This window comes from Crinia signifera, chromosome 6 (assembly GCF_055691185.1).
Source record: "Crinia signifera chromosome 6, ASM5569118v1, whole genome shotgun sequence".
NCBI classification, from domain to species: Eukaryota; Metazoa; Chordata; class Amphibia; order Anura; family Myobatrachidae; genus Crinia; species Crinia signifera.
This window is the reverse complement of record NC_139222.1, coordinates 182037053-182109141: the sequence shown is the minus strand read 5'-3', so window position 1 is coordinate 182109141 and position 72089 is coordinate 182037053. Positions and strand designations below refer to the sequence as shown.

General features: G+C 45.1%; 2 protein-coding genes across 2 annotated transcripts; one reads left to right on the top strand and one right to left on the bottom strand.

Annotated features, from left to right (window-relative positions):
* Positions 1-24438: 24438 nt before the first annotated feature.
* Positions 24439-46458, bottom strand: PIRT (phosphoinositide interacting regulator of transient receptor potential channels). The gene is made up of 2 exons (XM_083145532.1): positions 46228-46458; positions 24439-25504 (listed from the first exon to the last, which is right to left on the bottom strand). Exons 1-2 carry the CDS (start codon positions 46390-46392, stop codon positions 25058-25060), a joined length of 612 nt encoding a protein of 203 aa, XP_083001658.1. The 5' UTR covers positions 46393-46458; the 3' UTR covers positions 24439-25057.
* Positions 46459-60366: 13908 nt separating this feature from the next.
* LOC146008726 (E3 ubiquitin-protein ligase TRIM39-like) lies at positions 60367-62944 on the top strand. Its single transcript, XM_083148340.1, has one exon. It carries the CDS (start codon positions 60388-60390, stop codon positions 62005-62007), a length of 1620 nt encoding a protein of 539 aa, XP_083004466.1. The 5' UTR covers positions 60367-60387; the 3' UTR covers positions 62008-62944.
* The last annotated feature ends 9145 nt before the right edge of the window (positions 62945-72089 follow it).

The window sequence follows — 72089 nt, the reverse complement described above, 5'->3', positions numbered from 1 at the left end:
AACCAGTGTATAGAACAATAGATAAAACAACATCTAATGTCAATCTGGGTAAACACTGAATCACGTGTGTACCCACCAAATTATTTAGTGACAGGGACCCTGTGGGGTGCCAGTACCAGCAAAATACACGACACCAGGTTATTGGAGGCCATGCTGCTCTAGCTAACAATATTCTCCGCCGCCTGTACATGCAACAGATGGCACTGATGACGTCGGTTGCATCGGCAGCAACATAGCGTGTACAAGCTGGATGACATTCTGAATCACCAAAATCGTTAAGATTGTCATCATGTGTGTAATTAGCTAAACTGTCTTTTTCAATACTCCCTACTCTTCCTCAATGTCCGGAACAAATTTTCGAATTTTAGGGACCCCTAACTCACTTCCAAGAGAATAGACCAGCCTTGCACATTAACAAAAACATTGGTGAGTCTGGGGTCTGGATGACATGTTAGGATTATTATTTATTTATTAACAGTTTCTTATACAGCCCACACAAATTCTGCAGCGCTTTACAGAGAATATTTGAACATTCACATCCGTCACTGCCCCAGTGGAGCTTACAATCTACAGTTGTGCTCATGTTTACATACCCTAGCAGAATTTGTGATTTTCTGGCCATTTGTCAGAGAATATGAACCCAAATGACCCTGATCAAAAGTTTACATACCCCAGTTCTTAATACTGCGTATTGCCCTCTTTAACATCAATGAAATCTTTTGTGGTTGTTGTGGATGAGGCAAAAAGCCTCCAGTTCCTGTAAATTCTTGGGCTGTCTTGCATGAAGTGCACTTTTGAGATCTCACCAGAGTTGCTCAATGATATTGAGGTCAGGAGACTAAGATGGCCACTCCAGAACCTTCACTTTATTCTGCTGTAGTCAATGACAGGTCAACTTAGCCTTTTGTTTTGGATCATTGTCATGTTGGAATGTCCAAGTACATCCCATGTGCAGGTTCCGGGCTGATGAGTGCAAATTTTCCTCCAGTATTTTCTGATAACATGCTGCATTTATCTTGCCATCCATTTTGACCAAGTTTCCAGTGCCTTTGTAGCTCACACATCACACACCAAAATATCAGCGATTCACCGCCGTGTTTCACAGTAGGAATAGTGTACCTTTCATCACAGGCCTTGTTGATGCCTATCCAAATGTAACGTTTATGGTTGTGGCCAAAAAGTTAACTTTTGGTCTCATCAATCCAAATGACTTTGTTCAGATGTTTTGAGGCTTGTCTCTGTGCTGTTTTGAGTATTTTAAGCGGGATGCTTTGTGGCATTTGCGTAGTAATGGCTCTCTTCTGGTGACTCAACCATGCAGTCCATTTTTCTTCAAATGCCTCCTCATTGTGCATCTTGAAACAACCACACTACATTTTTTCAGAGAGTCCTGTATTTCAACTGAAGTTATTTGTGGATTTTTCTTTGCATCCCGAACAATTTTCCTGGCAGTTGTGGCTGAAATTTTTGTTGGTCTACCTGACCGCGATTTGGTTTGGACAGAATCCCTCTTTTTCCACTTCTTAATTAGAGTTTGAACACTGCTAATTGGCATTATCAATTGCTTGAATATCTTTTTATATCCCTTTCCTGTTTTATACAGTTCAATTACCTTTTCCTGCAGATCCTTTGACAATTCTTTTGCTTTCTCCATTACTCAGAATCCAGATACATCAGTGCAGCACTGAATGAAAGATGCAAGGGACTTTCAGGAGACCAGAAACTCACTGACCTTTTATACACACACACACACTGATTACAAGCAAACAGATCACAGGTACGGATCATTACCTTTAGTAGCCATTCAAATCCGTTTGTGTCAACTTGTGTGCATGTTATGAGGCTAAAATCTCAAGGGTATGTAAACTTTTGATCAGGATCATTTCGGTAGTTTTTGTTGTCATTATGATTTAAAAAGAGTAAACAGAGTTGTTTGACAATAAATGGCTTCACCCAACCACTAACCATGAGTGAAAGAAAAGTTTGTGAGTTATCATTCATATTCTCTGACAGATGGCCACAAAAACATAAATTCTGCTAGGGTATGTAGTATGTAAACTTATGAGCACAACTGTATATCCCCTACCACATGTACACACACACAAACAGATGCACACACAGACATTCTAGGGTTAATTTTTTGGGCGACAATTAGCATACCAGTATATTTTTGGATTGTTGAAGGAAACTGGAGTACCCGGAGGAAACCCACGCAAGTACGGGGAGAATATACAATCTCTGCACAGTTAGGGCAATGGTAAGAATTGAACTCATGACCTCAGTTCTGTGAGGCATTAATGCTAAACATTACACCATCCATACTGCCCCAATTCTGCAACCGAGGCATTGTACAGCAGGGGGAGATCCATGATGATATTTCTAAATAAAAATAGGATTCTGTACAGCATATTAATTTAATAATATTACACTAACTCTTATTAGCCAAGGGAATTTGCAGGACAACTCTAGTAGCTCCAAACACAATTTGGATAGAAAGTGAGCAGCATCAGATTTATATAGGTTTGTTACGCCTTTAGTCAGCATATTCCCTAGGTATCTGATATGGGAAGGTTGCCAAGTAAATGGAAAGTATTGTTGTAATCCATTAATGATATTGTCTGGAACATTGATGTTAAGAGCAATTAACTTGGAATAATTAATCTTCAAATTTGACAGTTGCTCAAATCTGTTACATTCTTGCATGACGATTGGAATGGTAATTACAGGATTTGTTACTGTAACAAACACATCATGTGAAAATAATACGTTTATATTAATGTTTATCCAATTGATGTCTTGATTCTTTTAGCTCTACAAGCTCTATCATCAATAGCAGGCTGTGAGGCCGATTCAGACGTGCTCGTTGAGCAGCACATTCGTCCCCCTCTGATGGTGGGGGACTGCACATGCAAATAGGCATTGATGCGCATGTGCAGACCCCGCAGTGAGCGCCTTCGGCAAAATTTTCATTCACTGGGGTGCTCGCTGCCTGAATGACAGGCAGGGGGCAATGTAGGGTGGACACCCGGCATTTCATGGGTGTGCCCGGCCTGCTCAGGGTGGGTGAATGATGCAGCTGCCTCTCTGCCCAGCGTCAAGAGACTGGGACGCGCGTGTGAGATGCACGCGTGTCCCAGTTCAGTGTAGCCCCTGTCCGCCGGTGCTCGCCAGAGGAGTAGCTCTGGCGAGCCCCGGCCAAGGATGGCAGGGGCTACATCTGTTCAGTGGTTATGGTATAAAACATCTACAGTGTTTACAATCATATGGTTGACCACTAATGGTCGACAGGGTCCAAAGGTCGACAGAATCTAAAGGTCAACAGGTAAAAGGCCAACAGCAAAAAGGTCGACATGGTAAAAGGTTGACATAAAAAGGTTGACATGGTAAAGGTCGACATGAGTTTTGAATGTTTTTAGGGTGTCTATGTCGACATGGGTCGACGTGGAAACTGTATAAGTGTACCACTCGCATGGCTTGCTGCGCTCACCATGCTTCGGGCTTTATTCTCCCTCCATGCCCTAGTGGATGGTAGGGCATGAAATACCACCTGTCGGCACATTTCGGCTGAAAATTTAGGAACATAATGCATGTTGACCTTTTCAATGTCGACCTTTTAACCATGTCGACATTTTGACCATTTCGACCGTTAAACCCTGTCGACCAGCGGCGTAACTATAGCACCGCAGCCCCCGCCACCACGAGGGGGCGCTGTGCATATGGGGGTGCTGGGGGCTGTGGTGCTATAGTTACACCCCCCCCAATCCCCCGCAGACTTACCTATCTCGCTGGTCCCGGCGGCTCCGTTCTTCTGCTGAGGACCACCACAAAATGGCCGCCCCCATATAGCACACAGTTCTCTGAAACTGTTTGCTGTATGGGGGCGGATCCTGGACCCCGGATTCTTCAGCCCAGGAGCCCCGGAACCCCGGACCAGCCCCGGAACCAGGACCAAGGCCCCGGAACCAGACTCTTCTGCCCTGGAGCCCCAGAGCCCGGACCCAGGATCCAGGGACCGACCTACGGGCTCAAGGTAGGTAAGTATCAGTGTGTGTGTGTTATGTGTGTATTAAACTTTTATTTTTCAGGGTGTCAGTGTGTTTTCTTTAACTATTTTTTGTACTGTAGAACTACAAGTGCCAGCGGGCCCTTTAATGCCCCGCATGCTGGGACTTGTGGTTCTCCAAGTCCCAGCATGCGGGGTAGGCTTGCTGGGACTCATAGTTCGCCAGTAGAAAACAATAGTTTTTCTTCTTGTTTTTACACAATCCATCAGCCTGATGCCCACCGCCCAGGGGCATCGGGGACAGCCCCGGACTATCAGCATGGGCTGGTAAGTCCTGGAGGGGGGTGACCCCTTCATTGGGGGGGTCCCCACTTCCCCAGGACCCCTGCCCATGCTGACCAGCCAGGGGGTTAATGCTTTGGCCGCGGGACCTTATATAATAAGTGTCCCCCGGCTGTGGCATTACCCTGCTGGCTGGTTGGGTCCGGTGCTGGTTCTTAAAATACGGGGGACCCCTAGTCATTTTGTCCCCCGTATTTTGGGAACCAGCGCCGGACCTTGAGCCTGGTGCTGGTTTCATTAAATCAAGGGGACCCCTATTTGTCGGGGACCCTGATTTTATGTCACCAGCACCGGCTCAATGAGCCCGGGGCTGGTTATGCTCTGGCGGGGGACCCCGCGCTCGTTTTTTTTTTTTTTTTAACCGTTTTTTGTTTTTTTTTAAACCAGAACCCTGCACAGAACATTGCGATCTGTGCAGGGTTCTGGCTAATTCGCCAAACAGAACCTGGTCTGAAATAAGTGCGAATATTAGTCACCTTAAAAGTGCGATTTGCGAAAACGCATTGCATTAAATAAGCGATTTGTATACTTTTCTTTACGAAAACATCTGGATGCGATAAAAATGCGATTTTATCTCGCACTTTTGGTCAGCATGCATTAACGCACATAATATGCGATTTCTGTCCCTTAGTGCATCCTATTAAATATGCGATTTGACGGGAAAATGCGATATCGCCATTTTGTGGTCTAATTACCGCCAAAAACCGCAAATCTCATCCCATAGAATGTCACCCTCTGTGTGCAATCATGATAAATGATGTACTAATGATGTACTAATGTTTTGCAGTCATTAAATGACCCATCTAATCATCTGATTGTTTACCCAATCATTCTGTGTGTGGGCATGATATCTATTGGCTGGTATCCGGACTGATCATAGAATGACTCAAGGTAGACAGTCAGACACCACTAATGGTCGGAAGTCAAAAGGTCGACAGGGTTTAAAGATCGACAGTCAAAAGGTCGTCAGCAATGGCGTAGCTAAGTTTTGGGCACGCCCACCCCCCCCACCCCCCCCCACGGCCACCCCGCCAAGCACCCGGCACCCATGCAAACCCCCCCAATCCTACTCACCTGGTCCCCGGCGACGACCTCAGCATCCTCTCCGGCAGAAGCGCTGCTCCCATCTGGTACCCGGCTCACAGGACTTTCACAGGCGCAGAGATGTTTCTTCCTCGGCGTCTCTAGTCAGAATGATTTCTGGCCAATCAGGAGCCGAGAAAGTCGGCTCCTGATTGGCCAGAAATCATTCTGACTAGAGACGCCGAGGAAGAAACATCTCTGCTCTAGATGCGCAGAGATGCTTCTTTCTCGGAGTCTGTATTCAGAATGATTTCTGGCCAATCAGGAGCCGACTTTCTCGGCTCCTGATTGGCCAGAAATCATTCTGACTAGAGACGCCGAGGAAGAAACATCTCTGCGCCTGTGAAAGTCCTGTGAGCCGGGTACCAGATGGGAGCAGCGCTTCTGCCGGAGAGGATGCCTAGGTCGTCGCCGGGGACCAGGTGAGTAGGATTTCCTTCCTTAGGTACCCCTGGGGACTACCTCGGATCCTGGACCCCGGATTCTTCAGCCCAGGAGCCCCGGAACCCCGGACCAGCCCCGGAACCAGGACCAAGGCCCCGGAACCGGACTCTTCTGCCCTGGAGCCCGGAGCCCGGACCCAGGATCCAGGGACCGACCTACGGGCTCAAGGTAGGTAAGTATCAGTGTGTGTGTGTTATGTGTGTATTAAACTTTTATTTTTCAGGGTGTCAGTGTGTTTTCTTTAACTATTTTTTGTACTGTAGAACTACAAGTGCCAGCGGGCCCTTTAATGCCCCGCATGCTGGGACTTGTGGTTCTCCAAGTCCCAGCATGCGGGGTAGGCTTGCTGGGACTCATAGTTCGCCAGTAGAAAACAATAGTTTTTCTTCTTTTTTTTACACAATCCATCAGCCCGATGCCCACCGCCCAGGGGCATCGGGGACAGCCCCGGACTATCAGCATGGGCTGGTAAGTCCTGGAGGGGGGGGACCCCTTCATTGGGGGGGTCCCCACTTCCCCAGGACCCCTGCCCATGCTGACCAGCCAGGGGGTTAATGCTTTGGCCGCGGGACCTTATATAATAAGTGTCCCCCGGCTGTGGCATTACCCTGCTGGCTGGTTGGGTCAGGTGCTGGTTCTTAAAATACGGGGGACCCCTAGTCATTTTGTCCCCCATATTTTGGGAACCAGTGCCGGACCTTGAGCCTGGTGCTGGTTTCATTAAATCAAGGGGACCCCTATTTGTCGGGGACTCTGATTTTATGTCACCAGCACCGGCTCAATGAGCCCGGGGCTGGTTATGCTCTGGCGGGGGACCCCGCGCTCGTTTTTTTTTTTTTTATTTGCGCTTTCCTGCAAACGTGCGATTTTCAGACATGAAAATCGCACATTTTCAGGACTAAAGACATCGCACCACTTCGCCGCAAATCGCACCACTTCGCACTTTTCAGCCTCCAAATCGCATCACATTAAATATGCGAATTATGACTGAAAAATGCGATTTCAAAAATGGCGAATTGCGGCGATGTGGTGCGCTAAAAAAACATGCGCATTTATCTCATCCCATAGAATGTCACCCAGAATGTTGTATGCCAAATCGGGCAAGATAGGTCATTATCTTTCTGCATGTATGTTATTATGCCCACCCATAAGTTTTTTAAATGATTGGTTGTTCCATTTGGTCAAAAATGGCAATATCGTGTAAAGTATCTCACTGTGGGGGAGATTCTCTAAGCGAAAAATGCGGTAAAACCCCCGTTTTTGGGGTTTTTACAGCATTTTGGGATGCTGTAAGCATCCCCCGCCGGGTTACCGCGGCGGGGGGCATCGCCAGAAAAATCTGGCAATGCCCCATAGAAGCCAATGGGCTTCTACCGCATCCCACCGCCGCCCCGCGCCAACCCCCCGTCGCCCGGCACGGACCCCCGCCGCCCCTCATCGCCCCCTCACCTGTGTCCGGGCAGCACAGCTCTGTGCTGCCCGGACCTGTGACCTCCTCCCTGCACTGATCCTCTTCCGGGTGCAGGGAGGAGGAGAGCCCGGCGCAGCAGCAGCAGCGCCGGGTGTGTGAGGGAGGGGGGAGCCGCCGGGACCTGCTGGGACCTGACGACGACCTCAGCATCCTCTCCGGCAGAAGCGCTGCTCCCATCTGGTACCCGGCTCACAGGACTTTCACAGGCGCAGAGATGTTTCTTCCTCGGCGTCTCTAGTCAGAATGATTTCTGGCCAATCAGGAGCCGAGAAAGTCGGCTCCTGATTGGCCAGAAATCATTCTGACTAGAGACGCCGAGGAAGAAACATCTCTGCTCTAGATGCGCAGAGATGCTTCTTTCTCGGAGTCTGTATTCAGAATGATTTCTGGCCAATCAGGAGCCGACTTTCTCGGCTCCTGATTGGCCAGAAATCATTCTGACTAGAGACGCCGAGGAAGAAACATCTCTGCGCCTGTGAAAGTCCTGTGAGCCGGGTACCAGATGGGAGCAGCGCTTCTGCCGGAGAGGATGCCTAGGTCGTCGCCGGGGACCAGGTGAGTAGGATTTCCTTCCTTAGGTACCCCTGGGGACTACCTCGGATCCTGGACCCCGGATTCTTCAGCCCAGGAGCCCCGGAACCCCGGACCAGCCCCGGAACCAGGACCAAGGCCCCGGAACCGGACTCTTCTGCCCTGGAGCCCGGAGCCCGGACCCAGGATCCAGGGACCGACCTACGGGCTCAAGGTAGGTAAGTATCAGTGTGTGTGTGTTATGTGTGTATTAAACTTTTATTTTTCAGGGTGTCAGTGTGTTTTCTTTAACTATTTTTTGTACTGTAGAACTACAAGTGCCAGCGGGCCCTTTAATGCCCCGCATGCTGGGACTTGTGGTTCTCCAAGTCCCAGCATGCGGGGTAGGCTTGCTGGGACTCATAGTTCGCCAGTAGAAAACAATAGTTTTTCTTCTTTTTTTTACACAATCCATCAGCCCGATGCCCACCGCCCAGGGGCATCGGGGACAGCCCCGGACTATCAGCATGGGCTGGTAAGTCCTGGAGGGGGGGGACCCCTTCATTGGGGGGGTCCCCACTTCCCCAGGACCCCTGCCCATGCTGACCAGCCAGGGGGTTAATGCTTTGGCCGCGGGACCTTATATAATAAGTGTCCCCCGGCTGTGGCATTACCCTGCTGGCTGGTTGGGTCAGGTGCTGGTTCTTAAAATACGGGGGACCCCTAGTCATTTTGTCCCCCATATTTTGGGAACCAGTGCCGGACCTTGAGCCTGGTGCTGGTTTCATTAAATCAAGGGGACCCCTATTTGTCGGGGACTCTGATTTTATGTCACCAGCACCGGCTCAATGAGCCCGGGGCTGGTTATGCTCTGGCGGGGGACCCCGCGCTCGTTTTTTTTTTTTTAATTTGCGCTTTCCTGCAAACGTGCGATTTTCAGACATGAAAATCGCACATTTTCAGGACTAAAGACATCGCACCACTTCGCCGCAAATCGCACCACTTCGCACTTTTCAGCCTCCAAATCGCATCACATTAAATATGCGAATTATGACTGAAAAATGCGATTTCAAAAATGGCGAATTGCGGCGATGTGGTGCGCTAAAAAAACATGCGCATTTATCTCATCCCATAGAATGTCACCCAGAATGTTGTATGCCAAATCGGGCAAGATAGGTCATTATCTTTCTGCATGTATGTTATTATGCCCACCCATAAGTTTTTTAAATGATTGGTTGTTCCATTTGGTCAAAAATGGCAATATCGTGTAAAGTATCTCACTGTGTGGGGGAGATTCTCTAAGCGAAAAATGCGGTAAAACCCCCGTTTTTGGGGTTTTTACAGCATTTTGGGATGCTGTAAGCATCCCCCGCCGGGTTACCGCGGCGGGGGGCATCGCCAGAAAAATCTGGCAATGCCCCATAGAAGCCAATGGGCTTCTACCGCATCCCACCGCCGCCCCGCGCCAACCCCCCGTCGCCCCGCACGGACCCCCGCTGCCCCTCATCGCCCCCTCACCTGTGTCCGGGCAGCACAGCTCTGTGCTGCCCGGACCTGTGACCTCCTCCCTGCACTGATCCTCTTCCGGGTGCAGGGAGGAGGAGAGCCCGGCGCAGCAGCAGCAGCGCCGGGTGTGTGAGGGAGGGGGGAGCCGCCGGGACCTGCTGGGACCTGACGACTCTCACCGCAAAGGACAGCTCTTAACGCAAGAGCTGTCCTTTGCCTTAATTATCGCATATGTAACAACATATGCGATAATTATAAATGTGATGGGCGGCGAAGGGGGACGGAGATTCTTAGAGAATCTCCCCCTGTGTGTGGGCCGCTACAGTTTCTACATTTGTAAAGCTGGGTACACACTCAGTTTCGCAAGGCTGCAAATTTCACAGCATTGCGAGTCCACCAAACGCTGCCCACACGGACGCCTGTCCCCTCCTCGCACACCGCGATCCCCCGCACGGCTGCGAATGGATGTTTCGCATAAACATCCATTTCCAGCCTTGGGTGTGGGGGAGAAATCATTTGATGGTCGCTGACCATTGAATGATTTCTCCAGCGCTCGCAGAAGTAAGAAACCTTTCTGGTGTCTTACCTCTGCAATCACCTTGTGCGGGAAGTGGGCGGGCAGCTAACATCTGCTGACTTCAGCTGCCCACCGCCGGCACCTGCATCACCGGGCCATTTGCATGGGAAAGCCCAGCGTTTTCATGGGAACGCCCATGAAACGCTGGGCATTGCCATGGGCTCTGCCTCCCCCCCCCCCGCCGCTGCCCCACGCCCCTGTCCGCACTGCAGGGGCGTGGGGACCAATTAAACCAGAATAACCCCCTTAGTAATATGTACCCAGCTTGACATTGCCACTGATGCCGGTTGTGATGGGGAAGATGGCTAAAGGTGCTCAATATAAGTTCTCATTTTGATTAAATGTTGAGTAAAGTAGATGCCTTTTTAGGTATAACATATGTAAAAGAGACACAATCTTCTAAAGAAGAGGCAGTGAGTGCTTTTAAACAGATACTTTTAATGTGGCATTCAGTATTATGTGTCCATGTTTTTGGGCGTAACCATTTAATATTTTCTTATGCTTTCCTGGTCACATTCAAGTAGAAAGAGTCACAACATGATGTAACATTATCAGGAACAGGGAAGACATTGTGAGATGCTGAAATAATGAAATCATATATGGTTATTAGATAGCTCATTACAGGCTAATATAATTAGACATGGAAAAGCTGGTTATTTTTCTGTGTTTATTTAATGCAGTTAGGCAGACCTGCCAATACGGAACACAGGAAGCCAGCAATCCGTTTACTCTGTTTACATTTTCTGTTTCATTTTGCTTTTATATTTCATTTTTTTTGTTCTTTTGTTTTTAGTTTGAAGCCTAAAATCCAGGGCTTAAAGTGCACCTGGAGAGGTGGTGGTACCCCTTTACCCTATCACAGCCCCCTAATTAGGCAGTGCCTAGACCAGTGTTAGGGAACTACCTCCCATAAATGGATAATGGTCCCACAAGGAATGCGCATGGTCACACAAAAGTAGTTCCAATTAAAATTGCAACGCACAGTAGCACAATCATATACACATTACACTGCATGTAGTGCCCTTGATTCATATTAAATCACACAGGAGTGCCCCTTATACACATAGGGGGGAATTTACTAAGATGTGAATTCTACTTTACATGTGATGTTGCTGTGGACAACCAATCAGAATCTACTTCTTATTTATTTAGCACATTATAGAAGATAGTAGACAGGATCTGATTGGTTGCCCATAGCAACATCACATGTGAAGTAGAATTCACATCTTAGTAAATTTCCCCCATAAATAAGATATTGAAAGTTAGTCAGATAGATAATGTTTATACCAACATAGATAAATTAGCGCTATATGAAGCTTTTATATTATTGTGTTGGCAGAGGTGTTGAGTTGAGTATATTTTCTTGTTTTTCATTTTGTGGCTCTTATTTAGTTCCAGATAAACCATTGATGCTCTGATTTTTAACCATGGTTATAGTTATGTCATACTGTATGTCAAGAAGACTCGTGTAACTTCCTCTGGACACCTGAAGCAAGCAAGAGGAGTAGTTCTTTTAGTATGGATTGACATCTTTCCTAAAATTTACTACCGGTTGAGTATCCCTTATCCAAATATCCGGTATCCACATTTTTTTTTTTTTTTTTGCTAAAAGCACTACTGGGGGCATGATATGTAACTGGCACTAAATATGCGCTAGGACATGATTGCTAGGCATTTAAATTCAGTATCTGAGATGGTACACAGACTTTGTTTCGTGTTTTGAAACCTTGTTTTATGCACAAATAAAACATATTTGTGTGTATTTCATGTGTTTATACAACATAAATGCAAGATACTGTACCTCAAGATACATCATTGAAATATAAAAATATTCTTAAATATGGAATAATCCGTAATCCGTTATTTGGTAAGAAATCTCCAGTTTTTTAAAGCGGCAATCATTTACACTGCAAAACCAGTTTGATTTTGCAGTGTAAATGATTGCAGCTTTAAAAAATTGGAGATTTCTTACCAAATCTCTCACTTTCTGAATCTCTCATCCCATTACATTTCACCCTATATCTCTTTTGCTACTAAATATATAAGTGCGAACAGAATGAAGACTAATAAGCATTATGATCTGTCTTCAGCCATGTAAGGCTACTCCGACTCTTCACACTAAAACAAAATATTATAAATCCCACTGTGATCAAATATTGTAATTCACCAAATCGATAATACATTTATGGCCGAAGGAAAGCAGAAGATTTTAATTTATTAATCTTATTTTGATGTAAGCGGAGTCAGGGCCCTGTAGCAGCACCATCACTTCTCCTTGGCCCCTGCATCCTGCTAGCATGGAGCATAGAACTGCACTATGCAGCTAGTATCACTGCTGCAGTGATGTCCAGAGCATCTTTTGGCTACTCCGGACATGCACAGTGCAGCCTATACAGCCCCTGATACTCACTGCTTTTGGATCATATGACCACCAATTCTATAAGACGACTCTTGATTTCTAGAGCCAAAGGCTACATGAACCCACTGCAGTCAGGACACACAGTTTTGCTAAAATTGTGAAGACATTTCATCAGTGTCCACATGTTAAATGTCGGCCACACGACCATATCTTCACTACAGTATGAATAATGGCAAAACATACCCCACCCCATTTAAGACTTTTGAGTGCAGAGATGGACTCTGGCACTTTTATGTACTCTTTCACTTATTATGATTTTGACAGATAAACTATATTATGTGTGTTCCTCTCAGTCAATTCTGCAAGATCAGTTGGGGTACAACACTCAGTTTGTGAAGGCAAACTGTGTGCATCTGCTTTGTTGCTCCCTCTCCACTCCCCATGGTACCTGCTTATTGCAAGAAGACCCCCCTGCCCAGGAATCGCTGTGGGTCAACAGTCTAGATTACAAGATTGTAAGCTCCTCCGAGCAGGGGCCACTTCCCTCCTGTTGTCAAAGCCCACTTCTCTTCACATGTCACTCACAGCTCTTCTATACTCCAACACTCAGTGACCATCTTCGTCTGCATACTCATCTCCATCATTGGCCTCAAGCCTCTAGTTTTATGTTGATTGAGTCCTCACTACTTATATCCAAGCTGTAATGTGTATTGAACTGTGGCGCTCTTTATTTGTACTCTATTTTTGTTATTTATTCAATGTAATGCCAAGTTTTGTCTCCCTGTATTGTTCCTTTGTACGGCGCCGCGAAACACTTGTGGCGCCTTATAAATAAAATTATAATAATAATAATAACAGTCCTGTTGCGCCTGCCCCAATATACTGCTTCCTGTCAGGGGTTCTCCCCCTAGCCACCACCTTGAGTGTGACGCACACAAACTCATTACAATGTGTCTCCCAAAATGGCCATTTATGGTGGAACATGTTTAAACATGGGCATGTGTGATGGGAGCACAGACAAGTATCTGCAGGTCCAGACACTAGCGTAGCAATAGCCCTGCAAACCCCCAGTGCCCACAAGTCACCCAGTGCCTCCAAGCCACTCCGGGCACTGCAGGGGATATTGCTACGCCACTGCCTGAAGGAAAGAAAAATCACTCAAGTGAGATTATCAGGATATTTATTCTTGTTTGCTACTGTGTCTTTGGTGTCCTGCCAACCCCCTTCCGTGATTTGTCACCGTCCTTTATTTATTATTTTATTTATTAACAGTTTCTTATATAGCGCACACATATTCCGCATCGCTTTACAGAGAATATTGACCATTCACATCAGTCCCTGCCCCAGTGGAGCTTACACTCTATATTCAATACCACATGTACACACACACACAGACATTCTAAGGTTAATTTTGTTGGAAGCCAATTGACCTACCAGTATATTTTTGGATTGTGGGAGGAAACCGGAGTACCCGGAGGAAACCCACGCAAGTACGGGGAGAATATACAAACGCCGCACAGTTAGAGCTATGGTGGGAATCGAACCCATGACCTCAGCGCTGTGAGGCAGTAATGCTCAATGACAAGTACAATCTATTAAGCATTTATGTTAAGAATACAGGTAATGTGAACTTATATTTTTTGCATGTTTTGATAATTATTTGAAGTAAGTCAACATATATGTTTGCTAGTCCACTGATGCAGCATTTTATTTCTTCTTTCATTTACGGGGTTAATATTTCAACCATACATTTAGAACCACGTTAAAGAACTTGGCTTAAAGGACTGTCCAGAAAAATGAACTGGCCTTTCTTTGTCTGCTCTTAATGGTCTAATGGTTAATTCGTAATGTGTTTGGCAGGAGAACTTTCCCCACTGTGACTAGAAGAAAGTCTAAATTGCTCTGTAATCAAATTGAATTAAGAGCAAAAAGTACATTTGATCCACTTAGTAAGAGAAAGCCATTCCAAAGACAGTGCAGAAAATCAGGGCTCCCCTTCAGAACGGCAAGCACATAAAAGCCCATCTTATTGCCTCTTGTGCCAGGCAGCTGTTGTTATGCTTGATAAATGTGGCGGATATGAATATACATAAATGAAACCCACCCTGAGTATGTTCTCTTGTTTTTATTGCACTGTGTAAGCGTGAAGTGCTGGGAATACAATGTATAATACTGTATGTGTAATTATTGATCTTTCAGTAAAATGTATTGTAGAAACCACAGTTCATTGATGGCAGTCATTTTCAACCATTTATGGTCTGATGGGAATTTTCACTCTCTTATCTCTCAAAAAGTGTTTTTTTCCTGTAAGGATGTTATTTTTTTTTTTTAACCTCTTACCACAATATTAGCTGGATAAAACTTGCCTGTCAAAGCAAAATAATAACAATTCTTAGCAGGAGAATAATAGCATTATTGTCATTTTCTGGTGACTACTGTTTCCCTGATCGAGTCTTTAATTGACCTGGAAGCTGTTTTCCTACTGATAGATATATTTGCATGAAGTTATGGTAGTGGGACTGGAGTACCGAAGTGTGTGCTCAGTGTTGGCAGGGCCGCCTACAGGGGGGTGCTGTGAGTACAGCTATTCCAGACCCCGGCCTCTGCCCACAGCGACACGGTGCCACCCCCCTACCCCCACGGCCACACACCACCTTCCCCACCCGGCGACCCCCCAGCCAGGCACACACAGTGCAGCCTGCAGAGCGCCGAGCCTAGGGCACAGAGGGGCTCGGCGCTCTGCAGGCTTCACTGTGTGTGCAATGCTTGTCTCAGGCAGGAGGAGGAGGATAAGGAATGACTCCCTTCGCAGGAAGTGAAGTTGGCAGCATGATGCAGGAGGTAATCCGCATGTCTGTCACACAGCAACTAAACAGAAGTGGCCTGTATGTATAATCACATTAACCCCTGCTTGCCGGGCAGTGTGCAGTGTAATAGCCCCGTGCTAGGTGTAACTATTGGGGTGATACAGCATGCAGGCCATTGTCTTAAGGAGGTAACTATACTAATAATGGCAGGAGTTGTCCTGTGTACGGGGGAGGGGGGCGGACTGAAGGTCAGTACTGGGCCCCAAGATTCCTAGTGGCGGCCCTAAGTGTTGGACTGCAGCATGAAGAGACATTTAGGCTGCCCTCTCTGGGAAAGGGCAGCCAGATTGAGGATGTAGGGGGTAAAATATAACATCCAACGTTTTCGGGGTTCACTAACCCCTTTGTCAAGGTATATATATTTATTTTTCATTTCAAATTAAATAAATATATACAAGTGCCAAAAATTAAGTGGTGTTCAGGACACCACACATTTTTTTTACCAGTGGTTCTCAACCTCGGTCCTCAACATGTACCCCCAATAGTGCACATTCTCCAGCTCACCCACAGAGAATCACAAGTGAAATAAGTATCTCCACTTGTGGATCTTTTACAATGTGTCAATGAGTAATGAGTGCACCTGTGCACCTGCCTGGTGACCTGGAAAACAAGAACTGTTGGGGGTACTTGGGGACTGAGATTGAGAACCACTGCTCTACACCATGCGGTTATTCAGATTCAATCGGTCCCCCGCATGTTTGCACACATGATATGGGGCTGCCGTGGACCTTTTTTCTTGGGCCAGATTTACTAAGCTTCCCAAAGTGATAAAATAGACAGTGATAAACTACTAGTTAATCAGATCCCAACTGCCATGCTACATGCAGTTTGAAAAATGACTTTTATGGGCTAATTGGTTGGTCATTTACTATTTTATCACTCTTTGAAGCTTAGTACATCTGGCCCATTTCATACCTCCCAACATGACCCTCTCCAGGAGGGACACAATGCTCTGTTTCTGGAATTCCCACTTGATGTATGATTGCCATCACCTGTTTTATACATGTGTTATGCTGGCCACATATCATAATTTTTACTCCATCCAAGCAACTAGTTGGATGGTTGGAGGAGAGTTGGTCTGATGTGTGGTCAGAATTGGTCTGATGTGTGGCCAGCATAAGAAAGGCACTTCCACACAGGTGATGGTAATCACACATTAAGAGGGAAGTCCTGAAACAGGGCATTGTGTCCCTCCTGGATAGGGTCATGTTGGGAGGTATGGAATAACAATACTAATAAAAACTAGACATTATAATAAAATACACTGCACAAATCAAGTTTAACGAACATACTTAAAAATCAGATTTTGGTGAGAAAATAATTTTGATAGAAAATGAAATATTACTATTTTGCGTTATAATTTTTCCTGCATCAGTAGGATTGTCAGTCTCTACTCATCCGAACAATCCACGTTTTAATGATATCCAGGTTTGAGCACAGGTGACTTAATTAATGCCTTATTAGTCAATTTGATTTCACCATCTGTGCTAATTAATGACGATCCTTAAAACCTGTATCGTAAGGCTGGCTTAACTACTGGATTTGGGAACCACTAAGTAATAGGGAGATAGACTAATGCTGTGTACACATGGGGCGATTTTGTGTAATATCGCAGGGCAATATGGTCGCTGACCATATTGCCCGCGATGAGAGTGTGCACCGGCGATATATTGCTGGGTGCGCGCTCCCATTTTCTCCCCCGTAGTGATCGCTGGTCGCAGAAACATGCTCCTACGACCAGCTGATTACCACTGCCAGGCTCCCCCCGGCAGTTTTTTTTTCATCAGCGACGATCTCTAGTCGCTGATGCAAACGGGACACTGACCAATATATCGCTCATCGCGAGCGATATATCGCTCATCACGAGCGATATATCGCTCAGCGACATATCCCCCTGTGTGTACTTGGCTTAAGTGCTTAATAAGACATTTTTGTCAATCTAAAAACTAATATATTGCATCTACCCTGTTTTCATAATGCTACACTTATCACACAAACTTGAACTCTATTAATGTATCCATCACCGTCAACCATTATATGCTTGTGGTGAGAACTGATTTTACTATAAAAGACAATTAACATTTGGGAGCATAAACTGATAACATTCTTAAATGAGGTGGACTATAAATCTGTATAGCATGCTGCCCCTCGTATTGTAATACTAATGCTCATTCTGCAATGCTGAGTTTGGTGGGAGCATTTTGTTATCTTGACGTAGGTGGCGAAATGTAATAGGGTCCATGTTCACGGGAGGACCTACCATTGGTGCAGCAGGTATAGTACACTGGGGCCCCTGAGGACTAAGGGGTCCACTGCTGCCCTGTCACCATCTTCCTGTCATCCACTGTTTTTCCCTGTCTCACTCAGCCTCCCCCTGTCACCATCTGACTCTCCCTGTCACCCACTGCGGTGTTGCCTATTGTGAACTTGGCTGGAGTGGAAGAGAGGGCCCCAAATTATATTTTTGTACCGCCCACAAGTTCCGATACTTTGTTCGAAAGAGATTGCGGGATGCCAGATGAACTTGTATGTTTTTTTAAAAATGGCAATCATTTACAGGGTAAATCCATGCCTTATAAATGATACTGCGTTTAACAAAAATGTCCATGATCGGCTGGCATCACGCACCTCCAGGACACCCGGACCTTATTACAATACAATACGCAGGTGGCATCCCACAGCAGTATACATATACAGTAGGAAAGGCCGCATTGCGCTGGCAGTCTGAAGGATGTTTAAAATACATCAGCCTTAAATCACCTTTCAACCAATCCATGCCAGATTGATTTATCTTTACTTGAATGTCAGAACAACTCTGTATATTGTACATCTGTACATTGTGAAAATCATTCATAATGTGGTTACTGTCCTTTTTCTGTGAAATACTGGATCACAACCAGATGACTTACATAAAGTGTCCTGTTATCAATAAGCTACAGTATACTTTACTTATTTTACCTATTTACAAGCCACTCTGAAAATACTAAAAACTGAGACTATATGTGACGTACATCATTGTGAAATTTCCTCATCTTTGCAGCCAACGCTTACATTACAGAACTTACTTAGGAATCTTTGCGTACCACGCCACCACCCTATGTCCAACCCACCATCTATTACCTCTAGTGAAGATGAAGCACGGCGAGCGCAGCGAGCCCACGAAGAGAGGATGATGCTATTCTGAAAGAGGCTAATGTAACTGGTGTAAGAAAGGGAGGACACACAATTTAAAGATCAGGAACCACTTACTACTACTAGTGCTGAAGCTGCTGCCACAAGTCATGACATTGATGATGCAAATCCATCAACATCGCCTACTAAGGGGGGATGCTCTAACATCCGCGCCCCTTACCGCCCCCTATCGACGGCTACCGCATACATAATTATCGCATATGCTGTAACATGTGATAATTATGGCAAAGGACAGCTCTTGTGTTAAGAGCTGTCCTTTGCGGTGAGTCAGCGGGTCCCATCGGGACCCAACGGCTCCCCCTCCCTCCCTTACCTGGCACTGTGCTGCTGCGGCGGAAGAGGAGCATAGTGCAGGGAGGTGGAGGTCACAGGTCCAGGCAGCACAGCTCTGTGCTGCACGGACACAGGTGAGGGGGGGGGGGGTCGGTGTGGGGCAGCGGTGGGTCGGTGCGGGACAGTGGGGGGGTCGCGTTAGAAGCCCATAGGCTTCTATGGGGCATCGCCAGATTTTTTACACATAGTACAGTGTCAGTATGTCACCTTAATAAGGGAACCGCTCACCTGGTGCTTCTGGAGGAGTAAGGATTGGGAAGGGGAGGGGTCAGCACTAGAAAGGGGAGGGGCCTGGCCTGGAGAGGGGACGGTCAATAAATCCCCCCCCCCTTGAATAAAAGTCTAAATCCTCCCCTGGTTGTTGGCCCTGGGATGGAAAAGCCCATTGTTATGTCTGGGCAAAAGACCAAAAATATCCACCTCTTTGATCGGGAATTATTTCTATCCAAATTTGGGCAACAACTGTCTTGCCACATGTAGTCTTTGTAAAAAGTGTAATAAGTAGTGGTAATTTTGCTAACCATCTAGGACCATCCTCCCTTATATGTCTCCTGCAGCACATCAGTGCTGCAGTCATTCTGCTGCAAAGCGGATTATTGAGACCATAACAACTATGCTGGTGTTAGCCATGCACCCAGTGTCCGCCATCAGTGTAGTGTGATTTAGACAGTTGATGGATGTACTGCATCCCCATTACCAAATCCCATCTAGATTCCACTTCACTAGGCAAGTGTTTCCAAGACTGCACAGGGACACTAAGAAAAGTCTCCTTAGTGTCCGGAAAAATGCTGTCCACTTACCACCAATTACAGACATGTGTATAAGTGGTACAGGGAAACTAAGGTCTACATGACTGTGACAGCCGTGTTAACATCAGCAGCACCAGTAGCAGCATCTCCCAAATGCCAACTCTTTCTTCGGTTTCCGTAAGAGGCACACCACTGAAAACATCTCAGGGACATCATCGTACAATGGCTCACCCCGCTTAGACTTTCCTGGAGATTTGGGATATCTGACAATACCACCAATATTGTGTGAGCATTACATCTGGGCAAATACCAGCGCTTCCCATGTTTTGCTCACACAATTAATTTGGTGGTGCAAATTGTTTTTGTAAAATTACATGCAGGAGATTTTCTTTGCATAATTATGTGGCCTGAAAAATTTTGGGCCGCTTTCGACATTCAGAGACTGCTTGTTGAAGCCTGGAGTACCAGCAAGTTCTCTTGGAATTCTACCCTCTATATGCTTCAGATGATGGAGGAGCAGCAAAGGGCCATTCAAGCCTATACATCCACCTATGACATAGGCAAAGGAGGGTGAATACACCTGACTAAAGCTCAGTGAAGAGTGATTTCCATGTTGTGCAAGGTTCTCCAACCCTTCGAACTTACCATATGTGAAGTCAATTCCGACAATGGAGAAAGTGAAGGAAGAACTAAAATGGAGCGATTATGATAAGTATTTGGGACTTGTGGATGGAGCCCTTTATTCTCTTTGCCAGGATTCAAGGGTGGCCAATCTGTTGAAATCAGAACAATACATTTTGGCCACCTCCTGCACTTAGGTCACACCCCAAAATGTTTAGAGGGGGTTAAAGAAAACTAAAAACTCTGTTCTCAGCAGCAGCAGCAGCAGCACACACCTACAGCATGTGCTGTGCTGAAAGCAGGCTCAGCATGAGTTGTTGCTGCCTGGGAGTGGGGGAAGGGAGGGGTTGGACCAGGCCCCCTGCCGGTCCCCTCCAGCAAGCCCGGACCCGGGTAATTAGTACCCCCCCACCCCACTCTTGGCTGCCCTGTGTACACACTGAAGAGGGTGAGGAATCTAAGGATAAGGAGGACATCTTGCTTCTTTAGAGAAAGTTTGTGCAAGGAGATATAGATTAATGGCTTCTTTTTTTGAAACAAACAAATCATTTTAGCCACAGTCCTGTGGCAGACCCTGTCGCTGAAATGATTGGTTTGCTAAAGTGGGAATGTCCTATTTATACAATATAAGGTTGGGTGGGAGGGTCCAAGGACAGTATCACCTTGCACTTCTTTTATTTGCATCACGTGCTCTTTGGGGCTTTGATTTTAAAACTTCTATCCTGTCTGCCACTGCAGTGCCACTCCTAGATGTGCCACCAGTTTGTGCCACCCACTTGCGTTACCTAGCTTAGTCATCCTGCTACCTCTGTGCAACCTTTTGGCCCAAAACCAATATTGTGAGCTATAAGGAGTTCAGAATAGACTGGAAATTAGTGAAAATTAGGTTATATTCCTTTAGAACCCCCCCCCCCCCGAAAAAAAACAAAAACAAAGAAAAACGAATATCCAAATAATTAATAAGTAAATAAATCTGCGATTTTAACTTTTTTTATGTTTAAAAAAAACAAAAAATACAGGACCAAAAGCAAAATCCAAAACACAAAAGGGTGGGGTTGGCAAAACCAATCCCGATCCAAGACACGAAGGGAGATCCAGATCCAAAACCAAAACATAAAACACGAAAAGTGTCTTGTGCACATCATCTAATAAAAAGTGGTATTATAATTCAAAAAGAATAAATAGCAAAGCATAGCTTGGACTGACATCACTATTCAGTTATTAATCAAGCAAAGCTTTTCTGTTATCTAGACAACTACAAACCTGTTTCTTTAACTGACTTCTTCCTCTATCATGTAGAAAATCATCCAACTCTTCAGAAGCTTATGGCAACTTTTAGCTACTGTAAGGGATAGAACAGAAAGCTTGTTGGATGGATTGATGAAAGTGTAAATATTTTACTTATACTATATATGTAAGCTCTGTAGTACATCATTTTACTATAAATGTTCAGTAATATATGCATTAGATATTCAGTAGCCCATTCCTAAATACGTATATAAAGCTACAATGTAGCAACAAAACAATATTGTAACCAGTGGTGGCTCCAGAAGAAGGGCTGCAGCACACAATTCAAATAGCGAAGCAATGCCAACTGCCAGTGATTCAGTTTTTGAATGGTAGTTGGTGGCAGTTGGTGTGTCTCCCTTATTTGAAATTTGAAATGTGAGGCAACCCCACCCTGGAGCCGCTACTGATTGTAACTGTCAACCCACAACTTAAAATACTGTAGAATTGAACTGGTCTCACCAAATGACAACTGATAAATCAACTTCTTATATGAGTAAAAGGAAATTTATTAGTGCTTACTGACATTCAATATAATACGGAGTTTGCAAACTAATTACAGTTTATTATATCGTAGTGGTAAATTGGTGTCATGTGACACTGAGGTCTATTATTTGGTTCACACTCATACTCATAGTAGTCATAGGAGTCATAGTAGAAGGAGAAAGGATTATAGGGTGAGAGTTTAAGAACAATGTGCAAAGACAGTGTTGTTACAGAGTCAGGGATACACAATAGATGTGAGTTGAGGAATGGTGTAGGTGAATTGCCTACTGTTTGGTGAAGCATACCCTGCACTTTAAATAGGGTTCATTGAATAATAAAAACAATGCATATGACAGGATGAGTATTTTCCCTAAACTATGTACAGTAGTGTCAGGGTCTGTAACTTAAACATTGACCTAATGTTAGTTCTTTTAATCCACTAAATGCAAAATAAAATTATTCCTGGGGTGACAATCAGTGAATGAGGTCCATGAAAAGGGAAATTAGTATAACAGTGAGTAAGACTAGTATAACAGTATGGCCTCCTACTATGGAACACTCCGGTAAATCTGATGACCTATGACATTATGTATTAATCTGAAATGTATTTGTGATGTTTTTGGCACTAGCTATAAGAAACTTATAGGGTTCTCTGTACTAAGCTTTGGAGAAGAACGAGCTAACCAGCTCCTAACTAATGTGATACAGGCATTGGAGCAGTTGTATTAAGCCTGGAGAAGAGATAAAGTGGAGAAAAGGAGATAATGCACCAGCCAATCAACTGTGTTTGAAAAATGACAATGAAGAGTTGATTGGCTGGTGCTTTATTTCCTTCTACTTTATCTCCACTTTATCTCTTCACAGGCTTAATGCATCTGCCCCAGTGTTTTGAAAATTGACATTTGGTAGCTGGTTGGGTGGAAATTTCCACTTTATCTCTCTCTCCAAGGCTTAGGGCGAGATGTACTAAGCTTGAAAAGTGATAAAAAGGAGAGTGATAAACCACCAACCAATCAGCTCCTACCTGTCATTTTTCAAACACAGCCTGTGACATGGCAGGTAAGAGCCGATTGGCTGTTGGTTTATCACTCTCCTTTTTATCACTTGTCTGATTCAGACCCACTCATTGGGCTGTGAATTTGCAGCCCAAGCAATTATGGAATGGCCGCGTATGCACATTGTTCGCATTGCGTATGTGTGAGCCATCTGTATGAAGACAGCCAATGAAGGCTTGCCTTTGCTGGCTGCTCGCAAGGGGATTGACACCCTGTGGCCATTTGGGGGCAGTAATGCAGCAGGCATTCCCTGGCCTGCTCTCCACGGCCTTCACAGTGCAGAGTGAGTCTAGAGTGGAAAACCTTTAGTTGATAATTGATTCCGAATGGTTTTCCCATCATGTGCATGGTTATGAACGCATTTACAGCTGTGCGCTTGGTCGGCATGGGGCAGCATTTACCTGCTCGCTGAGCTCTGAAAACTCACAGTCCAGCGAGCAGTCATTACAGTAATAACAAAGACACATATGGCCAGTGAAGACATTTGTGTTACATTTTAAAACCTAAAAGAAAATAAGGCACTTTTCAGGTATCATTTTGTGACCTTTAAAAATCAAATCAAGTGTTTCCATCTCCCTTCTCTTATCTAACAGTAAGAAGTATCCCTGCCCCATGAGAAATTAGCATAGGGATGACTATTTAGGATCATTTCTTAAAAGTTGTTAAGCTGGTAGGATGAAGATAATGATAATAATTATAATCATCATCATCATAATAATTATAGTGTTTCATTAAAATCCCCCCCTTTAAAAACTTGGGCGGAATGTTCTGACATCTGCCGCCCTACATCGCACTCCTCCGCTAGGTACCACATTCCTAATAATCGCATATGCTCTAACATATGCGATTATTTACGGCCGCGAGGTATGCTGGGAGGGATCCATGATGGATCCCTCACACAGTACTGCAGTAAGAATCCCATAGGCTTCTATAGGGAATCAACAGCAAAACCCGTCGATTTCCTTTGAAGCGGTGACCTGGCGGAGGGGCATTAGAACATATATAAATGCAGTAAAATTCTGATAACTGGGTTTTTACCGCATTTCTGTTTTAGAGCATCCCCACCCTTGTCAGTTTTTAAACAAGAAATTGGTGATTGAGTTAATAGTGTTTCAAAACGTGTTACTATGCAAAAGCTGAATAAAATAATTATCTGAAAATAATGGTATTGATTTCTAAACAACATGGGAAAGAAGAAAATATCTGATGAGTGAGAGAAGGGAAATGTTCGGTGTGGTGGTATCTCTGTGAGACAAGAACATGCAGCGAGTGCATGTATGTAGTCCTCGGTACTAGCCTCCAATATCATTACTTGACCCAAGTGAACCTTATTTGTTTCTACTGGCTGGGTGCAGCATAAGTTTAAAACCCATCAACATAAATTGCAGATGGTTAAAAACTATTTGCGATCCCCCACCCTGACCCCACCCCCCCCCCAAAAAAAAAAAACAGCAAAAAACTCTCAGTATTTTCCAAATAGCTCGCAGAATAAAATGGAAATATTAGTAATTATGAAAAGTTGTAAGAATATAAAAAACCTTGCTTATTATTTCACCAATATGTGAACACTTTCAGGGATAAATATATCTCTTTTATCAATAAGAAGTGCAAGTAACTGTAAAAATTAATCTTAATATAATTTGTCATGCAAATGGTCACATGCAATGGTCTGATCTGTCTAACTCTTATGCACTCCAATGTTATCATCCAGGCATCACTCAGGGACAATACAACTATATATAAGGGCCAAAGGTTATTTTAAATATGCAACATGTTTTAAGCTATGAGTTAAAAATGCAACATTATCTTTTTTTCTTTCGCAAAGGGCTCACAACAATTCTTTGTGGGCTAAAGGCATCAGTGTAGATCTGTGCTGTCCAACTTCTTATACACATTTGTCGTTTTCCTGTGATCAATGTCCTATATTTTGTGACTTCATATAATCTGGACTGTCTTATCTTGTTGCCTGTGAACCTTGGAAATATTGGAAACCATTTAAGTAAACCATCCAGGTTCTCCTCAACATTTTGAAGAACATTGGAGTAGATCAATAAAGACTCTGGCATGGATTATGTAAGCAATATTACTTTTGTGATACATTCCATATTGTTTATGCACTGATCCGATCATGTGAAGGCACTGATCATATCAACCTCCTTGTGCCTGAAGCATTTAGAAGTGAAAAAACAGCTGTCGTTGGTGGTTGAAGAGCCGCGAACTTGACCTATGTTTCCTCTTCTTTCTGATGATGGGGACCCAAACCAAACCAACAATCAAAACCATCAATCCTATTGAGAAAGCAACAGGTCCAAAGTTCTTAGAGACTGGTGCATTTGGCATATATACAAAGTACATTGTGGTCATTATAATCCCCAATAGAAACATTGATCCACCAATGGACATGATGATAATTGGCTTCTGATAAGTATCCCAGGCACTTCTGTGGACAGTGGTCCAAAGAGACTCACTTCTTGAGCTACTGTACAGTGTGCTTTCAGTCCTGCTTGTAACCAGCTCCTTGGATTCAGAAGAAGACCTCTCACCACTGCTGTACTCGCTAAGAACAATGTGCTCTGGTGACTTATTCATTGTGTCATTCTTCAGGTCACCAACTAATACCTGTAGAGGATAATAAGTAGAGTATTATATCTCTATATTCATATTGTGGCACGTTTGAACCCTTTAACATTCTAAACAGCCAAAAATTCAGTTGAATGCTTAAAAAAAATTATATTTGTTTTTAATTTTTTTAGCCACACTCACAGTGCTCACAATTGACCTTTGTTATTTTGGATACATTAATTTTAGATGCAAAGAGAAAGGTTTGTTTTAGAAACCAATCACAAACTATCTGTGTCACTCGCAACAAGCAAATATGGGGTCACTTACCCTAGGACCCCCTGTTACCCATAGCATGGCACAAGCAGTTATAAACTTTGAGCTTACAGGATTACAGAACTCTTTCTCTAAATATGTCGTTTCCATCTCTACATCCTTAAATTAGACCTTTAGTCTCCATGGGCCCTAGCAGAGCAGGGGCCCTGACATAATGCAGAGATTGGAGAAGTAGGCAGAAGCCTGGTGCCCATGCGCAAACAGGGGTTATTTTTAAGGGAGGATTTGAGACAGGAGCCTTGGGGCCATCGTTGTTCCTCCCAGGTGCCCAGAGGCAGAACTCTGGGAGGCAATGAAGTCACCTGCCGCTGGGCTCCTGCTCCCAAGGGGGCACTTCTCCTCCCCCTGGAAATTTAAATAAGTTATTTAAAAGCCAACTATATTGCTTCTGTGGCAGAGTTCTGAAATATATATGTGCTCTATTTCTATCTATCTTAACAGAAATATATATTTTATATAAGGTTATATAGGGTTGTATGTGGGGGGGGGGGCACCAATATATATCTTGCCTCCGGGCAACTGGAACGAACTTACGCCACTGCAGGTGCCTATCCTTCAGTGTGCATATACTGGGCTGATTCTGAGTTGGGAACATAACAAAAAGAACAAGAGCTGTAACTGCGATAAACTACAGGTGGAAAATGTGCAGAACATGGGCCTGATTCAGGCCTGTTTGCTAGGCTGCATATACTTGCATCATAACGAATAAGTCAGCGCCGCCTGCCACCCCGCTGAACGCCCCGCCCCCTGGATGTGTTACTAGAACACTGCCACTGATTGTTGAATACAGTGCGGATTAGGGATGCCAATCCCGGGGCATTTTTTCAATCCCGGAATTCGGGATTGAAAAATGCCCAATCCCCGGATTCCCGGGATCCCGGGATTGGCTTCCCTAATTAAAAAAAACCCGCCTCGGCCGCCCCGCATGTTTACTTACAGATGCGTGGAGCGGGTGGTCAAGACGGGGAGATGGAGCCAGGGTGGGAGGGACGACCTGGGTTGATGCAGCCCGGACTGGTCATCTGGTGGGCAGGTGAGCAGGCGAGCGGGCTGGTCCGCGGTCTTCTGCCTGGTCCGCTCAGCAGCAGTGCGGGTGGGCGGACTTGTCTTTTGGTGCCCGGCAGCCTGTGTGGCCTGCGCAGCGTGACCTCTGACGTTGTCACGCTGCGCAGAGTCGCGTTGCCCGGGACGGGAGAAGCCGGGCAGCTGCTGAGCACCAGCTCAGACGCTGCCCGGCATTAGACTGCGCATGCGCAGTCTAATCCCGAAATCCCGGGATTGGAAACTCCAATCCCAGGATTGGAATCCCGGCTTTTTGGGGGCCAAATCCCGGGATCCCGCCGATCCCGATCCCGATCCCGGGATTGGCCACCCTAGTGCGGATGCTGATGTCATGTGACGTCAGCCGCCCGCTCCGAGCAGGCAACACCACGCCTGCGTTCTCAGGGGAACGCTTAGTTTTTTTATGGGTATGCCCATAAAATGCTGGGTGTTCCCTTGCTTCAGCCCCCTGTCCGCCCTGTCCGCCTCCTTTGGAGCAAACGGCCTGACGAGTGTGAAACTCACTGAAGTCCTTTGCTCCCTGGGTTTGCCCATGCACATGAACGCACATGCTCAAACCCCCCACCATCGGACATGTGGCCGAATTTTACGCCCTAGGAGCGGGTCTGAATTCGAATCTAAATTTCAGTAAAAAAGCTGACAAACATTTGTGGGCTACATGCAAAAGCTGCCAGTATTTATTTACTATGCAAGCAAAAAAAGTTAAACTAACCCTTTGCATTGCAAAATGTTTTATTCTAAAAGCAGTTACACTTTTTTTTATTTGATTCACTCTTGATATCTTGTTGTACTTAGGCCCTTATTGTGGTTCATTCGCATTGGCAAATTCCTTCTCAAATGGACAAAACCATGTGCACTGCAGGTGGGGCAGATGTTACATGTGCAGAGAGAATTAGATTTGGGTGGGGTTTTACTTCAAAATTAGATCTTTATTGCAGTGTAAAAATAAAGCATTCAGTATTTTCCCTGCACAGAAACAAAGTAAATCACCCAAATGTAGCTCTCTCCGCACATGTTACATCTGCCCCAACTGCAGTGCACATGATTTTGTCCATTTGAGAAGGAATTTGCCTTTGCGAATGAACCAGAATAACCCCCATAATGCGCAAGACTTACAGAATGATATAAATAGCTCTTTCAATTAGCAGGGCTCTATCTATGCTATGTGACAATGGCTGGTGGGTCAGGGTCAGACTTATGAATTCTTCCGTCTGCAGCACGTAGAATCAGAGTTCATTGTTGGTCCTATTTCACCCTCCTGCAGCAAAATCAGGTGCATCGTCGCTTGCTGCAGCACAGCCTGAGCATTGCCATGTGGGAGCCCATCTGGCCCCTATTGCAGGTCTTGGCACGGGTCATTGGATATAGCTGATTAACTGTACACAGCAGAGGGTGCACCGCAGAGCTCCATTGGAAAATCAGCGGTAACACTTGGATCCTGCTCTGAACCACATAGGTGCTGATGTATATGCTGGTGCCTATTCAGGACACAAAAGCAGGCACCTCCGTTGCCTCTAGGAGTTTGGTCTATGCTTACTATTATTCTGCCTAAGTCCACAGGGGCTGCTAGTATTCGTTGTGCAATAAGCAAATACATATAACTAGGTAAAGCAGGCCCATTGCGGTCCCCATATTCTCAGTAGACAAACTTTTAGGCTACTGTATATTTCTGGGATTGAATTAAGAGGGGCTGCACATTTTTTTAATGTTTGTTTTACATAATTTATTTGACAATAAGTAACATATACTGTATGGCGTACTTCTTGTGATTCCTAGGCTGAAGTGTACAACTCCAATTTTAGTAAGTGCGGTAATGCAAACTCAATATTATATGTGGCGTGGGCACTATAGAAAGTTACAATGTTTTCTAAAGGCATACAATTCAAAGAAATAATACAAATGCACAAAAGATCAAGGGCCAGATTCTCTAAGCTTCAAAAGTGATAAAATGGAGAGTGATAAACAGCCAGCCAATCAGCTCCTACCTGCCATGTCACAGACTGTGTTTGAAAAATGTCAGGCACGTGCTGATTGGCTGTTTATCACTCTCCATTTTATCACTTTTGAAGCTTAGAGAATCTGGTCCCAAGACCCACATTCTAGTTTGTTCGCACAGGGGAGTGATGTTTAGCTGCATTGTGCGAGCGGGCACCGTGCATTGCTTATTTGCCGGCCCATTCACACCTAGCAGTGCTGGCGGGGGGAGTGGGGTGGCGGTGAGGGATAGCACCCATGGTAATGCCCAGCATTTCATGGGAGTCCCCATGAAAACACTGTGCTTTCCCATGCTAGTGTGCCGGTGATGCTGGTGCTTGGAGCGGGCAGCTGACGTCAGCATATGTCAGCTGACCGCCCGCTCCCCATACAGGGACCCGCAGATCTAAGACACCAAAGAGGTGTATTAGGTCTGTGAGCCCCCGCATGCAAGGCTGCAAATGGATGTTTATGCAAAAGTATTACAATTAAGTTGACCACATACTGTACAGTATAAATCTGCATATCAGTATTGGTCAACATTTTGCGTAATATTCTAAAAGATTCATAAGAGTTCCCAAATCACAGACAAAACATTTCTGAGGAGATTAAACGTTATAAAGTAACCGGAATGCAGCTTTTTGGGTCATCACCAAGAGAATGTGATTAACCCTGTGCTCTGAATCCTCTAGTGACTCATGCACTTAGCATAAAGGCTGGAGATATTCCAGAGAAAGCCTTACCACAGATACAGGACACAGGATTAACAGTCTATTTTTATGGTGCCAAGCTAGCTAAAACTTCCTAACAATGTACAAGCACAATTTTGTGATCTCGTCTCAGTAAACGAAAACTTGGAGATGCAACAAAAATGATGCGTACTGTCGCCAGATCAACCATGTAAATCCAGACTCCAAAACATAAACACGTTATGCATGTCTCCATTGCAATTAGCGGAATTGTTTCTCTGTGGTAGTCTGGGGTAAACTGTAGTTTGCCAGCTGTGGAAAATAATAAAGTTCCATTAGTACTTGCTTCTGGAAATCCATTAGGTGTCTACCACCTCAATACGTATAAACTGTTGCATGCAGTAGTGGATTTGCCACAAGGAAACCAAAATGGCTGCTTATGGCACTGTGGGTCACAGGGGCCCTGATAGTTGAATGGGTCCTGCAGACAAGACTGCATAAAGGGCATTTCTAAAGGACTGCAAGCTTGCCGAAATTGTCCGAGGTTAGCTGTCTGACTACTCCAGGCACGCTCTCAGTGATCAGATAGCTGTTGGGTGCCAGCTCCAGTGCACACCTGCCTTCAGTCCTGCAGTATTCTGTGTGAGAACTGTCAGGGTTTTGTCTGACCTGTTCTGGCTCTTGGTGCTGGAGCGAAGTGGAATTTTGGAGACTTTATGTGATTTTTGTGCATACAGTATATCGTAGATCCTCACAGGGGTGGTTCTGCTGGGCTGGCCTGGGGGGTCCCGTGTCCTGGACTTGTCTCAGAGTAGTGTTAGGGACTTGTCTGATTGAGGTAACCTGGATGTGGTGGACAAGCCGATAATAATGGTCATCATTATGCTAAGAACCTCTGAAATGCAATATAGCAATGATATTAATAGGTTTAGCATTTACATGTAGTGTGCACCTGCAATCTCCTCCTCCTGCTTGCTGCACCACAAGTCTCAGCAGGTAGCACCTCCCATGTCCAGGGTGTGCAGTCTCCCCTATATACTATATAATGTGTATGTATACACACTGGAAGTAATTAGAGAAGTCTTCCACCTTGATTAGCACCCCTCCCACCTGTCCTAGATTGTTTTTAAGTACCTTGGAGTCCTGCACTCAAGACTGCACACTCAGCTTGGCACTATAAGGGTAAGGGCGGGATGTATTAATATACATCGCCGCCCGGCCTCCGTGATGCCAGTGCATATGTACTAACATATGCGTCTGGCATCACGGTGCGGTGACGGAGGCCCCCCGCGATACCTGTACTGTGGTGTGCAGGGGGTCTCCATCACCTCCCAGCCACCTACTGCTTCCCTCACGCAGGGACAGCTCAGCGTGGCTGTCCCCGGCGCCTCCTCCTCCCCCTGCAGCCGGAAGGAGGTCCGGCTGCCTTGCTAGGGGGAGGAGGGGTTTACCTTCTGGGGTCCAGGAGGACCTGCAGGAAGGTAAGCTGGAGGGAGGGGGAGAGGGGGGGGGGGGGCGGCGAGGCAACGGGGTTGCGGCGGAGGCAGCGGGTGGCAAAAGAAAGCCCATAGGCTTCTACCGGGTATCCAAATTTGGCGATACCCTGCCCAGTGGTAATGGTGCGGCCGGGTTTTAGTACATATGAAAATGCAGTAAAATGGGGGTTTTACCGCATTTTCAGCTTAATACACCCCGCCCTGTATATATATATATATATATATATATATATATATATATATATATGCTGAGTGTTAGTCTGTGGGCTCTGTGTTTGGGGCGCAGGGCTCTTTGGGCTGCTGTGGCTGGGCTGTTCCATGGCATCATATCATACACTTTCCATCACCTCTTTAGTTTGTTTAGTATATACAGTATATAGCACCCTTCACACTTTATTATTACCTCTTACTTATGTCAGTCCTATCACATATAATTTTCCTTATATCCCTTATATTCCTTATATCCCTTTACTAATTTTACACCAATGTGATGCCATGGGGTGGTTCTGCTGGACTGGCCTGGGGGGTCCCGTGCCCTAGACCTGTCTCAGAGTAGTGTTAGGGACTTGTCCTATTGAGGTAACCTGGATGCGGTGGACAAGCTGATAATTATGGCCATCATTATGCTAAGAATCTCTGAAATGCAATACAGCAATGATATTGATAGGTTTAGCATTTATATTTAGTGTTCACCTGCAAACTCCTCCTCCTGCTTGCTTATCCGATTTATCCCATGTAAAAAATGGCACATCAAGTGTCAAATCGTTAGTGAGCTCTCCCGGGGAGCTCAGGGGAAATGTGGGCCTCTGGACAAGTCAGACTAGTACAAGGGGGGCTTTAGGAATTATGGAGAATGCACCAAATTGTGATTCTCCTGTACATTCAGTAGGAGAGTGATGAGCGAGTGCTGGAATGAGCAGGAGCAAATATAAACTCCTATGGAGGGTGAGACTGGGGACGCACCACACATGAGGTTGTAGGGCTAACAGGTTAGGGAGTTTAGCCAAATAGGTTTAAGGGAGTGGTTTAGGCTGGAGCTGAGGGCATTTTCAGTCAATTGTTAGATAGATTTTGCCTCTTTTTCCTGGATTTCACGCCCCCATCCTCAGGCATTCGGTCTCTCTTTATTTTTTTTATTTTCTTTTGCCTGTTGGGGTTTGTCAACCTACATGTGGTGGGAAAGAATAGCAGTCTGTTGGCCACTTAGCTGTCTCGCTGGCTCTATTATGGTGTATTTGGGGGAGAGTTGGAGCCTCAACAGTTTCATTGGCAAATGGCCAATTGGGGAATTAAAGGCGATATTGTGGACATGGGATCAGCTTTAATGCTGTGTACACAAGGTGCAATATGATTGCTAGCGATATATTGCTAGCAATATATTGCCAGCAATCATATTGCTCAGTGTCTCCTTTTCATCAGCGATCAGCGGGCAGCGGCACGGGGCTGGGGAGATCAATGCTGATCTCCCCGGCGCTGACCTCCGTGAAGGGAGGAGGGAGCAGCGGCACGGGGCTGGGGAGATCAATGCTGATCTCCTCGGCTCTGACCTCCGTGAAGGGAGGAGGGAGGGAGCAGCGGCACTGGGCTGGGGAGATCAATGCTGATCTCCCCGGCGCTGACCTCCGTGAAGGGAGGAGGGAGGGAGCAGCGGCACTGGGCTGCGCTGACCTCCCGGCACAGTGATTGCCGGGGAAAGCCGCTGGTCGCAGGAGCATGCTCCAGCGACCAGCGACCAGCAGGGAAAGCACACGGGAGCGCGCAGCGACCATATTGCCAGCGATTTTACCTAATATTGCTCCCGTGTGTACACACCATTAGATGTAATATTGCTGATAGACTGGCCGTTCTTTTTTTTCTGCCACCATATTTATTTAAAGTGTTCTAAAATAAATACCGTTGACCAATTTTAATGGCATTTCAGTTGTCTGTCAATTTTTTCTAGATAAGTTAAAATGTACTTATTAGCAACTAAGTTCAGTGTGTGGGTTTACACTCAATTTTTTCTAGATAAGTTAAAATGTACTTATTAGCAACTAAGTTCAGTGTGTGGGTTTACACTCAGTCTCACATCTATGGAAATAAAGTTCATGAGTTAAAAAATGTCCCCAATGAAAAGTATAGGATGAACCCTGGTTTATACCATCTCAGGGTAGGTGTGAAATAGTAATTTTGCATGGAATAGCTCTTGTGAAACACAAAATACTTCCCTCAGTGTATTAACCTGCCCATACTGTCAATCTTCTCATGTAAATAATGTTATTCTGCAATAGAAAACTCTTTATTCCAATTGGTTGCAAAACTCCCTTTTGTGATTGTCTTTTGTAAGTGAGAAACCCAGGCGAGAGAGAGAGAGAGGTAGCAGTGATTGTCTTGTCTTACAGGAATTGCTGCACTTAGCTTGTGTTGAAAGTGTCTACTCTGTGGTGAAAAGCAGTGTAGTTTAAGTGGGTAATCATCTACCTACTGGTAAATTATTCAGAAGCTATACAATTGTAAACTTTGTACACACTCTTTTTATCTCATTCGCATTTGACTGTAGAGGTTTGTTCTGCATTGTGTTTTCTGTAGAGTTTCAGTCTGGCTACAATCAAAGAGAGTGTCGCTTGCTAGATGCATGTACAGAATCGTCAGGCAGAAAGGTCTGAAAGGTTTTAAATGGAAGGAGCATGGTGGTGGAAATACTGTATCTGATGGAAAGATAGGTGGACAGATTTGTTCAAGTTAGATATTGCCTTATTAAGCTGTGTGCACATGGGGTGATATTAAGCAGATATCGCTGGCAATATGGTCACTGAGAGACCATATTGCCAGTGATTTGTATGTGCAGTGGGTGATAAATCGCCGGGTGCGTGCTCCTGTGTTCAGCCCCTAATGGTCTCTGGTCGGAGGAGTATGCTCCTGCGACCAGCTATTTCCCACTGCGGCTCCCCCAGCAGAGTCTCCTTTTCATCAGCGACCATCTCTGTGCATTGGAGCATGCATACACAAATTTGAGCAACTATGGACAATTAAGAGTTGTATACATCTCAGTCACAACTACATCTGTAGCTCAGTGGGTATAACTGGTGGCAACTTGCCAGCTGTGAAGCCACATACATGGGACAACTCTGAATACAGGAAGATAGTCACATTTACTACTAGTATGCAAAGCAAAACTGAGTTTGGTTTCTGTTTTGATTTTGAGCTGGACCAATTTTGGGAATATGGAGAAAGGCATACTGGTTGATGTCTGGTGGACAGATCTGTTACATGTTGGATTGGCGCATGTGTATGGACCGGGATCAACAGAGATAGTTCGCTTGGGAATCTAATTCTGTTACTATAGTTAGCAACCAGACTAAGACAACACCACAACACAGGAAGGAACCTTTGTGACACATGGTGAGTGTGACTGTCCCCTAGCAGACCTTCCCTTGTGTAGCCCTGGCAAGTCTGGTGCATGTGGGCGCTAGAGACAGGCATTTCCAGAGGTGTGTGGGCCAGCATCTATATGAATGAAGGGTGTGTGCCATCACCAAACCTGGTAGGGCCCTGAATCCCATACTTCTGGTATAAGTAACTGCAACATTAGTAACTGTGTGTATGTATATTATTTTTATTGATAACAGAATAAGCGTAAAACAGTTGTAGTCCTGTTGTGTGCCTAGTTTGCCTATAGTAAGCTACAACTTGATTATATAGAACATTTGAAAGTTCCACTTATTTGCTACCAAGCTCATCACCCTTGTAGACAACAGGGTAAGGCTGCAGTTACACATAGCGGTGCATTGGGTTCTGTTGTACACTGGCTTCTATGTGGTTGGCCACACATTAGTGGTGTGGCCACAACCGTTGGGTCTTGCCGCACTGTGCTACACATGAAATGAGGTTGGCGGATCCTGTTCTGCAGGATCCAGCCACACAGCTACAACGCTGAACGTGATCTGCTGCGCTGTGATTTGTTTATGCAGCCTAAGAAAGTTTTTCAATCTCCCGCCACTATTCCAGACAGGGGAAATAGCGGCGGGGCCCTATTCAATGCTGTCTTTCCGACAGCTTTGAACAGGGATCTCGGCAGAACATGCCCAACATTACAAGCAGTCGGGCACGTTCTGTCGAGAACGGCCGGGAATTGTTGAGCTCCCAGCCGCAGCTCGAAGATTTCCGATGGCATCTCGCAACCTTTGCCCCTCTTTGGCGTTCGGCAGGCGGGACACTGAATCCCGCCTGCCGATTGAATAGGGCCCCGTCGCTATTTCCCCTGTCGGGAATAGCGGCGGGAGATTGAAAAACCTGCTTAGGCTGCATCCACACATCACGGCACAGCAGGTCACGTTCAGCAATGTATCTGTGTGGCTGGATCCTGCAGAACAGGATCCGCCCAACCTCATTTCATGTGTAACACAGTGCGGCAAGACCCAAAGCTTCTAAAAATCCAATGAAATGATGTTGCCCAACCATTTAGATTATGTTTATCAATTTCTGGGATGCAACAGAGAAATAATAGACATATTTATTGGTCATTTAGAAGCTTCAGTAAATTTACCTCTACAGCTCTAAAGAGGAAAATGGACAAATGGTAAGCAGCATAGCTGTATAATAGATGTATTTTTGCCATACAATGTAATTAACCATATCTGTACTCAAATAACATTCCAGAGAAAAGCATCCTATTATGTGCGGATGTGTATGCCAAATGGTATGTGTCCACCTACAATTGATTTATTAATAGTAGTTATATAATAGTATGTCCTAGAGGTGTCAGCATAATGAAGTATCCTTTAAAGTGCATCTATCATTTACATACATCTGAGAAATCAATACTACGGCCCGAATGTTCAACCTGTCAGTACATAAGGGACTCATTTATTTATTAACACCTGTTTATATAGCGCACACCTATGGAAATCACTGAGGAAACTGTGACATTGTGTACAACTGTATTTCCAAAGTGGGTTTGTTCTTACAGTGTAGTGTACACACTATGCGATAAAAGCAGACCATATTCATGATATTGTTCACAATATTATCCTGCATATCGTTCATTGTGTAGGAACGATAACGATGCACACTCCAGTGGGTCATTATCGACCCCCTTTCACATCTGTACATGCCTGGGTGCATATCAGGGAGTACCAATTATAAAGATAAAGATACATTTTTCATAAAACAAGTTGGTCAGTGGTAAAGCAAACAAATTATCTTTATCGTTTAAAATTGTTCAGTGTGTAGTGTATGCACTATAGCCAAGGTTGCCTACCCTCCCAGATTGGCCAGGAGGGTCCCGGATATTTTCATGAAACTGTGTTCCTTCCATGATTTTGCATCATTTAATAGATACATTTACAGTAGGTCCACAGCAGACACTGTCATCGAAGATGCAGCAATGCTCTGTTTAGGGAGGTGCCCAGCTGCTATTATGCACCTATGGTACAAGACAGCAGCAACTGCTTTTTAACCTCAAACAGATTCATTTCTTCATATGAAAGAAGCCAATTAGTGGATGTGAGAGATACAGATGATGTGCTCAGCTAGACAATTATCTCGCACAGGATATGTGTGCATGTGATAAGTACTGGACAACCTCTGATGATACCAACTTCCTTCCCGCACTCGGAGTCTGACCGGAGCAGGAGAAAAACAAAGTGCTTGTAATTAGTTTTAACATTTAAATGAAATATAAACTCCTAGGAACCTCTCTGAATTGAGCAGCCTGTGGAAATGAGGATCACAAATTACTCATTTTGATTTACTTCCCTGCAGGACATTGCTTTGAAATTCATCCAGATTGGCTTTAGATTTTAGTCCCTTGTAAGGAGCAGGATAGCTGGCAGTTTTTATAGCCAACACATTAGTTCATTTGAGTTTAATGCTGCATTGCTTTATTATTAAATGTTAGACAATTGCTGCTTTGACTTTCCAGAGCACTGAGGCTGCTCTGGGCAATGTTTTCCCTGTGATTTCTGTAATATAGACCTAATGAAACATTCAAGTTTGCCTATTGGATGCCAACATGGGTGTTAAAGGTATCAAAATTTAGAATCTGAAGTCTACATGTTTTTTTTTTGGACTGTGAAACATACCACAGAGCTAAAGGAAAAATGGCAGCATGGAGCATCCACCAGGGCTAAAGGAAAGCCCACATACACTATTGTGGGGTGTATTGAATGCTTCCGACGAGGGGGTTAAATGGCGAGCATCGCCAAAAACAAGTGATTCTCACCATTTTACCCTATTTAACGTGCTGGGAAATAGGGTTCAACCTATTCAATGCGCCGGCTGCTCACCCTATTCAACGCGCCGGGGAAATCCTCACTGTCAGAGGGAGGGAAACAAGTTAGTTATAATTGGGCAGATGCATTAAGCCTTAACAAGAGATAAATGCCAGGTTGATAAAGAGAGATAAACGTCCAGCCAATCACCTGCTAACAGCCATGTTACAGGCTGTGTTTGAAAAAAGTCAGTTAGGAGGTGATTAGCTGGACGTTCATCTCTCCCCCTTGCATTTATCTCTTGTTAAGGCTTAATATATCTGCCCCAATGTTTTTAGGCTCAAAAAATTAATTAGCTTATTGGTGACTAGCACAACTCCCACTTGCCTACTATCCCAGCTTGGATGGGAAGCTCCCAAGAATGGGTCATCTCCTGCCCCCGCCCCCCATAATAGTCAAGTCTCCCAATATCCCCTGCACAACCTGGATCTGGCTGCTAAATAGTGTCATCTTAAGGCCCCCTTACATCGAGTCGATTTGGTCCGATTTTGGCCGATCACAATGGATCGCATGTGTTCCTGCCGCGGGGAAGGTCCCGGCGGCTTGCACTCTGTCCGGTGTCCATACACTGCTGCGAGACGTCACAGGCAGTATATGGGCACCTCTAGCCACACCCCTGGCTGTATAATGCCAGTAATATCTGCATTATATATCGGTGTAGCAATTCTACAATAATGTGTGATAGCCACCATGCCCTTGTACTGCCCCCTCACCTTCACCCCATCCACTTTGTTGACTTGTTATCCCCAGCACCCCACCCCCCGGGTGAGCAGACAGGTGGTCGGCAAGTATGACACAAATTAAGGAGTTGTTTTCCACCATTTTAAAAGCCCTTAATTTTATGTACTGGAATTGGCCACAACTCAAATGATGTCACCTTCTGAGTGATGTCATGCTCACACCTGGTGGGAGGTTTATAAAAGCTAGGAGATAGATAAAGTGGATAGAGATAAAAGGGGTATATTGTAAAATTAATATAAAATCAAGTATAAACCTAAAGTCCCACTCCAAATCGAATATCAGTAAAACATCATTACTTTTACATAGACAAATATAAAATCCCCTCATCTACTAAAATTTGAATTGAAAATTGAACCCATATCAGACCAAAAAATTGAACTACAAATCCCAAAAATAATAGTCTAATAGCTACAGTATTCCCTCTATTCCCTTTTAAAAGTAGAGCTGACGAATGCTATGCAACTCTTCCAAGCAACGGGCCTCCAGTGTCTCTCTCAGAATACCACGATGTGTAGCCACTGATTTAATCAAGCTGATGAATATCACTGGATCTGTTCGTGCGCTGGGAATGTGTACACAGTTGATGTGCCTCCGGTGTACGTCAGGGCTGCAGGCTTTTTTTTATTATTAATTTTGCACATCCTCCAATTAGAATTCCGTACAATTGCAGGTGCAGCTGCCATAGTGTCTGTCTGTGAATTAGGCCAGATATTGATAATACTGTAAATGAACATGTGCCTTTGAAATGGATATCCTAAACTGATCTCTAGTCAATCAAACCACATTAAAATTGATTTTGAAATTGTGTTTTATAATGATATCATGGTAGATTTCTCTTTCTCTTCGCTTTAGCAGAACCTAATGATAGTATTGAAGGGGTAACCCTCCTGCAGGCTGGGGCAGGTCCAGTTACACATCAGGTGTTAGGGCTTGTCCTATAGAAATGGAGTCTAAAGGCACCCATACACTAGTGGGATTTGGGCCTTTCTCACCCAATTCCGATGAATTGACATGACACATGACAAGTGTCAAATTAAATGGGTTTTACCTCCAGGACCACACATCGTATCGGAGCCAGAGATCACCATGACTGCCACAAAGATGTATTGGATCCAGCAGCCATGACTGGGATGCATATGATATATCGTATGCAATATACAGCTTATTTTTTGTGTGATTCTGCCGCCCGGGAAGCTGCCATGTTATTCAAGGGAAATAGGATACAACTAGTGTTTGGGAGCCTTTAGCCTTAGGGTTTGTTTAAGGCTGGACCAGCATTTTCTGCTTGTGTATTTCCAGCCTCCCGCCCCGTTTTGTTGCTTTATTCTTATTTATGGTTTATGTTAATTATCACTGAGGCAGGCACAGGGCAATCCTCAGCCATTAAGAGGTTTACTAACATCTCCCTCCCAATCACATGACTGATATCCATTGACACTAGTCAACACCTCCAAGCAATTGTATTGTGTGAGTTTTATCACACCTCCAACTGACAGGAAAGCTCCAGGTGGAGAAAAAAGAATTATTGTGTGATAAACAGGGAGTTCTGTAGGCTGATTTTCTAGCATCTTTAATTGCAGTAATTTAAGAAGAATATTCATTTTATACATTCATTTTATGTTTTCAGATAATTTTATAAGAGACACATGTTATGTTTTTCATTTTGTTTATACTTAATATCGTACTTGCTGCTAACTTTAAAGTACTCTGCTCTCTGGGAGAAGCATGGAGAGGAGATGCAGCTGGACTATTTGGAGGATGGGGCAGGGAACAACGTCATTATTTTTTCATTATTACCAGTATTTTATATAGAGCACACATATTTGCAGCGCTTTACAGATAATTTTATCAGTTTCTGCCACAGTGGAGGTTACAATCTATATTCCCGTACCACATGTACACACACAGACATTCTAGGGTTAATTCTATTGAGAGCCAATTAACCTACCAGTATATTTTTGGATTGTGGGAGGAAACCGGAGTACCCGGAGGAAAGCAGGGAGGACCGCAAGCGGGGAGAATATTCAAACTCTGCACACTTAGGGTCATGGTGGGAATCAAACCCATGACCTCAGCGCTGTGAGGCAGTAATGGTAACCATTACACTGTCCAGCCTGCCCCATGTGTAGGCATTTGCATTATTTCTCTTGGAGTAGGATGCGCGAGGTCATTCTACTCATCCAATGTTGCAGAAGACTACCTGAAAAATTGGAACTCTCTAGCAGCTTCTGGGAGAGTACACATGTAGAATTACTATACAGGCCACTCCCACATAGTAATGGTCTGGGGGAGGTGGTCATATAGAGGTGAGTGATAAGCAGTAGCAGTGCTAGCACAAGTAACAGAAGTATATAAATAATTAACTAATCTGCATCACAGCCCTTAGGACTAGCAAAGTGACTCAATACAAATCCAGGCACATTTTGCATTTTTGCAGCATATACATTTGTAACTATGAATGCATTAGCATATAATTATGAATCAGGCACTCTGTAAACTAGATTGTCCACAGAGACATAATTTACTACAAAAGAGCAATACCTTGACCTTTTGGCTCATTTGTGAACCACAAACCTGTAATACCTTTCCATTTGCACAGATATTATTCATATGTGTCTTCAACCTCCTTATCCCTAAAACAGTTGTTTTCAAAAACAGAGATGCAAAAGTAAATGGTGGAAACAGTACAAACGTCAAATCTAACTGGTGTCTACTTCCATACAGGGATCACTATTATTTCATTTAATCTTTGATCTTTTTGTCTGATTCTTGGCTGAAATGGATCATCAAAATGAGATGACACCAGGGGCGGACTGGCCCACCGGGAAACCGGGCCATATCCCGTTGGGCCGGTCCAGATTTGGCCGCTTTTCCCCCCTGGCCGGGCCGTCAATTTCCCCCCTGGGCCTGGCTGTGCAGCCCACAGTAAATATGACCAGTTTGAAGATGGCCGCGGCCGCCCGCTGGTCGCTCTTGGTCCCGTGACTGCTTCAGCATGGCGGTGAATGGTGCGGTGAGTGTGGCACCGAAGCCGGGTGCTCGCGGCGGTAGCACCTCCCACCCCCTGGGTTCAGATACTGCATCAATACGGATTATTGAATTCAACCTTTGGACACATTTCAGCTGCTGCACATGTGTGGCTTTCCTGCTGTGCATGTGGAAAGTGTTAATAGCTGCAATGTGCTTGGGTTTGCATCAAAGGGACAGAAAAGGTCAACATGCACCAGGTCTACATTGACAAAGCGTTGACTCCAGAAAAATGCTGACATGGGAAATTTTAACACATTAAAAGGTTGACATGAGTTTTTCATATTTTTTTGGTGTCAGTGTCAACCCCTGAACATGTGGACTCCAAATGAGTGTACCGCGAACCTTCTTTGCTAGCCATCTTTTGGGCCTGGTGCCTCACTCTGCTACTGTTGTGCTCGGTGGCACAAGTAGAAAAAAATGTCTTAGTTGGACTGTGTGGACCGAAGGCACGTATTGAAAAATGGGCGACGCCCAGGTGTGGTAAGGGGCATGGCCATATGATGCGAGGGGGAGAGGCTACATGACAAAAGGGGCATAAACAAATTTACAGCCCCTTAACCTGTTAATTATTTAACCTCCCTAACTGTTGAGTTTTGGGGACTATATTGCATTACCCAGGACTTCTGAGAAAATGGACCCTCTTCCTATACATACACACAAACGTACATATACCAGTACACGCACCACCGTGTTACGTTACATTAGACACAGCCCCCCTTCCCCATATATATAACACCCAGTACATGTCACCAGTGGATGGCATGCCCATGATCAGAAGACCGCTGGTAAGTATACTTACCCACTCCCCCACAGCACCATTGGACATTATACACAGCCACCCCACACCCTCATATAACATCCAGTACACACAGCACTACAGTACATTATACACAGCCCCCCATATTACACCCAGCACATTATACACAGCCCATCTCCCCCATTTAACATCCAGTACACAGAGCACTTTAGCATATTATACACAGCACCCCCCACCCCCATATTACACTTAGTAACACATTACACACAGCCCCCCTCCCCTAAGTACACAGAGCACTTTAGCACATTATACACAGCACACCACCATCAAAACATTACACACAGTAACACATTATACAGAGCCCCCCTCCCCCAAGTACACAGAGCACTATAGCACATTATACACAGCACCCCCTATCCCCATATTACACGAAGTAGTACCACATTATGTACATCCCCCTCAATCAGTACATACAGCACTCACCCAACATTGTTTCTTCTTCCTGGCTTGTGAATACAGCAGGCCACAGAGCAGTGTGGTCTGGGGAGACAGCATACTGCAGGCAGAGGAGCAGGGAGAGCAGGGCTATGAGCGGAGCGCTCTCAGTGTAGTGGGTGGGTCCAGCCTCAGGTAAGTACTGGCTGCCCGCTCTCTGTTCTACCGGATGTTCCCCTGAAAGCGTGCACTGCACAGAGCCGGCCACCGTGGGTTGTGGGTAGTGGTGGCCGGCTCTCACGTCTTCCCTGCATACCCCGCCCCCGACATTTACAGATGCCAGCATGCACAGTGAGCGCTTCCGGGTCATTTGTTATGGCGGTATGGGGTACCTGCACAATATGTTTTAGCGGTACACTGTACCACCCCGTACTGCCACACTTGCATCACTGGCTGTGCTTGCCACATTTCATGTCTGTGTGAATTAAATAGTTTTTTTTTTAAATCAGGAAAAAAAATCATGTTGACCATTTTATATGTTGACCAATGCCATGTCGACCTTGTGCATGTTGACCTTTTGGTGTCAACATATTGATTGTCGACCTACAAACTGCTGACCTCTCATACGGATACCAAGGCATTTTGGGGCCTCAGGAGCCCCCTGGAGAGAGATCCAAAATACCAGCCTTATATAAAACTGTGAGGATGGCTGATGAGAGGGCCTATCTCCAGTGTGTCTTTGGACAGACATACTGAAAAACAGGGATAATTCCAGGGACAAATCCTCAAATTACAGATCTATTAATAGAAATGATGGATAAATTGCAATGATGCAACAGTAACTTATAGATCATTTTATTGGTAAGCCTGGCTGTACTGACATATAGAAAGGGTAAAGGCTTCATACACTAGTATGATTTGGGCCTTTTTCATCTAATTCTGACACATCGGGCCGAGAAATTGCATAAAAAGTGTAAAAAATGCACAAATGATCGGAGCTGTGGATTGCACGGAATGCACTATAGATTGTCGGATCAGGCAGCATCCAGCAGACTTAGCTGGGATCACATACAGTACATTGTATGCAAAAGGCTCTGCATACCAAGTTCTACTGCCCACGAAGTTGCCAAGCGGTAAAGGGAGAAGTCGCAGAAGTATATGGACACATTAAGATAAGATCATTCACCCTGATTTATATTGTAAAGGTAGAATCTGTATGACTAGTGATTTTCTAGTATTGGACATATCACCACTACCTTAGTAACTAATGAGCAATATGCTTTCATCAGTCCATTAGAAGGAAAGCAAATAATGAATTGGTAAATTAGATAGATTATTCCATATTATTTACACTTTGTGCTGTTACAGTATCACTGCTATACAGTGCTTCACCAATCCAGGCAACCCCACTCTCCCAGGGATCATGTTTTCAGGATTTACTTCTGTGGAACAGGTGAGATACTTACTGACCTAGCCAAGTACACAGCGTTGACTGTGCATGTTTATATAAACCCTGAAAACGTGATCTGCTGGGAGTTCCTGAGGACAGCAATTGGGAAACACTGCTGTAATCCAAATTGATCGTAAAATGTGCAAGCATTTGGGTATAAGCCACGATCATCAGACTGGTATGCTGGGGCTCCAGCTTTCAGCAGACTGTCCTATTTAATTTTATAGCACACATTTTTTTCTCAAAGAGTTTACAAATCACATAGTTCTGCTAAAAGCTTTATGTTCATATTTCAAAAATCTTCATCTACATATTGTGTGTGTGTCTGTGTGTATGTGTATCTCAGTGTATGCATTTCATCTAATGCCCCTGCCCAGGGATGTAAATAGAATTTTCTGGGCACCATAGTGGGTTCAGCGGAACCATTCTGCAAATATATATATTTTTTTATACATTTACGACTGATGTTTTATTTCTGCCCAATAGATCAGTGATAGGCAACAAAATACACTTCAGTGGCCACAATGGGCGGTTCAATAACCTTTAAATGGGACATATACTGTATTATCCTTAATTTCAGTTATAAGATAAAACAATACTGGAAGAATCTGGAAGCTGCATGTGAGGGTTCAGAGAGCCTCCTGCTACCCCTGGGCAGCCCAGCACTATTGCTGCAGTAAGTGGTCACTTTTACACATACAGGGAAAAGGTACTGGTTGTCTTCCCCCCTGATAAACAGACTACAGGAGTAAATGCAGCAAGAGATATAATAAAGTACAGGGGCCTACACACGTAGAGGTTTCAGCCCATTTCCTGAGCGATTTTACGTAATTTAACTACATTGCTCAGAAAATGGCCCTACATCGCTGTGTGTGAAATCGCTCAGAAGAGACTGCACATCACCCACAGCATTTTTGTAGTGGGCTATGAGCGATGGGCAATGAGCGATATAACAAGCCAATATTTAAATATCCATCCTTTTTTTATTCCCTGAAATTACCCATGCTACATCGCTCAGCACAATCGCTGGTGCACATCGCTGACACTTTCTGAGCGATCTAGAGTCCGGGAAGCTCACAGGGGAATCACCCTGCTAAATCACCCATTGCTGGCACACATCACTACATATATAGGGCCCATTTGACACTTGATATTTTGCTATTTAAACAATAACATGTACATGCAATTCATCACTCAGATCTTTTCTCAGTAACTAAAAAAAGAAACCAAAGATGATGCGAAAACTGTCACTGTTCCTCCCCTAATAACAATGAAAGAAAAGATGAAATCAGTGGAATCCCCTCTGCGCACTTTATCCATGGAGCTTTCACCAATGATTGGGCTCACGTAAGAATACTTCTTCATGTTACATGCACCTGGAGAAAGTTACATAGACCATTTAGGCTGACCCTAGACATGGTTAGCTTACTATGTTGCAGATCACTGCAGATATTTGTGCATGCTGAATGCACAAATGCTCAATGAAACTGGAATGCATCTTCCACTTCCGCCTTCTGCCTCCTGTACTGTATGCTAGCCATGATGCCCAAAACTGTGCAGTCATAGTAAATGTGCCACAATCTACGAGCGAAAGTAATCACCAGGGAAATATAGGGGGAGGGTATTTACAGCTGCGCAGTGCTATGGGTGGGGGCGAACAGTCTGATTGCACCCCCTGGAATTGCCTTCGATGTGAGTTGGGTGCATGGGCGGTGGAACTCAAAACCTTCAGACATCAGTGTCATGTCAATGACACCACCTGTACCCACTGTAGTATGCCCCTGCCCCTCCCATCCCCTCCCCTATCTTGCCTAGGAGTATAACATTAGAAACATGCAGTTATGTTTCTCCTTCATAATAATAATAATAATAATAATAATAATAATAATAATAATGGTACAATCATTATTTAGCAGTGATTTTTTAATCTACAGCAGCTCAAACTGAGCTGGAACGGAGAGAGAACATACAGTATATAATGTGTAATATTTTGGTAAGTGCCGGGATTCCCTTTGCTGATAGCCTACCCACAGTTCATCAGTCTGGTGCAAGGCAGAATAACATAAACAAATGTTTAATTATTATTTGTATTCCTCTCAGAAACAATTACATTATTTTTTTCCTAATAGTTTCCAACTTTTTCTAAGCTTAGGACCCCAGTTTGTTACCTTGCCCGGGGATCACAGAAAAGCCCCAGTAGAGACTGCTCCTTATGTGACAATAAGGGGACCCCAAACAAAGACTATAGTGAACTTATTATTCCCCTTTCCACGGTTATACTGCCTAACTTGCTACCCGAGCAGTGTCTGTATTCCTACCCTATTTTTTAAATGTTAATTTCACAACCTGCCTCTTTAACTCTTTCTTACCTTAAGAGCTGTTGCTGTTTGGCTATGTAACATATCAAATCCCATTTAATGTTGTCTCACACCATATCCAGAGATATTGTTTCCACTGATGCTTGTTATATTGTTAAACATCTCAGCATGTTACACCCATCTGATACAGTACGCTTCGCCCCTTATGCAGAAGTTTGGTGAAGCTCGGAGTAGCGGTACTTACATCGTCACAAGGGTCGGTCCTCTCATACGTAAAAAACAGAAGTTTCCCGATCATGGACCAGGGAAGTCCACGGTCTGAAGAATCTTTACTTTCCTGCCCATATATCCCTGTTACATTGTCACAGCTGCTCTGTCCATCCTCTTGTGCTGATGATATCGCCAGCATAATGTGCTGCTAATGGATTAACTCCTTCCTCACTTTGCTCATTGGTTGGATAGTCAAATGCTTCAGTAGAATAATATGGTGTAATGCAAATTGACTTTCCAGCTGTCGTGACAAGGAAAACCCATTACTTTTTATAGCAATTGTCAGGGTTCCTGTATAAATAGCAGGCAGGTTGATTGCAGAATTACTGTGGCACAGGTTGGTAGCAGAATTTTGATCCATCAAGAAGTTTAGGCTTGTCTAATGAACTCATGCCAAATGGATATTAGGATTGGTGGGGAGAGGGAGGAGATACACAGACGTCTCAGGGGACGCTGCTCTGATCTCTCTCCCACATTGATGCAGGTGAACAATTACAGTATCAGGGAGGGGGAAAACTAAAGTGTGTTAAATTTGTATCTTCACACAGTGTGATCAGAATCCCTGGTCTTCTTCTCTATCCAACAGCCATTAGCCAGTTTTACTTACATGCCAATCTGAACAATGGGGCAAATTCTGTGTGACTCGGTAAGTTGCAGCGGTACTTGTGTAGTATCACGGCGCCCATCGCATCGCAGACCATAAGGCATGCGATGCGATATCGCGCGATGTTCCCCAATGTCATACAATTTTAAAATTGTATGGCATTGTATATGGCATACAATGCCATACAATGCGATGGGATGTGATTATAACTTGTATAAGCACCCTAATGGGTGCTTACAATGTTAAATGCACCCCCATGCCACCCCCACTATGAACGTGAACCCGAAGCGCGGCGAGCGGCGGCAGTACGCGTCCTCCGACCTTTTCATACCCCCACTATCCACGTCGGCGTGGAGTTGATTTTATAAACTTCACAGGTATACGCGTCCCCTCGCGGGGCTCGCTGCGCTCGCCACACTTTATAAAATCAACTCCACGCCGACGTGGATAGTGGGGGTATGAAAAGGTCGGAGGACGCGTACCACCGCCCCTCGTGGGCTCGCTGTGCTCGCTGTGCTCGCCACGCTTCGGGTTAACATTTATACTGGGGGGTGGCGTGGGGGTGCATTTAACATTGAACCCACCCATTAGGGTGCTTAAAAGCACCCATTAGGGTGCTTATACAATTTACCATCGTATAGGGGGATTAAATCGCATCGCAGTGCATCGGGTGTGTGGCATGCGATGCAATGAAAAATTGCGCAACTAAATATCGGGGGCGCTGTGATAATACACAAGTACCGTTGCAGCTTACCAAGTGCCAGAGAGCTGCCCCGCTGCAATTCCGCCCCCCCCCCCCCCGCAGTTTCCCCTTGCATGTGTCCGCTGCAGGAGAAATCATTCGATGGTCGCAGACCACCAAATGACAAAAAATAAATAAAAAATAAAAGTAGGTGGAGACTGACTGTTATTTGTGTGTGCTGGGACAAAGACAGGGCTGGGACAAATCACATCAGCCCCCCAAGCCCCCCCCGGCCACCCCGGAGCGCACATCTGCATGCCCGCAGATCCATGGGAATTCCAAGTGTTTTCATGGGAACGCCCAAGAAACGCTGGGTGTTCCCATTGGCGACACCCGACCCCACCGCCGAAGCTGTTCGCAAACAGGACCTGCACATACACATAAAAGACCATGCACATGCGCAGTCCCTCAACCATCGGAACAGTTCCGAATTCGCCCCGTTACGAAGGGACTAGAATCACCCCAATGTCCAGACAATCCAGGGACAATGACCATATGCCATACCCACTAAGTATATGAAATAACATACGCTTCATATTTCTATCACTAATCCCTTTCACCTTAAAGAGATTTAAAACATGGTGTCAGTACCTTATTGCATTTATTATATGGCTAGTCCCCAAACTGTAATCCAAATCACTTTAAAGGCATGAAGGGAGATTTATCAATCTTGGACAGAGATCTTGAAGAGATAATTCAGAGAGAAAGAGAGAGAGAAAGTACTAACCAATCGTACTTTATCTTCCTCCAATCTACCTCTCTCCAGGTTTTGATAGCTGTAAAGAGAGATATTATAAGTCAGGCGCTGCAGTCTGGCATTCTCCTGCAACACTGGGCTCCTGTCAAAAAAGAAGAGCTGACATCTCACAAAGTCCCGTCTCTTTGGGCAACCAGCATCTCCAGCACCCCCTAGTGATGGATAGGAGATCACAAGAGACCACACTCCTTTGAATTAGGGACACTCCATTTTTCGGGTGGCCATGTAATGCTGTGCCCCGGTGCTGGGAGCGCTCCCCTGCTCCCAGCGCCGGAGCAACAGTGTGAGGGGGAGAGGGAGCGGTGTCCCCAGCGGGACCAAGACAGCGCTGGGATCAAGACACCGATCCCAGCGCTGACAGTGCGGGCGAATCGGCAGCTAACAGAGTGGTGCTTTGAATCTGGCGCCGCTGCTGCAGCCAATCCGCTTGTAACGGTTTGAATCTCCCACCATTCGGGAGCCAATCAGGGCTCCCGAATCGGGAGCCAATGACAGATGGCCGTGGCCAGCCAATCAGCACTTGCTGCGCCGTACTCAGCCCCGCCCCCGGCGTCTGACATCAGACACCGCCGGGAGGCGAAAAAGCATGAAGGACACACGCCGGCGGAGAGACCTGGCTGAAGACAGAAGGCGGCGCTGGAGGAAGAGAACGGCGGCGGAGAGAAGAGCTCTGGCGGACGCTGAAGAGGCCAGAAGACGCCCGGATCAAGCCAGAAGATCTTCGGGGCCTCCTGGAAGAAGAAAGAAGATGGCGGCCCTCTACGGAGAGGCCAGCGGGGGTGGGAAGCATCAGAGCTGAGGAAGCTCCCCCCCGCGGCCTCTCCCAACACCGGGTAGGCGGCCCCAGGCCATCTACCCCTCCCTAGACCACCAGGTGTCGGGCACTAGGCCCGTGGGTATTTTCAGGCCCCTCCAGCCTGTGGGCGTTATAGTCGGGCCCTCTTGGCCCAGGGGCATATAATTGTTGGGCCCTCATGGCCCTTTGTTTATTCGGTTGGGTCCTCCTGGCCCAAGGACCCCCGGTGGCCCCACTAGGTCTAGCATTAGGCCCGTTGCCCCAATTAGCCGGGCGATAGGCCCATGGCACCACAGTGGCCCGAGGTCCCTATAGCTGGGCGCTAGGCCCAGGGGCTGAACCTTCCAGTCAGGCCTCCAGGCCTGTGCCCCAAGTCAGGCAATAGGCCTGTGGACCCAGACAGGCACTAGGCCTGAGCCGTAGTTAGGAGTGTTTGAATTGAGTCACTTGTGTAAAGGATTAGGCAACAGCTAAAGGCCTGCTAGTTAATTTAGGCCCCTTGAAGGAAAGGGTGATTTTCATCCTCTTGAGAAGTCCTGTCCCTGGAACAGTGGGCTCTGCGGCGGCTCTTCCCAGGGCCTGGACCTAGTAAAGAAAGGGGTAACGGCTGTTCCCACCATCTCACCGCGAACGGCTGTTCGAGAGTATTGCCGGTTCTAGGCTGAGGCTCCGGCCAATGATGACCATTCACCCAGCCGGTGAAGGTCATGGCCACCCATAAGCCCCTCCACATAAAACTCCCTGTGAGTTGACGGTGGAGCCTTCTTAACCACCCTTTTGTTCCTGACAGTACGGCGAAGAATACCGGGAGAGGAATACGTCGGGAAGAAGATCCATCGTGTCCAGTGCCGGAGTTTCCAGGACCGTGATTTGGCACGGCCTGAAGGTGAGAGGGTGCGGCGCCAGGTAAATGGTCCGACGACACCTGCACGGCAGCAGGCACCACACCGCACCGCCCCTACACCCATCTCACAGCCACACCTCTGGTGCAATGGGGCGGAATTGGTGGCAATACTGAGTGCGCACCTGGTGTCATCACACATGGTGAGGCTTCTGCCTGTGATCACATAAAGCAGTGAGTGGGCACCGAATAGATGTAATGTGCATGCATATGGCATCTAAACAGTACAGAGAGCAGAGTTAGGTGCTCCCAACTGCTCAGGGAGCGCTGGACACCCCCCAAAATGCAGTAAACAGCTCCCACATGTGGCCACACCCCTTTCTGGGTTACACGTACCTACAGAGAGTAAGGGTGCTGATATGAAGCAACTAAACGTTAGGAGGTAAGGATTAAGTACCAACCAGTCAGTTCCTAACTGGTATTTTTAATATGCAGGGGGAGATGTACCAAGCCATGGAGAGATAAAGTAGAGAGAGATAAACATTTAAAGTACCAGCCAGTTAAAATGACAATTACTTGGCAGTTTATCTATCTGCATTTTATTACTCTCCAAGGCCTAGGCAGGTGCACTACCTGCCCCAAAGCCTGTAACATTTAGGAGCTGATTTATCTCCCTCCAAGCTTTAATACAAAGGCCTCTTTATCTCTCTACACTTTAACTCTCTCTAAGCTTTGATAAATCTCGCCCATGGGCATTTGTTTTTTTTATAAACGGCACCTATCACTTACTCAAATTGGAAGCAGCCATTTTTTGTGCATAACTCCCAGGGGCAATGGAGACCCCTGCCTTCAGGGTCCAGTCCTAAATGGGCACCTGCATGTATGGCAGCATGTTTGGTTTACTGTGGAATCCAAGAGTTACAACTACTCTTCCAACGGATTCTGTGGTGCACCTGCTGCTGCTGCTGCGGAGTTAATCGGCTTTGTCCCTAGAGCCCTGATATTACCTGAAGTAGGAGACAGGATGGCTCTCATCTGGTACCGCTCAGTCTGCTCTGTAGCAAGTGACAGTCTACCTGCTGCTGCTGCTGGCCTGTGATATGGGACCCACCTGTGAAATTTTATTCTGCATGCCACAGACATCTGAATCTTTTGAGTATGACCTTGATACACTGGCTGTTCCATCACTGGAGCCCTGCTAATACACTGCTGCCTCTGGTTCCTGTAGACAGGCTTAGAGTACTATCTATATAATTCTGTAAAGGCCCACACACACTATTCCATTGTGAGCTGATAGCTGCTACCTTCTTGCCATTTGATCTGTTTTCAGCTCAAAACTGGCTAGTGTGTATGGCCGGGCGTTGAGCGGTGAGTGCTGATGTGCGCTCCCGCTTCATCAAGGTCAGCCACCGTCATTTGTCCTGATTGGCAGGGCAAGTGTACATAATCTCCTACTATGGAAAGCTGTTCACCCCCCTGAAAATTGCTCAGTGTGTATGCTCTGCATGATTTGCCTGCCAGTGATGTGAACGTCATCATGGCTATATACGCTGGGCAAATACGCCCAGTATGTATGGACCTGTAGTCATTTGTGTTTTATATACAACCCACTTTCATATATAACATTTTTGTTTACCTTTTTTTTTATAAAGATGGGGGGGGGGGGGGGGGGGGGGAACGACAAACTTGATCTTATGACTCTGGTGCTGTACAATATAAAAATGTAGTCTGTCCACTCACTAGGAGGAAGTAACATCACTGAGGCCCATCATGGCAAATAGTTCTAACTCCTACTCAAAAGACACTAGTTCTAACAATCTCAGTCAAAATCTCTGTAAAACCTTCTCACGTGCTTTTAAACTGTAATAAAACTGCAGTGACAACCCCCCCCCCCCCCCCCCTCGGGATGGAATTTTGGGAGTTTACTTGAACGGAAATGGATTTGTCTCTTAGATATCTCTCTTCAAAATGATATCTGCTCGATGGGTCGACAGTGTCTGGGTTGACAGTAAAACATGCACAAGATCAACATGGATAACAGAACTACAGAAGCAAAACATTGTATTATCTCTGCCCTGACAGTGCGGATGGCGGCTGCACTATGCCCTGCGGCACATTACTCTTTCTGGGGCCTCTTACATATTTGGAAGGGAAGCCCTGTTCCAGTGATTTTGCGTATGATAAAACTAGTTGATAAATCAGCCCCACAGTCCAGATGATAGGTCGATGGTGTCTAGGTTGACAGTCAATAGATCAACACATCAAGGTCGACATGCTCTAGATTGACATTGACAAAAGGTCGACATGCAGTAGGTTGACTTTGACAAAAGATCGGCACAAGCAAAAGGTCGACATGGCAATAGTAGACAAAGGTTTGGGAATGGATAAGTGTTGTGAGCACAGCAGGAGCGGAGTGGGGCACCATGCCCATAGCATGCCTATCCTCGTGGAGTGCCGCAATCATTGGCCACAAGGCCACACCTTAAATTTCAGGCATGCACCTTCTGTGCGCACATACTGTATATCCCTACTCACTTCCAAGTTGGGAGGTATGCATTGTGTTTCCTGTTTTCACAGCTTCTCCTTCTTTTGAATTTCTGCGTTCTTATAACTGTGTACAATATAAGCATGTGACCCTTATATTTTAAGTTCTGTTACAAATACAAACGAGAGAAGTATATTAAAACATACATATGAAACAGTGTGAATTTACAATGTCATTGACCAAAGCAGTCATGGACGAGTCCTTACTATTTGTCACTGATTGTACATTTCGAAAAGAGCAAACAGGTTTATTACAAATATAGTAACTCAGTCAGGCAGCAGGTGCTGGGAAATAGAGTTAGAGGCTGTGTGTTCAGGAAAGATATTATTAGTTGGAAGGGCTACTGGTTCCTTCAGAAGCTTTGCTTTTTCTTTTAGTATTTTCTATCTCAGGAATCCAAAGTATCGCTACCAGTGCCTTCTGTAGGTCAGGGAACTAAATGGTATGTTGTTACGCAATGGTGGAAGCAAGCATACCAGAACTTCTATCAGCTGGTAATAAATAAAATAAATCATCATTTTCTGTATGTAGTAGTAGTCGTTTGTTTATTTATAAGGCACCACAAAGTGTCCGCAGCGCCGTACATAGCAAACAAGAAACAAATTACAAGGTAACGTACAGGGTGTGTTGATAAAATACAGCATAAATAGGGGTATAGCTGGTAGAACTAGAATCAGCATCAGTTCTGAAGTAGGTGTCGAAATTGTCAAGGAGACTGAAGATGAAGTAGAGGAAGGGAAGAACCGGGCAGGAGCACAGGTGAGGTAAAGAGGTAGGGTGAGTACGTGAGGAAGGAGGGCCCTACTCATAAGAGTTAACAGACTAAAAGGAGGTGGGTGGACGGATGAAAAACAATAGGATAAGTAGGAACGGATGGAGGGGTAGGGTAGGCAGGATAGGAGTAGCGAAAGAGGTTAGGAGGAGGAGGGATAGGCTATAGGGATAGGATGTACAGGGCCGGTGTGAGGCTTCCTAGCACCCTAGGCACCACCCCCCCCCCCCCCCAATACTGCCACCAACACCAGCTTTCCAAACCCTTAAAGCATACTTGCCTAACATTCTGGAATGGCAGTAAGACTCCCAAAAAATGGGTGGTCCGTCCAGCCCCCTGAGAAGGTGGGAAAGTCCTGTGCTTTCCCTGGAGGCCTCCATTTGCCACCCACAATAGAGTACAAGGAGGAGGGGGCAGCTAAGTAAGGAAGTAAGCCTCAAGGGAAAGTATGGAGATGAGGCCTTAGAAGTTCCACAGTCGCCACCTGCATTAAGTACAACAAAGATTATCATAGACATCCTAGATTTTTTGATAGGCAGACTTGGTGGCGCCCTCCAGATCCTGGCGCCCTAGGCAGTTGCCTAAAGCTGCCTAATGGTAGAGCCGGCCCTGTGTATGTATAAAAGTGTTCTTAGCTGCCTTACCGTGATTCTTCACAGAATAAATATTGTATGTAATTAATTCCATATTTATATAACATGCTTACAGTAACTCTTTCTTAGCTCATTTCCACATTACAACATTTGCAGTATGCAGCACACACCCCCTGATGCACGCACGATATATGGTTTGTTGTAATGCCAATTGATATATAGACCAGCGTGTAACCAGCTTAACACTAGAATGCCCGTCGGAGTCATTTTGACTTTGTGCAAATGTTTTTTTGTCATCTAATTGTTAATATTTATTCATTTTATGACGAAACAGAACAAAAGCACTGAAATTAGTGTTTGTCTAATTTTATGTTTTAATTTTTCCTCATCACATTGATTGTCCATGGGAGTCCTAACAACTATTTGTTATAGCATCATTATACAGTATATCTTTGTAACTTAAATGAATTATGTCAGTGTACATTGTGAAACATATAAACAAACCTCCAAAAAAACTATATTCTGTCGTATTATTAGTCAAATAAAGAAATAATCATGATAAGCTATGAGTGACCTGTAATTCTACTCTGCGGGAGGGGGGAAGCATGTTTTTATTTCCCTCTTCCCGCGCTGTGGTGTTAATGTTACTATATGCATTTCTGAGGCAGGCAAAACAAAATCCTTTATTGGATTAGTTCTCAGCAAATAATTTTCCATGGTAAATTATCTGCTTTCGGAGTGGTTTTCTTTTTCGGAAAGTGTATAATGGTCACCGTTGTTCAAGTCCTGCTGACCAGTACATCAGCTCCCACACCAATGGATGAGGTGTGTTATCCCATTGTTTCACATTAACATACTCAGCTTTATTTAGTAAGATGACACTTTTGTTTGCCGTATTTAATAATTAAATAACATATAAAATGATTTTTTGGCTGATGGCGCCCTCTTATGTTGATAGCAGGTAGTACAATGCAATTTTAAAATTTTAGACAGTTCTTTTTGATTGTGATACCTACTGTATATGCAGGACCATCTTAACAGCATTATGGGCCCCCGGGCAAAGCAGTCCAGCGGGGCCCCTCCCTACACAACCTTGTGGGTGCCGCTGTACTGTATGTATGTGTGTAAATATATGTATATGTTCATACAGGGGCGGATCCAGGAGAAAATGACAGGGGGCACCATCAGGGCCGTCTTAACAGCAGTGTGGGCCCCTGGGTAAAGCAATGCACTGGGGCCCTTACCCATTCTCCCCTCCTAGGGGTGGGGGTGCTATCAGCAGCAGCTTTGATGTCCCACGGGTGGCAGGGGGTGCTCTATATTCCATTCAACATGTAGGACCTGGAGCAGTAACTTCTGCTAATTACTCCTTTACTGCACAGGTGGTGGGAGGGAGAACACTAACATGTGGAAGGGGGCACTGAGCTGAATGACGGGTCCCTTGTAAATGACTTCCAGGGAAGTAGGGGGTGTTTTATACACAGGGGAGGGTTGGATAATGGAGTGGGCTTAATATTCGTCATTTTCCGGTGGAAGGGCAGCTTGTTTGACTGCAGATATCGGCAATTATCTGTAAATAGATTTCTTAGCCTTCAATAGTATAAAAACCTAGAGTCCCAACTTTCAGGAGGTGATGAGGACTTGGGGATCAGGAGCCAGAGCAATCCATTGACAAAAATATAGAACTGTACACCAGACGTTTGGAGCTGGAGCAGGGACCGGCTGCTGGAAGGCTGATATCTCTGGTTCTGAGAAAGATAGAGACAAGCCGCTAGTGTTGACATAAAGGGGAGAGTCACAGCTTTTGGACTATACTCTCAGAAAAACCAAGTCAGAGAGAACCTGAGAAATATGACTGGGAAGTAAATGAGTAATTAGCAGAAGTTAATGTGGACTGCTGCTTTGAAGTTGGATATCTCCAGTTCCCCAGGGCCGATTTTCAAAATTCTGGTATCCCTGGAAAAAGGGGATCCTCAGCTATCAGAAAAGGGCACTTATACACCTGGGGCCCCTGGGCAAGTGCCCATTAAGCCCATACGAAAAGACGGCCCTGTGTATATGTAAAGCTGGCCATCCACCTTAAGATTTATTGCAAATGTTGCTGGTTGGAAAAAAATCTGGTAATGTGTGGGACGTTTTTTGACAAACTGTGCCATGAGCTTGCTCTGGGTGCTGGGCTCCATGCTGCACCTCTGACTGTATGCTTTTTCCAGCATACAACTATTGACACCTTCCATAAAATGAATACATTTGTGTAATAATGCTTATGCTAGTCGACAGCCACGTGTTAGCCCACGTTCCATCAGTTTTACTGAATTTGATAACTTTTGAGTTGTTTCAGATATCCTGAATATTGGCACATCTAAGTAGTAAGACAATTCTGAGTTCCAAGTTCCTAATCATAATAACTTTTATAAAAAAAAAAAATAATAATTAAAATGGTTGCGGACTATAATTCGGCACCAAAAGTAGTTATAAAATAAAGCAAACACACCTATTTCAAAAAGTCTTATAACAACATCCTTCTTTATATTGGTATGTGTCTTCACGCAATTGTGTGCATTCATGGTCTGGGCATGTGCAGTGCAAATCCATGCAAGATATGCAATGCAGCCTGGCCTAGTAGTCACTGTTCATCCACTTCCAAGGCTTTCAGGTGCCCTACTTTGGGGTAATCTGAAGTATGTACACCCTAATTAAGTATGCTACAAATGCTTATGATAATTACATAGTTTCAGTATTAATTGAGAGTAGGCTACTATAAATACATCATTAGGATTTAAAGCACTTTGCAATGGGCCTTATTAATGTTTATACGCAATAGCTGATGTTCACGCAACAGAGCTGCAATCTCAATGTGCATGTGCCAAAGCAGCTGCTTTCCCAATCGCAATGAGAATTTCATGGACAAGTAGATTAATAGGAAGTGACTGTTTGGAGGTGGTAAAAAGGAGCTTACTTGAAGTGTTGGAAAAACGCAGGTGTGCTCTGGCCTTTCGGGGCAGGTATCTGCCATCCACTGTTGTCAACGGCGTTGGCATGTGCAACAGATCGTGTTGCTACTTTCTCCACACCGCAAGGTGTGCACTTGTTCGATGTATTTATGATGGCTGTCAAAACAAGTCTTGATAAAGGCCCTAATTCGGGTCGAAACGTTGACCAGAGTATTGGCAGCGTATGAATATGATGAAATAAAGCAATGATTTAAAAACTTCAGTCTGGCGAGTGACCTTACCTGTACCCACGTATATATATATATATATATATATATATATATATACAAAAAAAATAAGCATTGGGGCGTGGCTGTGTCATGCAGCTCGTTGTGGATTACCTGTCTATCAAAGCGGTGGAGAGGGTGAGCGAGACGCAGCGGTGTTTGTGGAGGACGCCCGGCGTGGTGCGCTGGTCCCGGAGCCCTGCTAAGGAGATTGAATGCTGCATAAGCCAGTGTGGTAGATATGTACATAATCTTATATATATATATATATATATATATATATATATATACTGTATATATATATATATATATATATATATATATATATATACAGAATATTACCGAATTATTCGCTCCTGCCATTGTAGCTGTGTGTAACAGATTTTGCTAGTAGTCTTTCTTTAGTTAAATACATTTGTTGGTACTTGTTTCCTAGAACGGCGCCCAAATTTTCTATGTACGCAAACGTAGGGAAATTGCGATGGGATGCGATTTTTCAAATGTAATTTATTCACTGCTCTGTGTGCCCCAGGGGATCGCATCGCATAGCACCCAGAGACTCGTGACACCAGGTGCGGGCCGAACCCCCTGCACCCGCCTAGTGATGCCACTGCTTACAATAAATATAGGTAGTGCCTACAAAATGCAGACAGTCCAGTGTTCACAATAAAATAACATTTAATACACTGAAAACATACTTGTTTCCTTACGGAGGAATACATACAAGGTCAAATTGCATTTGGAATTTATTGGGTACTTGTGTATTTTGGCGGCGCCCATCGCATCGCATACAATAAGGCATACGATGGTATGCGATGCGATATCGCGCGATGTTGTACAATGACATACAATTTTAAAATTGTATGACATTGTATATGGCATACAATGCCATACAATGCGATGGGATGCGATTATAAATTGTATAAGCACCCTAATGGGTGCCGTTTTCGGGGGTTAACCGTAAATATTAAGTATCCCTGGAATGTATTAAAGGGGGATCGCAGCAGGAATCTCCGATCCCTGCTGCGATCCCCCCTTCAGCGCCGCCGGCCGCATCCCCCATAGGTTTCTATGAGGGATGCGAAGCTGCCCGAGCGACAGTGCGGTCAGTGGGGTCGCGGGGGGGGGGGGTCAGCGCATAACCGCGCATGCGCAGACTCCCTGGCTTCCGGCTCCGGGTAGCGCAGGGACAGGCTCCGTTCGGAGCCCTGTCCCTGCGCCCTCAAACATAATACATTGAGGTGATATGATCGCATTTTACAATGTGATCCTGGGCGGTAATATTCTGCACAGATCGCATTGTAAATGCGATCTTGATAAATGTGCCCCTCAGTCTGTGTGCTGCAGCAGCTTCTGCCGTGCTGTGGTTGGCAAGGGCAGAGCAATAGCTAGGTGACATGGTGCCCGGAGCAACGGTATGTTTTGGCGCCCCCCCCTTGTCATTTTTATATGCTTGTTGCTTAGGGGTTTTTAAATGCTCATTGCCATAGGGGGTTACATGCTTGTGGCCAGGGGTACTGGTGATGTGCGAGCACTACGCTGCATAGGGAAGTGTTCCCACACAAGCAATGCACTTGAAAAATCTTGCTGGCACAAAGCGAGTAGCAATGCGGCATGTTGGTGCAGCTTTTCCCATAATTAACATATACACCCTCACACATAAAATACATACAGAGGGTGATCCAGCTTCATGCTGTGTTATCCGAATTCGGACCCATTCAGATGTTTTGGGGACTGCGTATCAGCCTGCGCAATGATGCGCATATGTAGCCCCCCTGTGCGCATCCCTTCGTTGACTATCACAGTCGCCGAGGCGTTCACAGGCATCAGGGCGAGCAGGAGGATGGTGCATAGGGACACCAAGCCTTTCCTGGGCGTGTCCACAAAAACGGTGGGTGCACCCAGAAAAACACTGGGTGTCCCCATCCGCACGCAGGTGTGGGGAAACCTGCACGGGGCAGGCGGATGACGTCACATGAAGTCACCACCCACCCTGTTCTCTGACATTTCCGAGCCAAATAAAACTCAGTATAGGGTGACTTTTTTTTGCGTATGGGGAAAAAATTCAACACAACAACAAGAATTGCATAAGCATAAACTTTCGCCCGTCCGTCGGATGGGCCTTAAGCCCATAGTTGCCTACCCTCCTGCATTCTGTAGGAGACTCCCTGATATAGCAGCAATCTCCCTCTCTCCCTGAGTAGTCTAGCAATCTCCCTCATTTCACCTAGCCCACATTATGTAGCTGTTACATTTTTGGGAAAAAATTATAGATACATTTACATTGAATTAACAGCACCATTTCCCAGCGTTGGTGATTAAATACAGTAGCTACATGCATGTCTTGTGGCCATTGATATGGAACAACATGTAAAACACAATAGATAAACAATACCTGACACGTACCAGTGAATTTTCTTTAGCAAGTATAGTAGCTCTTACTGACTGCTTTGGGGATCATCTACATTTGGATATAAGTCATTTCAAAAGATTCCTCTCAGATGTAGTAGAACACACCCATGCTTCTAGGTTAAACTTGCCTACTTTTCTATTCTCCTCTCCGGAAAACAGATTGTGCCTGTCAGGGGGGTGGGATGAGGATGACATCACCAAGCCCCGCCCCCTTGGCAGGCAAACTCAGCCATTCGCGTGGGGCGCAGATTGGGGGAGGGGCTAGAATGCAGTGAAATGCCGCGATTCGTGTCATTTTAGCACCGCCCCCAATCCCATTGGTTGGTGCAGCAGGGAAGGGGGCTGCAGGGCAATGCAGGAGAATTGTGCACCTTCCAAGTGGCCTGGGAAGGGGACCCGATTTTCGGGAGACTGCTGGTCATTCCGGGAGGATAGGCAAGTATGTTCTATGTGCCACGTTCACAATATCTTCAAATATGGAACTAGACACACCCATTGGGTGGAGCATGACACGTCCCCTCAATGGGCACTGTGCAAAATTCTACTACCAACCATAATCTCCCTGAAACTTGTTTTCAAAAGTAGGCAAGTATGCTTAAGACTAGTTGGTTATAAAACAGAATATTTGTGCAGCATTTGCAACTTTCTCTACATTGATTACTTATCATTATGTTCGGTTAATGATCCTAACGTTTCCATGCTCCTGCAGGCATAGCTGATAAACTGTATTCCTAGATATAAAATTGACCTTTGCCTTATATTTAACACCAGCACCTACTTCCTGCTTTTGTAAGCTTTTAAAACACACCCCTACAGTCCTAAAGTCTCAATTCAACTTCTGCCTCGTCAGTAATGGCGTCTCCTGATCTGAAAGATGATCTGAATTGCTCCATCTGTCTCAACATCTTCAATGATCCTGTGATACTGAAATGTGGACACAACTTCTGCCGGGTCTGTATTGATTGTGTGCTGAATACACAGGCTGCATCTGGAGTTTATTCCTGTCCTGACTGTAGAGAACAGTTTCATGAGCGTCCTGCAGTGCTCAGGAATATATCTCCGTGTAACATAGCAGAGCGTTTCCTGTCTACTTACCCAGAGCAGGAGGAGACAGGGATCTTCTGCACGTACTGCATTCACGCTCCTGTGCCTGCTGTGAAATCCTGTCTGCTGTGTGAGGCTTCTCTGTGTGACAATCACCTGAGGGTGCACAGCAAGTCAGAGGAGCATGTCATAACTGAACCCAACAATGCTCTAGATGCCCGTACTAGAAAATGTGGCATCCATATGAAGATACTAGAATACTACTGCACAGAGGATGCTGCCTGCATCTGTGTCACCTGCTGCCTGGCCGGAGAACACAGAGGACACAAGGTGGAGCAGCTGAATGAGGCCTCTAAAAAGAAGAAGGAGAAGCTAAGAGTTATTTTGGAAAAACTATTGTCAAAGAGTGCAGACACTGAGAAAAGAGAACAGAGTCTGCAGGAGCGCAGGAGAGAAGTGCAGACAAAAGCGACAGGTGAGAGGGACAGGGTCACTGCACTGTTTATAGACATCAGGAGGCAGCTGGAAGACCTAGAGATGAGAGTCCTAAGTGAGATCTCCAGCCAGCAAGAGAAGGTATCACTTGCGGCCTCATATCTGATCCAGCAGCTGAAAATAACAAAGGATGAGCTGTCCAGGAAGATGCATCGTATTGAGGAGCTGTGTGACACAACTGATCCAATAACTGTCTTACAAGAGCAGGAATCGCAGCGAGAGGACTTTTTTGATACTGAGGAAGGAGATAATATAGACCATCAAACATATGATATGAAAGTAAATGATATTGGTGATTTGGATAAAGAGCTGATATCAGTGATATTACACACAGGATTAGCTGATATTGTGTCTAGTGTGAAGAGTGTAGTGCAGGATGGTGCAGACCTAATATTTGATGCAAACACAGTTAATGGTAATGTGAATTTAGACTCTGATTGCAAATGTATATCTTGGCATCGGCAGAGCGGCTTTGTTGCGGAGACACCACAGAGATTTCAGGTGTATCCTCAGGTATTATGCCAAAGGAGAATATCCTCTGGGAGACATTTCTTTGAATGGAATGTGGGGTACATTAATTCAGGGTGCTGCATTGTAGGGATGTGTTATCCCAGTATAGACAGGAAAGGAGATCAGTCCTGCATTGGATTCAATAGCAAGTCCTGGAGTTTGCGTCACAATTACAGACAATATTCAGTGATACATGACAGCAATATAATGTACTTACCTCACAAACCTTCATGTGATAAATTTAGGCTATATCTGGACTATGAGGCGGGGCAGTTGTCCTTTTATGAGCTCTGTGACCCAATCAGACACTTACACACCTTCACTGCCACCTTCACTGAGCCCCTTCTCCCTGCTTTTTATGTACATGGAGATTATATAAAGTTATTAATCACCAATAGTAATATAGTACAAAGTTCTGCCTAGTGACATCATCTCTGCTCTCAGGGGTTTAACACATAAAGAAAATAGACTTAAATACCAAAAAGAAACAACAACATATATGTAAGGGATTTGAACATTGATTTTAGAAGCTATAATTGAATTGTATAAATAATTGTAATTATTATTATAAGGTTATAAATCAAATTACTTAGCTACTTTTTTGGGTAAAGGTCCATAACACCTAAAGATTAAATATTTTCAAATGAACAATAAGTTGCTCTTTTTCATTTAATAGTTGGCAACCGCACTGTCGGAAGATAATGTTTTCTATCAGCTGTTTGTGGGACTACGTGCAATCAGGTTCTAACATGTTCAGGGTCAGGGCTCAGTGGCTAGATCTGGATGTGGATTTTATGCAAATGATTAATCCTATTCAACTTGCGTAATTTATGTTATAGATGTGAAAAAGTAAGAAAAGTACTTGTGTGGAGAAATTCTGATTACACACACACACACACACACACACACACACACACACACACACACACACACACACACACACACACACACACACACACACACACACACACACACACACACACACACACACACACACACACACACATAGGTTTTCTATGAAAATGAAATACTGTTATCAAATTATTGAATCCATTCAGCCAAAGGTAACAGCTTCTGAGCTCGGCATCTGTGCGGGATGCCAGCCGAATGCGGAGATTTTTTTTTTAAAAGGGCAATCACTTACAGATGGGTCTGTTCCCATCTTGGCAGGGGATGGCGCTGGCGTCGCCAGCCGCCATCCCCCGCCAGCGCCATGGCGATCGTGAGAAGGGGACGCGCGCGCACGAGAGGCGCGCGCGCCCCCTTCCGACGGCGCTTCCATACGTTTCCCCGGGTCCCCGCCGGCTTGCCGGCGGTAACCCGGGGTCCCCGCCGCCTGCCCGCATCCCCCCTAACCCCCCCCCTAACCCCGTCCGTCTCCCTGAGGCGGAGACGGACAGGGTTTCCGCCACGCTAGCGACGGAGACTGAGACGCGCGTGCGCGTGAGACGCACGCGCGTCTCAGTCTCCTCGCTGGCGAGGCTGCTGGCGGGTCGCCAGCGCGTACGTTCTGGCGACCCGCCAGCAAGGATGTGCATAGGCACATACTGTACAAAGCATGGTTTTGCCTTGTCAGTGAGTGCCCCGTTAAAAAAACTCTGAGTTCAGCTGGCATCCCCCACAGCCGCCGGTTGCTGAATATGTTGTGATATAAGTTAATGATAGGTACATTAATTATTATATGTAATCCTTTTTTACTTACTGTATATATTATTTCCTGATTATCATGCTTTGCATATCCAAAATAAATGTCATATTTTAATTTAGCCATATGTGTGATAAAGGAGTCTAAGCTAGTTGCTAGGCCAGGCCTTTCTCATGGCTGGACTGGCCCATCTGGTCATCAGCCCTTTTAGCATCTGCCAGAAGTTTTTCCTTAATACTATATTTTGGATAATATAGTCCTGGCCAAGCAAGCCTACAGTATGTAACTGAAAGCCTAAGACATATGGCCAGATGTATCAAGCTTCAAAAGTGATAAAATGGAGAGTGATAAACAACCAGCCAATCAGCTCCTACCTGTTATTTTTCAAACCCAGTCTGTAACATGGCAGGTAGGAGCTGATTGGCTGGCTGTTTATCACTCTTCATTTTATCACTTTTTGAAGCTTGATACATCTGTTTGGTCTTACCTTAACAACGTTGGATGCAGTTTTCAGATACAAACTCTATATTTACATTTCTACAGATTTGGAGGCAAAGTATAAGCAACATGTGACAGTTTTCCTAACAGGACCTGGTTTCCATTTGAAGTAGGTATAAAAAGGCCTTGATGAGTAACCAATGGCTATATTCATTAAATCACAATGTAGAATTAGTAGCAAATGCAGACTCTCAGAACAATCAATGCAAGTCATAGTTACATAGTTACATAGTAGATAAGGCTGAATAAAGACTTGCGTCCATTGAGTTCAACCTAGGTTTTAATAGCTTATCCCTTGTTATATTGTATATTCTGATATTTTTAAAGACAGAATATGATTCTTATTAGTACCCTTGGATATTTTTAACCAATAAATGTTTGTCCAACCTTATTTTAAATGTATTTATTGTGTCTGCCGACATTACTTCTCCAGGAAGAGAGTTCCATAGTTTGGCTGCCCTGACCGTAATGACATTATTCTTTCTAAGGGAACGAAATCTTCTTTCTTCTAATTTAAACTCGTGCCCGTGTGTCCTAGATTCTTTTCTTGCAGTAAAAAGGGTGCTTGACAGTTCCTTATATTGTCCCTTGATATATTTGTATATGTTGAGCATGTCCTCCCTTAAATGTCTCTTCTCTAGTGTAAATAATCCCAAATTACTCAATCTCTCCTCGTAGCTTAAATTCTCCATTCCTCTAATTGGCTTTGTTGCTCTTCTTTGTTTTTTTCCAGTTCTATGATGTCCTTTTTATAGTGTGGGGCCCAGCATTGTACCCCATATTCTAGGTGCGGTCTAACCAATGCTTTGTACAGTGGCATAATTAGTTTTGAGTCCCTAGTTTCCTTGCCCCTTTCAATACATGCTAGAATTCTGTTGGCCTTTTTTTGTTGCTATGTGACATTGAGCACTACATCCCAGTTTGTTATCTATTTGGACTCCTAGATCCTTTTCAAGTACTCAAGTACCCAATGCCTCCCTGCTTAGGTTATAACTAGCACACTGGTTATGTCTCCCAAGGTCAATAACCTTGCATTTATCCACATTGAACCTCATCTTCCACTTTTTTGCCCACTCATCTGGATGTCATACAGTACATGAGTATCAGTGAATATATATGCACTAGGTGATTCATCGCGCCCTACGGGCGCTCTTCACACCGTCGTAAGGGGCTGCGCCCCCTTAATTTGTGAACGTTTGTATATGAGAAATATGGTTAGAATTGTATGAAAGATGCCCTGTATTGCAACTTAGGTGTCCGCAAATCGCGGGAGGGGGGGTCGCGGAGGGTGCCGCGAATTGCAGGAGGGGGGGTCGCGGGGGGTGCCGCGAATTACAGGAGGGGGGGTTGTGGGGGGGTGGATTCTGCGAATCGCGGGAGGGGAGGGATTGCAGAGAATCGCGGGAGGGGGGTCGCGGGGTGGGTTGCCGCAAATCGCGGGAGGGGGGTTACGGGGGCGGGGGTTGCGGCGAATCATGGTAGGGGGGTCGCGGGGGGTGTGCCCTGAATCACGGGAGGGGGGGGTCACGGGGTGGGGTGCCGAGAATCGCGGGGGGGGTGTGTGTGTGCCGTGAATCGCGGGAGTGGGGGTTGCGGGGGGGTGGGGGGGGTGTGACGCGAATCGCCACAAGAAAAAATCAACACAGAAAGGTCAACACATGTAAATGTTGACATAAGTGTGGCACTTCATTGGTGTCCATGTCGACACATGAGAATGAATATGAAAACATTCAAAAAATGAAAAAAAAAACTTCAAAAACTCATGTCAACCTTTTTCATTGTCGACCATAGCCATGTCAGTGTTTTACATGTGCAATTTAATTCTGGAGCTGCCGCGCATTGCGGGGGGGGGGGGGTGCTGCGAATTGCGGGAGGGGGGGTCGCGTGGGTGCCGCGAATCGCGGGAGGGGGGGTTACGGGGCGGGGGTTGCGGCGAATCATGGGAGGGGGGGTTGCGGGAGTGTGCCGTGAATCACGGGAGGGGGGGTCACGGGGTGGGGTGCCGAGAATCGCGGGGGAGGTGTGTGTGTGTGTGCCGTGAATCGCGGGAGTGGGGGTTGGGGGGGGGGTGTGACGCGAATCGCCACAAGAAAAAAATCAACACAGAAAGGTCAACACATGTAAATGTTGACATAAGTGTGGCACTTCATTGGTGTCCATGTCGACACATGAGAATGAATATGAAAATATTCAAAAAATGACAAAAAAACTTCAAAAACTCATGTCAACCTTTTTCATTGTCGACCATAGCCATGTCAGTGTTTTCCATGTGCAATTTAATTCTGGAGCTGCCGCGAATCACGGGGGGGTGCCGCGAATTGCGGGAGGGGGGGTCGCGGGGGTGGGTGCCGCGAATCGCGGGAGGGCGGGGTTCACAGGGGTTCCGGTGGGGGGTTGCCGTGAATTGCGGGAGGTGGGGGGTCACGGGGGGTGCCGCGAATCGCGGGAGGGGGGGTTGCGGGGGTGTGTGACGCGAATTGCCACAAGAAAAAATCAACACAGAAAGGTCAACACATGTAAATGTTGACATAAGTGTGCCACTTCATTGGTGTCCATGTCGACACATGACAATGAATATGAAAAAATAAAAAAAATTAAAAATAAATCTTCAAAAACTCATGTCAACCTTTTTCATTGTCGACCAATAGCCACGTCAGTGTTTTGCATGTGCCATTTAATCCTGGGGCTGCTGCGAATTGCGGGGGGGGCCGCGAATCGCGGGAGGGGGGTCGCAGGGGGGGTGCCGCCAATCATGCAAGGGGGGGTCGCGGGGGGTTCTTTTTGCCGCGAATCGCGGGAGGGAGGTCGCGGGGGGGGGGTTTCCGCGAATCGGGGGGGGGGGGGGTGTGTCACGGGGGAAGGGTTTGCCGCGATTCGCGGGAGGGGGGGTCGCGGGGTGGTGGTTATGCCGCGAATTGCGGGAGGGGTCGTGGGGGGGGTTCTTTTTGCAGCGAATCGCGGGAGGGGGGGTCGCGGGGGTGTTTTTGCTGCGAATCGCGGTAGGGGGGGGTCGCGGGGGAGCGGGTGTTTTTGCCGCGAATCGCGGGAGGGGGGGGGCGCGCGGGGGGGGGGAGGTTTTGCCGCAAATCGCGGGAGGGGGGCGCTCACCTGGTGGCTGTGGAGTAGCAGTGCTGGGCAACATGGGAAGGCAGTGGGTGTCTGGCACTGTCTGTGGGCTCACTGGGCTGGTTCTCTGTCACATACCTCCCAACATGACCCTCTCCAGGAGGGACACAATGCTCTGTTTCTAGACTTCCCCTTAATGTATGATTGCCATCACCTGTTTTAAACAGGTTAATTTCTCAGAAAGGTGTTCAGCACAGATGAAGGCAATCACACATTAAGAGGAAAGTCCAGGAACAGAGCGTTATAGACACAGACACCCACTTTGAGTGACAGATGTAGCCAAATATATAGGAGATGTGCAGATGCGATGTGTGAACATCTTCGGCGACTATCACAGTCGCTGAGGTGCCTGCACACAGCACGGTGGGTAGTGGGCATGCAGGGAGATGTCACATGGGGATGCACAGCTTTTCCTGGGCTGGCCCACAAAAATGGTGGGAGCGCCCAGAAAAACATGGGTGTCCCCATGAAGATGCACCGGAAAGGTAGTTCACATAAGTGCCCGCCCCATTCTCAGCCATTTATGAGGCAAATAAAAGCCAGTCTAGACTAACTTTTATTTGCGAATGTGGAAAACTCAATTGATGGTTGGCGACCATCACATGATTTTTCGTCTGTATGCATGGGAACGGATGTGTAAGCGTACTCATCCATTCACATGCCAGCATGGGCATTCGCATGATATCCCGGTAGTCAGGAGGTATCCAGACTGATCATAGACTGGCTCATGATAGACAGCCAAATGGTCGACCACTAATGGTCGACAGTCAAAAGTTCGACAGGGTCAAAAGGTAGACATGGTTTAAAGGTCGACACACAAAAGGTTGACATGGTCAAAAGGTCGACATGAAAAAGGTAGACATGCAATTTTTACAAAATTTTCAGCCGACATGTGCCAACAAGTGATATTTCATTCCCTACCATCCACTAGGGTGTTGAGTCCTTTTGCATACCATATATTACATGTCATTCCACTTAAGGCTCCTGGTCCAATAAATGTATATTGCAGCACTTGCGATCTAGGGGGTCCGATCTGATGGGCACAGGACCACGCATCAGAGGTAAAACACATGCAATTTACCACTTTGCATCTGATTTATTGGCCCAATGCATCGAAATTGGATGAAATATGGCAAAATCACATAAGTGTATGATCAGTCTTAGGAGGTAATTCTGGTTGAGTTGCAAAGCTGCAAATTTTGCAGCTTTGCGAGTCAACTAAACACTGCCCACCACCCGTAGGAACACCCACCCGCCGCATGCATGCTGATTTTCCCTGCATGCATGCAAATGGTTGTTTTGCATAAACATCCATTTGCAGCTTGCGTGTGAGGCAGAAATCATTGGATCATGGAATAATTTCTAAAGGGCTCGCAAATCTAAAGGTTCCCACACACTAGAAAGATCTGCAATCTTAAGATGTGTGCATAAATTAGCCTTGAAATCTTTTATCTGGCCTGGACATAAGATTTCAGGCAAGCACACATCTTTGCCAAAAAATTTCCTTAAGATCCAATGTGCGTTCCTAGGATCTTTTGTTAAATATTCTGATCTTTCATGCAGCACGTAAGATCAGAAGATTTAGCAAAAGATCCACGGGAGCGCGCATTCGACCTATATCAGCCGTTATATGGGCCGATTATCGGTAAACATTTATCGGAAATAGGCCACTCTGCGAAAAAATTGTTCTAGTGTGTGGGCACTAGTCAAGTCTCTGGTGACTCAGATTTGTGGCACCCTTGTACATTAAACATCCAAGGACAATGGCTGCAATAGCGATCACTATAATTAATGTGATCACTTTTACATTCAGGTGCCTATGCAAAACTGCAAATGTTCAATCATCAGAACACCTCCATTGCACAAGAGGGATTTTACAGATCCCACTCCCAGTGAACTTTTTCAATTTTTGCTTTCTGGACCTGCACAAATAAATTTTTCCTTTTGTGTTGGACTATCTTGTCACTGTTGAACTTAGGTACTGGGTGTTTACTCACCAAACATCCTTGACTTAACCGGAAAGTTTCTGATGTGTTGCTAATGTGAGTTCTACAAACATCATTCACCCATCCTTGGATCCATTTCTTCAGTGTACTTGTGGTTCTATTTTAAACAGTTTTTTGGTAATAAAAGTATTTTTCAAGTTTAAGAAACCCAGATGTGCTTTAAAAACCCCTGTGAATTGTGAGTTACTGGTACGCTTACCTAAAAAGAAACCTTTACATGTGTTACAACATTTAACTTTAGTGAGTACATTCAGGTGCCTATGCAAAACTGCAAATGTTCAATCATCAGAACACCTCCATTGCACAAGAGGGATTTTACAGATCCCACTCCCAGTGAACTTTTTCAATTTGTAGCCCATGGGTTACAATAGCTAGTGCTATGGGGGTCTGCTTTAGTGATAAACAACGAGGGGCTGCAGCGGATATTTCAGATATCTTCTGCGGTTACCCCTACATACATTCATTATTTAAAAATTGCAGATAGTGTATCACCCAAAAAACAGTGTTTATGGGGGAAGGGGAAACCCACAAAGGTCCTTTGATAAATAGACCCCATAAAATAAGCAAACACATTATTTGCACCAGTCTCCCTTCCTTCCAGAAGTCAATCCATGTTGAATTTGTGAATTTAATTTATACTGGTGTTTTTTTTTTTTTACATATATGTATTACATTGCAGCTATACGCATTGCACCAGTACTGTGATTATTTATTTGGCAATACTGGGCTGGGTATGAGATTACATAATAATGACAATTGTTCACAGGTTTTGAATAAAGGCTCATTAGAATAATTTTTACAGTTGCCGATTGTACTAAAAGATAGTACCTGTACAATAACATGTTAATTAAGACTATAATATGTATCTATTATGCATTCTTTTTTTATTAGAAATTACTTCCATTGTGCTTTGCATTTGAGAACAAAACTGTAATAAAACAAAAACTAGGAACTGGGGAATAACCTACCAGTATATTTTTGGAATGTGGGAGGAAACCGGAGTACCTGGAATAAACCCGCGCAAGTAAGGGGAGAATAAGGACCATGGTGGGAATCGAACCCATGACCTCAGTGCTGTGAGGCAGTAATGCTAACCATTACACCATCCGTACTGCCCCAATACATATTAATATACTTATTATTATTCAATACATATTAATATACAACTATTTCTGAGTTCTTTTTATTAAATCAAAAGCATCAAGTACATGCAGATGTGAAAGCAACAACAGGCAAATATTGCAACACATAAGATAACCTATTCATTTATAGAGAGATTATGCAAACAAAGGAGTTGGGAGCTAGTTCCAGAGATCAAAGCATAAAATATCAGTAAGGTATCAAATCTAAGGCAAATAGTAGGTAACCTAAGGCCTTGGCAACCAAAAATTTACATAGCTGCAAAATTTACATAAATACTATTTGCAAGGTAACGACAACTGTATTTAAGTGATCTATTCAAATATTAATGCTAACAATTTATAAAATATGAAGGTATTGCTTTACAGTCATTTTCTTGGTATTATATTTTTAATGTTTTGCCTGTTGTAGAACATTCAACTCATATCAGGGATTCAGTACTGAATCCCGGCGGTCGGGATCCCGGCGTTCAGAATCCCGACGCCGGAATCCCGACAGCCAAAATGCCGACAAGGGGGGGACGTGGATCGCCCCCCCTTGCGGGCTCGCTGCGCTCGCCACGCAGCGGGCCCGGTGCCTCGCTACGCTCGGCACACTAATTTATTCTCCCTCCAGGGGTGTCGTGGACACCCACGGAGGGAGAATATGTCGGTATTTCGGCGGTCGGGATTCCGGCGTCGGGATTCTGAACGCCGGGATTCCGGCATCGGGATTCTGAACGCCGGGATCCCGACCGCCGGGATATTAACTGCATCCCCATATCAGATGTATTGTATTGTAGTTAATGCTTCACTAAAAAAAGCCCATAAAACTATTCTAAAAGATAAAAAATATACTGATCTGTTGTAGGAAAGACACAATGCATGAATGCTGTTACTGTATATTAAAATATGTTAACAGCAGAGGGTGCTATTGTTTTCTTATACATTTAGCTTGCCTTAGGCAAAAAAACTTATACTGCATTTTGAGACCTGTAACAAGGAAAACACTGCATTTATTAATTGTTTTTTTTGTGTGCAAATTTGTTAATTCATTAAAATGACTAATTGCTAATAAACATACATTTGAAAAGATTGCATTCCTGAACACCTTCTCGACCATCAGAATCTCGTTTGTCAACTAAAAAACAGTTAATGTAAACTGTTACTATGGGCCTTATTCTGGTTCACTCTTTCTGGCAAATTCCTTCTTAGATGGACAAAACCATGTGCACTGCAGGTGGGGTAGATGTTACTTGTGCAGAGAGAGTTAGATTTGGGTGGTGTTTTATTTCAAAGTGAGATCTATATTGCAGTGTAAAAATAAAGCAGTCAGTATTTTTCCTGCACAGAAACAAAATAACTCACCCAAATCTAATTATCTCTGCACATTTTACATCTGCCCCACCCCCTGCAGTGCACATGGTTTTGTCCATCTAAGAAGGAATTTGCCAGAAGGAGTGAACCAGAATAAAGCCCTATGTCATATTGTAGATAGGTTTGAGTGAAAATATTCACTTTTTTGCAGCACCCAGGTGCCTTATAGTTTATGTCACCATTTTACTTTTTATAAAAATTAAAAGAAACCTTGGGTTTTCACTAAGTGGAGATCTTTCCTTTTTTATGGTATCTACGTTCTCTCCATTGAGAGTAAAGAGAGAATAATCTGGGAAGGACTCCTAAAGATTTCTTGATATGAAGATGTGAAGCTCGTGCTATGTGAGTACGGTACGCATCTGTGAAACTTTATACCACTTGACCTCCCATAAACAAAGATACCTTTATATGTTTTTTCACGTCTTCACTTCTTGTGAGTAGGGTACGCATTCCCCCTCGAGTAGGGTTTTTATATTCACCTTTCCACTAAAGCAGGGGTGTCAAACTCAAATTCATCGGGGGCCGCATCAGCAGTTTGGTCACCCTCAAAGGGCCGGTTGTATCTGTAGGACTATGTGTCCACTCTTTATTATCATAAATTATTGTCACTGCATTCAATTATTGTATACTCAGCAGTAGCATTTCCCTCCTGCTATTGCTGTGAACTGCAGTGCATTAGGGCACACGCTGCCTGCACAGGGGGGCAGCACTCATTCTTAGGGCATATGTTCTGCT

Excerpts from the sequence above, each read along its gene's own strand:
- PIRT (XM_083145532.1), bottom strand. The coding sequence starts at position 46,392 with ATGCTGGCGATATCATCAGCACAAGAGGATGGACAGAGCAGCTGTGAC. Across the intron at positions 25,505-46,227 it reads GGACCGACCCTTGTGACGAT|GTATTAGTTGGTGACCTGAA; the intron begins GTAAGTACCGCT and ends TATCCTCTACAG.
- LOC146008726 (XM_083148340.1), top strand. The coding sequence starts at position 60,388 with ATGGCGTCTCCTGATCTGAAAGATGATCTGAATTGCTCCATCTGTCTC.